The following is a 60623-nucleotide window of genomic DNA, read 5'->3' as shown; positions in this document are numbered from 1 at the left end:
GCTCACAGCCCATTTTTCCTCTTGTCCCTCTCCTGCATTTTTCACACTGTTGCCAGCTACACTTTCATAAATAACCTACTTTCATATTTAATTTCACACTTCAGTAAGTTCCTTTCACACTTAAGAACTTGGTTTTGGATAATTGCAAGATAATTCATTTCAAGGGGTTAGTAGACTAATTTTTACATAAACAAAACATTAGTCTACATATATGCCAACCATTTAAAGTAAAGGATTTATAGGTGTGCAAGGGGGAGTTTTCTGTATGAACAGTTATATTTAGTTGGAAGTAAAATGAGCCAATTGGTAAAGACTATGAGATTTTAAAGCAAGCAGAGGGTTGCTTGCTCTATCAATGGGTAAAGAAGATAAACATTTTTAGAATTGAAAGATGTTATGATGTACAGGGAATTCACTGATGAGTTACTTCACCTAACCAGACAATTAGCAGTGCGAATAGGCCAGTTAAAACAAGGACATTTAGTGTCCAGTAAGAGAGGAAAGAGAGTCAGGAATAGGAGGAGAATGTGGAATGTGGTTAATTGCTTCCTTAAACAGCTGCCTCTTACCACAGGACCAAAAGAACTGATAGTGTTTAGGTATCCATTACTAGTCATTTTGATCAGAGCTTCTACAGAAGATTCCTGATCAAAGGGGGAAAAGAAGCAGAACAGAATTTTGTATTCTTATGGAATTTATACTTTCTGGAGTAATGGACGTTGGATGAACTACCAAGAAACTATTGCCCTAAGAACATCTTTAAACTGTAAACGACAACTGTCTCCTAATGCCTTTAGGCTTGAGCATCATGCACTTTTAGGAACTATTTATAGGGTAAAATTGACAATATTAACTCCAGTAGGTTACATAAGAAACAATGGCTGTGAATTCATGTTAATGGGGGAGGAATAACTCAGAAAGTAAGGGTGAGAATGGTTTGTACAACTCAAGGAATAATAAATATTGCTAAATTGCACATGTCGAGACGAATTGGTGGGGATAAGTTGAATATGGGATTTTAAAAATAATAAATAGTAATTAAAACGAGCAAGCTAGAAGGCACAGATAGATTAATAGCCATGAAATAAAGAGCAACAGTTTAAATTGCTCTAGAAAAAATATGAATTGTTTTAGAAAAATACGGTGATGCTTACCATCTAGCTCTGAGACTTCTAGCAAAACAAAAACAGCAAATAGCTTATGACTAGGTATTAAAATTTTATTGGACGTTTTAGTTATTTGAGTAATAGGAATAAGTAGAGACTTAGCATATCTGTGTGTGGAAAGACTTTGTCAGGGTAAAGGTACCATTACTGCCCAAGTTGAATCTATAAGTTCACTGGTGTGCAAATAAACATCTCCAAATATTTTTCAGTTGACAAGTTGGTTCAGACATCCATCTACAGTATTGGGGCTATAGCTAGGTATTTAGTGCTGTATTGAGGATACAATTCTCATTCAACTCAGATGGGAATGTGGTTTTATACCAGGCTCTCTTTTAGGTACTGGGGTACAGAGGTGCACAAAACACAAGTTTCTGCTGTCAGAAAGGGAGTGTGCTGCATATAGCCGCTAGATGTTATTGAGTCTACTCCGACTCATAGCAGACCCATACACAACAAATAGAACACTGGGTGATCCTGGGCCCCCCTCACAATACTCACTATGTTTGAGCCTGTTATTGCAGCCACTGTTCCTTCACACCATTGAGCATCTTCCTTGTTTTGTTTGTTGACTCTCTACCATGCATGATGATAACATGGCCAAAGCGTCTGAGACTAAGTGTTGTCCTCCTTTCTAAGGGGCATTCTTGCCGTGCTTCTTTCAAGTCACATCTGTTCATTCTTCTGGCAGTCCAGGGTTTTGCAAGCACCAAAACTCAAATGCACCAGTTCTTTGGTCTTCTATATTCATTGTCCCAACTTGCAGATGAAGTGATTAAAAATGTCATGGTGTGGGTCAGGTGCACCTCAGTCCTCAAAGCGGTGTCCTTCCTTTATATAAAGCATTATAAAGAGAACTTTTTTTAAAATGGGGGGGAGCTCTTAAAGTTCTTATCATCATCCATCCATCCATCCATCCATCCATCCATCCATCGTGTCAAGCACTTTTGAGAAAGAGGCCTTTTGAAGCAGATTTGCTCCATGCAATTAGATCTAGATCATGTGATTCTTGAATACTGCTTCCATGGGAGTTGATTGTGAATCCAAGTAGAATTAAATCCTTGACAATTTCAGTGTTTATCATGACGTTGTCTATTGGTCCAGTTGTGAGGACTTTTGTTCTTGCCTTTAGCTGAAGTGTGATCATGTTGAAGTCTGGGGTTTTTCATCTGCCACCATGCTTCAGGTCCTCTCCCCTTTGAGCCTGTGCCATCTGCACAGGCTGTTAATGAGTCTTCCTCCAATTTAGTACTGAATTCATTTTTGGATTATTTTCTTGACATACAAATTGCATAAATTGTGAACAGATATAAGCCTGGTGCACACATTTCTAATTTTACACAGTATACCTTTGTTCCGTCCAAGCAATTACCTCGTGGGCTATATATAGATTCCATATTCCTATTCTTCTGAATGTTACCTATAATTTGTTTTGATCTACACAAATGTCTTTATGGACACTGAATGAAACACAAGTAACCATCTTCTGGTACTTAAAGAGATTATCTGAAAATGGAGCTAGGGAGCTCCTCACTGCTACTAGGACATATAGGCATATATCTCTCTGGTTAGCTTTATTTTTTTAAAGTGCATGATTTGAATTTCACCACCAGGTCATGGTAGGTTCAATCCCACCAGCCATTTCATTCAATGGGAGAAAGATGAGGTAGCCTGCTTCCAGTTTTGGCAAACATGCCACAGTACTAATCCATTATGGACTTCCTCAATTCTGGGCCATTGTTAAGGAACCCTGTGGCATAGTGATTATGCATTAGGCTCCTAACTTCAAGGTCAGCAGTTTGAAACCACCAGCCACTCCGAGGGAGAAGCATGGGGATTTCTACTCCTATAAAGAGTTACAGATTCAGAAACTCTTGGGGGAAGTTCTATCCAGTTCTGTGAGGTCACTATGAGTTGGCACCGTCTTGATGGCAGTGAGTTTGTTTTTCTTTTCTAGTGTTTTTGGTAGTTGATATAATCAGGTTTTTTTTTTTACCAACAGATAAATCAATTTATTAAAATAGTTGATTTAAGCATCTGCAATGGTGACTTCAACCTCTACTCCAGGCTCAGTACTGATGGAAGTGATCTGCTTCACTATCTCAGACGGACTGTGCAAGTCAATGAGACGCTTGTGGATCCTCATCTGGAATCGATCCCAGGTCTTAGAACCTTCCCCACAGGGAGTTTTCCTGGTCGTAATTCTCAGAGTCTTGGTAGGCATCCTAACTGGTCCCTTCACGTTCAGGTTGTTCTCCTTAGCCCCTCTGATCAAGTCAGCACACACTTTCTCCAAGGATTTCACGTTGCGGCTGGTCAGAGTAATTCTAATTCGGTGAATGGCCACCTCTGGTTCCACAGGTGTCTTTCCGGTGTCCTTAGATGCCATGGCGGCGGGGCGCTTCCTGACCGACTTGTTCATCGGCAAGAGCGAACAGCAGTGAGTCAGGAATGGGAGCAGGGGACAGAGCATGGCGGGAAGACGGCCGCGTCTTCCTCAAAGAGAGATATAATCAGTTTTATTTTGCCTTTCTTTAATATCTTCAGAGTCAGCTTGTACCTCAATATGCATTTTCCACGTTTCACAAGTTGGGACTTAGAGACCTTGACACCTGTGATTTTTTCCTTCTTGATGGCCTCTCTCTTCCTGTCAGAGCAAGACAACTCCCAACCAAGAGCAGCCTCCATGATGACTGGGAGGGAGGAGCATTTAATCAATGACTTTATTGAGATGTACTTCATATAAGTCACTCATTTAAAGTGAACCATTCAACGAGTTGGGTTTGTTTGTTTGTTTTGTTTTTAGCATATTACAGTTCTGTGCAAGCACTTTAGTCAATTTTAGAACATATTTATCTCCCCAAAGAAACCCCGTGCCTTTAACAATTAGCTCACACACACCCCTCCCTGGAAGGGAATTCTTAAAGGGCCCACTCAGAACTCGCTCCTTCCCTCTAACTCCGGCTTCTTATGCTTGGCTCATGTGAGGACCGTTCTTATCCAGGGCATGTGTTACTGAGATCAACAGTTGGAGCTCCCTTGGGGAGGTGGCTGATGGAGCTATAGAGGTGAGGTGCTCTTCTCTAGTACATGCGGCACTTTTGGAATGTCATGTGTTGAGGGAGAAGGATGTGGCATTCCACTTCCTTTGAGTTTTCAGCCAGCCTTGGGCCTTATGGGGCATTTCATGTCAGTCCTATGAATCAAAATTGACTAGGTGGCACAAAATAGTAACACCGGAGCACTAATAGATATGTCAGGCACGAATTGAAGGAATCTGTGGCCATTCAAAGAGGACCCCGGGTGGTGCAGTGGTTCAGACACTTGAGTGCTAACCAAAAGGTTGGCAGTTCAATCCCACCAGAAAGTCAGCGAGAGAAAGATCAGGCAGTGTGTTTCCACAAAGACTATAGCCTTGGAAACCCAACGGGGAAGTTCTACTCTGTGTTATAGGGTCGCTGTGAGGCAGATTGACTTAATGGCAGTGGGTTTGTTTTATTTTTTGAGTTTCTATGTGATGAAAGCATGGCTGGCTTGTCTTTGTTGTACTGTGGTGGCTTGCATGTTGTTAGGATGCCAGATGCTATATTAACAGTGTATCAAATACCAGCTATCCAATACCAGCAGGTCATCCAAGGTGAATAGGTTTCCGCAGAGTGTCCAGAGTAAGACCAACTAGGAAAAAGGAACGTGTAAAGAATGTATGGAAAAACAGTCACCGAAAACCTTATGAGTAGCACTGTGCGTGTGGTGCTTCAAGATGAACTATGCAGATCAGAAAATATACATTTTTCTGGGGAAGAGTTGCCCCCTCAAAGTAGCCTCAACCTTAATGATGTGGGTGGAGCAAAGCTTTCAGGACCTTCATCTGCTGCTGTGGAGCACTCAAAGGGAAAAGAAACCACTGCACACATCCATTACTAATCAGAAAGAAGGAATCTAGGAAAACTAGAAATCACCAAAAAATGAAATGGAATGCACAAAAGATCGAGATTCTTGGCATTAGGGAGCTGAAATGAACTGGTATTGGCCATTTTCAATGGGACAAGTAAATGGTTTGTTATGAACGGTCCTGGTGGCTTAGTGAGATACAGGGTTGGGCTGCTAGCCGCAAGGTTAACAGTTTGAAACCACTAGCCGCTCCACAGAAAAAGAAGTGGCTGTCAACTCCTATAAAGAGTTACAGTCTCAGAACCCCCAGGGGCGACCTGTCCTATAGGATTGCTATGAGTCTGACTCCACCTGATGGTAATGGATTTTTTGTACGTTTATTGTGCAAAAAAAAAAGGTCAATCGAAGGGGGATGGTATTGCATTCATTGTCAAAATGAATGATTCAAAAATCGAGTTTGAAGTACAATAGGGTGTTTGAGGAAGGACAGTACTCAGAGGCACACAAAGAAGGCCATTTCAGACGACTATTCTTTACTTTACTCACCAATCACTAAAGCCATTCTGAAGGAATCGAAGAGTTCTACCAACTTCTCCAGTCTGAAATTGATGAAACATGCACTGAAGCTGCACTGAGAATTGCTGGTGATTGAACGGCGGCACAGTTGGAAGCAAAGAGGATGGATCGGTAGGTACAGTGGTCGGCTTGGCGGGTAGAAATGGTGCTGGAGTTTGCATTCGTCTTCATGGCAAACACCTTTTTCCAACCACAAAAATAGTAAGCATGCACACACCACTAGCCAAAGGGACTCAAACCGATAACGTCTGTGGAAAGAGACAATGGAGATGTTCAATTTCATCAGTCAAATCAAGGGCATGGGCTGGTCATGCAGGAGCTCCTCACTACATATTGCAAGTTAGGCTGAAAATGCAGAAACGATTCAAAACTCCAGGAAAGCCCACGTGCGACCTTGAGTATATCCAACCCCAATTAACAGACCGCCTCAAGAACAGACTTGATGTATTGAACATGAATGACTTGAAGAGGAGTCGTGGGATGACATCAAAGACATCATAAATAAAACAAAGGTACTTTTACAAGACAGCAAAGAAAAAAACGTCCAAAATGGATGTTAGAATCCTTCTTAGAAGTCAGGCTGGAGGACTTCTCACCGACTGGGGGCATGTTATCAGGGGAGAACAGTCCTAGGAAAAGGACATCCTGATAGATGACATTGAGTGTCCTTGAAAGAGGAAGACCCTCCGCGGGAGATGGACTGATACAGGGTTGCAACCACGGACTCACACTAAAGAATGGCTACGGGATGCCGCAGGGCGGGGTGGCTCCATTTTCCTGTAAGACAGGACGCTGTGTGTCAGAACTGACTTGACAGCACCCACCAACCCTGGTGGCCTGGTGGGTGGGTTACATTTGGGCTGCTAACCTGTGGACTGTGAGAAATTTGAATGCACCTGGGCAGTTCTACTCATCCGTCCTATGAGTTGTAACAGACTTTTTGCCTCTTTCCCCTTCCATCCCTCCGACCTATTTCTCACACTACCAGGAGACCCCTTCTTTACCTTCCCTCCCCACCTCCCTTCCCTCTCCACTGCTGTTTCCCAAAGCCGGGGTTACAGAAGATGGGGGGCGGGCTGCAAAAAGCATCCCAGATTGTGCTACAGCACAACGGTTTTTCATTACCCGGGGGGGGGTCGACGAATTGGATAATAGTCCAAATAAACCTGGGAACCTATGTTCTCCATCCTTTGTCGCACCCCTACTACGCCCCACTCCCCTCTTCTATTTTCCCCCGCCCGCCCCCAATCCGCTCCACTACACCCACCCGGCCCCTCCGGCCCTCTGCCGCGGAGCCCGCTGGGAGTTGTAGGCTGGAGGCTCCCGGAGTCGGCTCCACTCCGCAGGAGGGCGCTAGGGGAGGAGGCGGCGCGCGGGCTTCTGGGGGCTGTAGTCCAGGCTGTCCGCGCAGGCGCGGTGGGCGCGGGCGGGCCCAGCCAGCGCCGGTCTTTGTCGCGGCTGAGCGACCGGGTGAGTCGGTGCGCGAGGCGGGGGCGGGGCGGGGCGGGGCGGGGGCGTGAGGGGAGGGCCGGCCCCTCACCACCCAGGACCTGTGCCGGACGGGCGGGGCCTCAGCTCGGGCGCGGGGCGGGCCGTCCTGAGAGGAGAAGGGGTGAGCGGGGTCCGTCTGAGGGGAGAGGGAGTCGCAGGGCGGGTGCGAGGAGGAGGGGTGAGCAGGGTGGGGCGGAGGGAGAGGGACGGGGGTCTCGATGGGCGGCGGGGGTGGTGAAGGGTGGTCCCCCCACAGAGAGGGGGTTGAGAACGGAGGGTTGTATCCCAAGGCCAGGAGTTCACTGCCCGGGGACCAGGGCGGGGAGGGGAAGGGACCCGCGGAGAAGTCCAACGTGCGTCAGTCTGTCCGTCCGTCCCCTTGGCGTGGCCTGTCTGTGTGTCAGACTTGGTGTTGAGGCTGCGTGTGTGTCACCTGCCCGTGGGAGTGTGTCCGGGAGCCTCCGGGCCGCCCTCAGGGGGCTGTGCGCAATTCCATGAAGTTTTCATCCCACATCTCCTCGAACTTTGGGAAGTGCCCTCGTCCGCGTGGGGTGGGTCCAGAGGTGTGTGAAAGCCTGGGGGACCTGGACAGCCAGGCCCTGGGGATTTCTTTCGCACCCCACCCCTCACGTCATTTTGGAGCCTCGCCCATTCCCTCCTGATCCTCAGAGCTGAGTGGACTGAGCATCCCTCCTGCCTCCCATAATGAGTTGCCAATAAATTGATCATTGACTCGTGATAACCCTACATGTGTCAGAGTCAAACTGCTCCACAGGGTTTTCAGTGACTTTTACCCCCCTGGAAGTAGATCTGTCATGAGACATGCTTCTGGGTGGACTTGAACCGCCAACAGTCCGTTTGCAGTTGGCTGTGTTAACTCTTTGCACTACCCCTAAAACCCAAACGAAACCCATAGCCTTTGAGTAATTTCTTACTTAAGAGCGACCTGTACGATACAGTAACACTGTCCCCAGAGAGCAGTGGTTCTCAACCTGTGGGTCGCGACCCCATTTGGGGGTCGAACAGCCTTTTCACAGGGGTCACCTAAGACCATCGGAAAACACATAACTATTTCACAATATATAATTACGTATTGTTTTGTGATGAATCCCTATGCTTTGTTTAATTATGTTCCATTTGTAACAATGAAAATACATCCTGCATATCAGTTATTTACATTATGAATCATAACAGTAGCAACATGACAGTCATGAAGTAGCAATGAAAATAATGTGATGGTTGGGGGTCTCCACCACATGAAGAACTGTATGAAAGGGTGGTGGCATGAGGAAGGTTGAGAACCACTGCCATAGAGCTTCCTGGGCAATAATCTTTAAGAGGCTAGATCCCCGGATTGTTCTTCCTTGGAACCACTGTGTTCGGCTTGAGCTACCAACCTTTACCAGTAGCACCCTTAACTGTAACTTTGAGTAATTTCCTACTTAAGAGCGACCTGTACGATGCAGATCTGTCGCCAGAGAGCAGCGGTTCTCACCCCGAGGACTCATCAGAGGATTAAATGAGGTACCTTTAAAAGAAGGGAACCAATCACCATCGTATTTGCTGTTAATGTGAGGGCTCAAGGCAAACGCATCGCTGCCGGATTTCCATTCATACAAGCACAGGTTTAGGCCAAACAGACAAGATATGTTTAAACGGGTCCCCGTGGTCCGATCGCTCAGAAATCCACGTGTCTTAGTCTCGTTCCTTCACTGCCCCGGAGAGTGGACTCCACACTCATCTGACTTGAAACCACAGCTGCTTCTCTGGAAAACGCTGAGGGCGTCCACTCCAGTCAACGAATGGCGGTCTTGGAACACCACCGAGGCAGTTCTGCTCCGTCCTGTAGAGCGGCTATGAGTTAGTCTTCGTTGTTGTTCTCCTCGGGTGCTACCAAATAGATTCTCACAGCGACTCTACGTACAACAGAACAAAACGCTGTCTGGTCGCTCCGGCACCATCCTGACAACTGTTTCTTATGTTTCAGCCCATGTGTCACTCTTCTCCCCATGTCAGCACAGGGAGATCCTGATGGCTTCACTCCCACAGATTTTACTCCGTGCACGTCATCATGGTCAACGCTACTGTGAGCAGGCAGTTCTTTCTCATTCGCATTTTGGGTGCCTTTCAACCGGAAGGGCTCATCTTCTGGCACTGTCTCTGACAATGTTCTGCTTCTGTTCATGAGGTTTCCAGTATCTGACTGTGTTTCAGTGCTATCCACAGGGTTTCAGTGGCTAGTTCCTCTCCCTAGTGGACACCTTATTGCTCCTTCGTAGGCTGTTAGTCTGTGAGCTCTGCTGAAAGCTGTTCACTTCGGGTGACCCTGCTGGTATTGACAATACCAGTGACGTGGTTTCCAGCAACACAAGCCACCATGGAACAACAAACTGGCAGGCAAATGATGGCTGCTGTGAGGTGGCCGTAGGGTTGGTTCTGACTCATAGTGGCCCCGTCCACAACAGAACGAAACACTGCCTGGTGTCCAAAAGTGCCTGGTCTCTCACTGGCCCTCCTTCTGTCCCTCCCTTCCACAGCCGTCCCAGCCCTGCAGGCCCATCCACTCCTCCTCCAATCATTGTGGGCAAGCCGAGGCATGGCCACCCAGCTGCTGGCGGGGGAGGCCCTGGTGAGTCACTTTGTCCTCAGGACTCCTCTCTGTGGGCAGCCTGGGCTGGAGTGTGGGGCTCTGCCCACCCAAGCACCCTTGTGGATGCCAGCCCACATCCTGATGGGTCTTAAGGGACGGTTGTGTAATTGAAGGGAATAAATAAAAAGACAGGCAAAAAGTTTGGGGTACTCACCTCCTCCGTGAAGCCGGGTCTGAGAGGGAGAGAGCGAGAGAGGGCCAATATATTCTTTTACAGACATAGAGTCTCAGGACAAACAGACTCTATTAATTACATACGTAACAAGGTAAGCAGTATCTTAACCCTAGAGATCCCTGAGCTCATTGGGGGAAGTAACCTAACACCAGTGTTGGGGGCAGACAGAGAGGAGTCGACTGTCCCTCGAACAAGCAGGGAGAACACACGAAACATGTCTGCTCCTATAGATGAAGCCCTCCAGCAGTATGGTAATCAGCCGAGTGCTTGTAAGAAGTAACAATAACGTAGCTTTAGTATGGGAGGGTACTGTGGGGATGATTTTTAATTAGGAGATTGTGAGGACTCTTCTCCAACTCACAAATGTGAAGGCCTCCCTCCACTCAGAATCCTGGCCTCCTCGCCTTCTTTAATCATGAGAATAGAGAATTTGTCCGCCTACACTCTCTTCCCAGTCCTCAGTGTCCCACACATCCTCCAGAAGATGAGGGCTTCCATCCTTCACCTTCTTCCCCTGTGAGCTCAGCCGTGAAGTAACACTCAGGAGTGGCCATTTCTGCTCTCATAGCTTTCGGGTGACACAGGTCAGCACCTAGATAATGCCAGTTTGGATCAGAGGTTCCCAAACTTATCTGGCCTACTGTGCCATTTCAGAAAAAATTATTCAGTGCCCCACTGTCAATGAGGCACTTTTGTTCGATATTCCACAGTCCAGGATAAAGTATGGGCACCTGCTTTTGCAGCCCCGCTGGATCATTCGGAGCCCATTAGGGCCCAGGCAGCAGTAGACCAACCTTCCGTCACTGAGTTGGGTTCCAATGCATTTTGACCCTCTGTAAAGTTTCCGAGGCTCTAAATCTTTATGGGGATAGTTAGTCTCACCTTTCTCACTCAGAGTGGCTGGTGGATTTGAACCTCCGGCCTTGCTTTTAGCTGCCCAACATTTAACTCACTAAGCTGACAGCAATATCTGTTAAAGGGTTCAGTGTTTAGATGTGAACCCGGTAACTCTACAGGAGGCAAGGCTGGTAATCTGCTCCAGTAAAGCTTATGCCTTAGAAAAACACTCTGGAAATTTCTACTCAGTCGCTCGAAGTCATTATGAATGGGAATCGACTCAGTGACTCACAATAACAAGACCTAAGCTGGCTGTTCATGATATTTTTTCTCTAAACTGGCATTTATGCCCAAAATATGTTATAATGAAATAACAACATATAAAGTACTCGTTATAGAAGGCTAGGGAAATCTAGCAAACTATAGTTAAGATAGTAACTTGTTGATGTTAGGTATCATTGACTTGGTTCTGACCCATAATGACCTTACGTACAACAGAATGAAACACTGCCCGGTCCTGCGCCATCCTCACAATTGTTCCTGTTTCTGAGCCCATTGTTGTACCCAGTGCGCCAGTCCGCATTGTTGGGGCCTTCCTCTTGTTTCTCTGCCCCTCCACGCTACCAAGAATGATGTCCTTCTCCAGGGCACTGGTCTCTCCTGACAACATGTCCAAAGTGTGTAGGATGAAGCCTTGCCATGCTTGCCTCTAAGGAGCAGTCTGGCCTGAACTTCTACCAACACAGATCGGTGTGCCCTTTTGGCAGTCCGCGGTGCTTTGAATGTTCTTCCCCAGCACCACAATGCAAATACATGGATTCTCCTTCCGTCTCCCTCATTCAGGGTCCAAAGTTCACATGCACAGGAGGCACCTGAAGACACCGTGGATTGGGCCGGCACACCTTAGTCCTCAAAGTAACATCCTTGCTGTTCAATGCCGGTAGGCACTCTGACGGCCATTGGTGCCATCCGGTGTTTTCTGACTCCTGGAGACGCCGTGTGTGTCAGAAGAGAACTGTGCCCGATGGGTTATCAATGGCTGATTTGGGGGAAGCGGGCTGCTAGGCCTTTCTGCTGAGGACTCTCCGGGTGGTCATGTACCTTCAGCCTTTCCGATTGTAGCTGAGCACATTGACTATGTGCCCCACCTGGGCAATGGACTAGTGGTAACTCATTTATTGTTGTTATTTGTTTGCCGTCTCTACCCGAAGTGAACCGGTGACCTCATAGAGCTTTTGTGTATCAATTTACACACGCGCACGCGCTTCCAAAAGTTCATGGGAAAATTCCATGATTTTTTCACTGCACTTCTCCGTGGACTTTTGAAGCCCCTCCTGCATGTTGTGTTAGGGACCATGGAGCCGGTTCCGACTGGCTGCCACCCTGCTTACAACAGAAGGAGAAACTCCGCTAGGTCCTGCGTCATCATCCTAACTGTCACTAATATGTTTGAGTCCACTGTTACAGCCACTGTGTTCATCCATCTCACTGACGGCCTGCCTCTAGTTCAATATCTATATTAAATTTATATTACATATAATGTACATTTAACGTATATTAAAAGTCAACCAAGGTTGATTCTGCCACTTTAATCTTGACTTTTATCGTCAACATTACACAATAAGAACCCTCTCCTGCCTTGAAAACTGGACAGGCATCATTTGTCTCGGGTGCCTAATCAGCCTACCTAAATGTTCATCCAGGAAGAGGGAGGGCAGTGTCTTCAGATCATTTTTTGATACAGTAAATAACATATCAAAAAAGTAAAAGGGGATTTTTGGCAGGCAAGGACACGTGATCATCACAGAAAACTTGGAAAACCTAGAAAATATTCCTAAGAAAATGAATGTCTAAGAGCTTTCCCACTCTTGAATATTTGAGTGTCTTTGCCTCCTTTAATGAATGTTTTTTTCTGCAAAAATAAGTATCACACCAGCTAAGCAATTTTGAGTATCCTGCTTCTTCTTCAAAGATCTTCATTCTGAGTATTATGGGCTGGACTGTGTCTCCAAAAAAGTTTGTGTTATCAATTCTGAGCCCTTTCACCTGAGTCAATACATCCATTTCATCTACCAAAATAAAAAAAACCAACGTCACTGCCAATGAGTCCATTCCGACACACAGTGACCTTATATGACAGAGTAGAACTCCCCCTGTGTGTTTCAGAGGCTGTAACTATTTACAGGAAAAGAAAGCCAATCTTTCTCCCCAGCAGCAGCTGGTGGCTTTGAACTGCTGACCTTGCAGTTAACAGCTCAATGTGTAACCACTACATTTCCAGGCTGGCTCACAGAAGTCTTATTTTGTGTTTTATGTTAATTTCTTTAGGAGTGACTGCCTAACGAGGAACACCGGGCTGGATATTGTTGAGAAACAAAGCAAAATCTTTTTATATTGTCATATGTCACCATAGGACTTTTCAGTTCCATACGTCATCACATTTCAAAGTCTCAAAGTCTACTTTCCAGATTGGTTTAGGCAGTATAGAGTCCTTCCAGTGTGTAAGCCCTGTGGTAGCTTACACTGGCCAGAGCTAAGTATTTATAATTTCTTTTCAAACCTTGTGAGTTAGGACAGGTGACAAAAGGAATCTCCGGTCTCTTTCTGGGTGGCATGTCTGTATGATTTTGAATGATTGTTGTGAGGTGCCCTCAAGTGGACCCCAGCACAACGAAATGAAGCTTTGCCCCGAGCTGCGCCATCCTCACCGCCACTACGATCGCTGTGCCACTGTGTCAGTCTTCTCGATTTTACTGACCTTCTGTTCGACCAGGCACGATGTCCTTTCCCAGGGACCGGCCTCTCCTGACACCGTGTCCAAAGTATGTGAGACGAAGTCTCATCAGACGCACATTTAAGGAACATCTGGCTGCGCCTCTTCCACCGCAGACTTGTCCGTTCTTCCGGCAGTCCGCGATACATTTGATATGCTTTGTTGACACCACAATGTCAAGACATCAATTACTAGTGAGGCCCAATGTCCATGAACTATTTCTGTGAGTGGATAAATTATCGTATGCTTTACCATGGTACAGGAACCTGAACACTCTTAAAAATGTTTAACCTAGCGTGTGTTCCTGCGTATGGAAAGATTTGTAGCAAATGTTTCTCCCCCATTTGATTTCTGTTTCGGACCTCATTTCTTTTTTAAAAAAAAGAAAGTAATCTTCAGTAAAAGAACTCGTAACAGCATCAAATCAAATCTGCTGGTCTCTCCCTTGGCTGTGTCTTCTTTTTAAAATTTTAATTTAATTATTTAGTTAATTTTTGCGCTGGGTCTTCTATGGCCTGAAGCTATGAAATGGTTCCCCTCTCCGAAGGTCAGATATCACCTGTATTTTCTCCCTTTTATCTGTTTCTCATTTGGGGGTTCTTTTGAGTGGCAAACTATAGATAGTAACACATACACCATCTCAATACCTTCTGCATGGGCAAGTGAGTAACACTGGTAACACTCTTCAAGTTGTACCCCAGCCCTCCTATCCTTTTCCAAATCATTCTGCCACTATGAACATAAGCTCAGCTCCCTGAAGCACACCCCCACTTTCTCCATCCCAGCCACTCTGGGGAACCACTGGGGACTTTGGGGGGGCATCCTTACTTATTTCCTATAAGTGAGATCATAACCCTATTTGTCCTTTTGTGACTGACTTATTCAAAGTAAGGCTTCCAGGATTCACGTGTCTCATGACATCCATCAGGACTTCATTCCTCTTTACCGTTGGGTAAAACTCCATTGTGTGTTTACACCACATCTTGGATATCCGGGCGTCCGTTGTGGGATACGTTGGTTGTGTCCACCTTGTGTCTATTCTGAACACTGCTGCCGTGAACATCGAGGCTCACGCTTCGGTCTGCATTTCTCCCATCACGGTGTGTCTTGGAGAAATTGCGGGTTTGCGATGAAGTGTATGCTGCTGTACAACGAGCGAAAAGCAAACCCACTGCCATCGAGTCAATGCCGACTCGTAGCAGTCCGTAAGACAGGGTGGAACTGCCCTTGTGGGTTTCGGAGACCAGAACTCTTTACAGCAGTAGAAAGCCCCATCTGGCGGTCTCCACCTCGTGGCTCCATGCCCAGTGTGTACCCACTGTGCCACCAGCGTTCCCTGTGGCTGTAAAGACCAGTGCAGCCAAGCGAGTGCTACAGTCCAGGGAGGGACCTGTGTCTGCCACGAGCAGGAATTGTTGGCACCCCAAAACTGCAACAGCGAAGTGCAAGTTGAGAGGACAGCATTCGCTTATCCTATAGACAGAGCTTAAGACGAGTACCGATACCTGTGTCAGCAAGGATCGCGGGGATGGAGTAGGACTAGCCAGTGTGCTGTTCTGTCATCCAGGGGTCACCCGAGACAACTCAGTGGCACCTAACAACAACCTGCATTGTGAGGTTTAGGTACAGGGATTCTTTCATTTTGTATTTTTTGGGGTCGTCAAGTGGAGTCTGCCAGCGGCCTTGGGTGGCAGAGGAGAACTGCTTCATCGGGTGTGTAAAGCTTTAATCTTTATGGAAGCAGGCAGCAGCATTTTTCTCTCATGGTGTGGTTGGTGAGTCGAACTGCAGCCTTTAGGTTAGCACTTACAAGGGGTACCCCCCCCAAAAAAAACACCCGGAATTTTATTTTTCAAAGTCATGTATTTAATTTTTTTTTTTACAAAACCACCTTCAAAGTACTCTCCATCACACATTTGTCAAATCAGCAATTCCATTCTTGGAAACACTTTTCAATCTCATGTTTGGATGGCTGACAGCACCTCCCTTGGTTTTTTTCTTCACCTACGTCATCATATCGCTGCCCTTTCATGTCCCTCTTCATTCGAGGAATCAAAAAAGAAGTCACAGAAACAAAAAGAAATGCTTTCAGATGAATAAGGTGCATGGGACAAGAGAGGCATGCGGTTTTCTACCCCAAACAGGCACACTGAGATGGCTGAGTGAGCAGATGCATTGTTGTGGTGGCAAAACCAGTCTCTAGCCTGTCACAAATCAGGCCTTTTTTGTCACACACTGTTATGCAATCTTTTCAGAACCGCTACATAGAAATTTGATTAATAGTCTGACCTGGTGGAATGAACTCCAAATGCACTATGAGTCACCATTTTTGTCTGTTCAGAAAGTTGATGGATGTCCAGAATGAGGTTTGTCATCAATAGACATTTCACCATTTTTGAAACAAAAAACCACTCAGACACTTTTTTTTTCTTCCCCCAATAAAACGATGAATTGAAAAAGAGAGAGAGAGAAAGAAAAAGAAGTCTGGAGGGGCAAGATCAGAGTGCACAGGGGATGGGGTAAGGTTTCCCAGTGAAACTTTCCTAGGACAGCCCTGGCTACCTGCGAATTATGACAGAAAACATTTCATCAGTATAACGCTCCTGGATATTTTTCCTCATTCCCTTTTCAATTTTTTCAAAACTTCCTCACAGTAGTTCTTAGTGATTGTGCTGTGTACTTCAAGAAAAATTTATCACTGATGACCCCTTGGGAATCCCCCCCAAAAAACAGTTGCCCAACCTTCTGGGTTCTGTCCATTGTTTTGAGGTGGTTAACTCTTGGCCCTGAATTGGGTTGGCCCAGTGTATCCCCTTAGAAGCCACTTTTGATTAGACTGGTGTTTTTTGAAGGTTAACACAAGCGCATTCCTGAGAGAACTTGCCTGCAGCCAACCACTGATCAAAGACATGTTTAAACACACCTTGTTTGGAGGCATAAACTTGTGTGTGTGTGGACTGGAATCATAGTAGCGATATATTTTTACGTGCCTGCATACACCACAGAAACCACTGCCATTAAGAGAGTGGGCACTTCCGTTTCCACGAAGAGTCTCCGGTGTCCCTCTGTAATTCTTCTCCCTTCCCTGTTACTGCACCTCACGTCCAGGCAACCGTGAAGTCGGCTTTCTGTTACTGTAGATGCGCTTGCAGATTCTCGAATTCTATAGAAGTCGCACCGTACCATGTGTCCTCTGGTTTGGGTCTGACTTCTTTCACTCACCTTCGGTACTTGGCGATCTGCCCCATGTTGCTGCGGGCATCCGTTACTCATTCCCACTGGAGGGATGTACCTGGGCCTAGCAGCACCACTCCGTGAAGAGCACACGCTTTGCATTTGGAGACATCCAAGCTACCCGTGTTTTCATCTCTGGGTTATACTTGCATGGTCACTGGAAGAAATCTTTGCCTAGGCAACGACCACGAAGATTTTCTCCTCTGGAAGTTTTTGTTTATGATCTCGGAGGAGCCCTGACGTGTGTCGTAGGTTACAGCTTGGCTGCTTACAGCAAGGTCAGCAGTTTGATCCCATCCGCTGCTCCTTGGGGAGAAAGACGAGGCTTTCTGCTCCTGTAAAGGTGTACAGTCTCAGAAACCCCCCGCGCAGTGCTACCCTGTCCATGGAGTGTTGCTAAGAGGTGGAATTGATGACAGTGGGTTTCTGTGATCACCGAGGGGCATTGGTGGCACAGTGGTTAAAGCACTCTGCTGTTAACCTAAAGGTCAGCTGTTCAAAGCCACATGTCTCTCCACGGGAGAAAGATGTGGCAGCCTGCTTCTCTGAAGATCACAGCCTGTGAAACCTGATATGAGCAGTTCTACTCTGCCCCATCGGCTTGTACACGAGTATATATGGTAATCGGAACCTCTCAGATCCGTTTTATGGCATGTACATAGTGTTGGTCTAAGTATGCCACACACCACTGAGGTGGGGTCTTCTCGAGTAGGAAGGGGCTTCAAACAGCTCATAGAGAAATTCCGTTATCTTATTATTCCACGCTCCTGGGGCTTTTGGAAGCCCCTCCATGTTTTACTGTATGTTGTGAGGTTTTCCCCCCTGGCCAATGGAAACAGGCTTCATTGCCAACCCTGCATGAGATCTGAGCACTCTTCTCAACTCTGTTTTGGATTGTTTTCCTCTAGCCCTGAGTGGTGAGGTTGGGTGTCCTTAAAGTCCATCCAGCCCACAGCAGCCCTTGTGACAGAGTGGAAAGGCCTCTTCAGGTTTGCTCGGCTGTAATCTCTCTGGAAGCACATTCCCGGGTCATCTATCATGCACAGCAGCTGGTGGGTCAAACTGCCGACCTCTTGGTTAGCAGCCCAGCTCTTAAACAATGCACCACCAGGGCCCCTGGGAACCCCTTTGCAATGGATGCTTTCTCCCTCCTTTTCATCTTGCCTGTGAGAGAAGAACCACACCTGAGTCCAGTAAGTGGGGTCCGGCAGACTAAGAGGGACCCGTGGGGACTCAATGCTGACTTAGCTCAGGAGGCCCATTGTTCTATAGGGTGGCATCCAGTGGATCCTAACCCAAGAGTCGAGCTGCCTCCTAGGTGTCCTGGGGTGGTGAATCCGCATGGAGTCAATGGCAGTGAGCTTGAGTTTTTGAGCAACTGCAGAGCAGCGCTTCACAAGAGCTTTCTCTCCCAAACTCTGCAGACTCTGGCTGCCCTGGTCTCTCAGCTCCATCTCCTCAACGCAGTCACGAGGCATCACCTGACTTTCCCTTCCCTGTGCTATAGCCCACGACTGTTCCAGGCAGTGGAACCCCGTCTCTCAGGGGCTACTGACCTTTACTGCCAGATGCCAGGTATCTTGAAAAGGGTTCTTTTATATATCTTATCCCCCACCCCATTCTCTTAGGCTGGAGGGAAATATTCTTCTTGTTATTCCATCTTGTCTGAAAGCCGTGTGTGTGTGTGTGTGTGTGTGATATTTTAAAGGTATCCGTATGGGAAGGAGCCCTGGTTGTACAGTGGTTAAGTGCTGGCCCACTAACTGAAGGGCCGGTGATTCGACACCCCCCTTTCCCCCCTCCCCCACCATCAGCTTCATGGGAGAAAGAGGTGCTGATGTGCTTCCATGAAGCCCTCACTCAACAAACACTGTTCTCTTCTGTCCCACAGGGTCTCGACGCGCCAGAATCGACAGGTTGGCACTCAACCACAGCACGTGGGAGAAGAAAAACCCTGATCAGTAGATCGTTACTTTTGATGAGTGTAATCATAGAAAAACTGGCATTGACCATAGAAAAGCTTTGACTTTGTGGTTGGTTGGTTTGTTTATACTTGAGGCTTTTGTAAAACAAACAAACAAACCAGTTGCCGTGGGGGCAGTTCCAACTCCCAGTGACCCTGTGCGCGCATCACAACTTTAATTGCTCTGTAATCAAAAACAATCACAGCAGTACAGAAAATGGAAAATGAAGCTCCGAAGGAACAAGACAGTCAATACAATAGGGGGAAACATGCATATGGTTGGGTGAAAATATGATCAGAAGGGATGCATAGCATTTTGCAGGTTCACAGTGCCTCCCAAATGGGTTCTCCATGGGAGCTGGCCATTCAGTGTTTCCTGGATGGTAAGCAAAAATGTTCTGTCCAGTACTGTCCTCAACCCAGCGTGCTATCTATCAAGTGCTTGCTCTTTGCTGAAAGGATGAGTGAAAGGGGGTGTGGTGGGGCAGTTTGGACTTGACTGAGGTTGAGCTATGTTCTCACAGATTTCCTCTTTTATTTTTAAACATTTTTCAGTTGGGGTGAAAGTTTATGGATAAATTTTCCTTTCAACAATTTATACTCATTTTTCCTCTTCATGGTATTGGTTGGAATCCCCTCTGTGTGGCAGCACTCTCCCCACTTCTTTCATGGGGTCCCCGGTTCCATAGGTCCTTTCCTAAAGCAGAGAGCTGGGTGTTTGCTATTTTGTAATCCACAGAGCAGAGGGTGTTATGGATTGAATTTCATGTCTTCAAAACATGCATCGGGATCTTAACCATGTGGGTGTATCCTTTCTGAGAACGGAATTTTTAGATTTTAATTGCCTTTTTTTCTAATCATTTTATTAGGGGCTCATACAGCTCATCACAATCCATACATACATCAATTATGTGAAGCACATTTGTACATTCATTGCCCTCATCATTCTCAAAACATTTGCTCTCCACGGAAGTCCTTGGCCTCAGCTCATTTTCCCCCCTCCCTCCCTGCTGCTCCCTTGATAATTTATAAGTTAAATCATTCTTGCCCTGTCTGACATCTCCCTTCACCTACTTTTCTGTTGTCCATCCCACAGGGAGGAGGTCATATGAAGATCCTTGTAATTGTTTCCCCCTTTCCAACCCGCCCTCCTTCTACCCTCTCAGTATATCACCACTCACACCACTGGTCCTGAAGGCATTATCTGCCCTGGATTCCCTGTGTTTCCAGTTCCTATCTGTACCAGTGTACATCCTCTGGTCTAGCCAGACTTGCAAGGTAGAATTTGGATCATGATGGGGGTGGTGGTGGTGAAGCATTTAGAAACTAGAGGAAAGTTGTATGTTTCATCATTGCTATGTCCCACCCTGACTGGCTTATCTCCTCCCCAAGACCCTTCTGTAAGGGGATGTCCAGTGGCCTACAAATGGGTTTTGGGTCTCCACTCTGCACTCCCCACCTCATTCACTATGATATGATTTTTTTTGTTATGATGATGCCTGATACCTGATCCCTTCGACACCTCGTGATCGCACAGGCTGGTGGGCTTCTTCCATGTGGGCTTTGTTGCTTCTGAGCTGGATGGCCGCTTGTTTACCTTCATGTCTTTACAACCCCAGATGCTATATCTTTTGATAGCCAGGCACCTTCAGCTTTCTTTGCCACAGTTGCTATGCATCCATTTGTCTTCAGCGATTGTATCAGGGAGGTGAGCACACGATGATTTGGTTTTTGTTCTTTGATGCCTGATAACTGATCCCTTCGGCACCTTGTGATCACACAGGCTGATGTGCTTCTTCCATGTGGGCTTTGTTGCTTTTAAGCAAATGGCCGCTTATTTACCTTCAAGCTTAAGACTCCAGACGCTATATTTTTTTATAGCCACGCACCATCAGCTTTCTTCACATTTACTTATTCACCCACTTTGTCTTCAGCAGTTGTGTCGGGAAGGTGAACATCATAGTCTGCCAATTTAGTAAAAGAAAGTATTCTTGCATTGAGGAAGTACTTGAGTGGAGGCCCAATGTCCTTCTGCTACCTTAATACTAAACCTATAAATATATGCACATATATCTATTTCCCCATCCTCATATATTTACATATGTACATGCCTTTATTTAGACCTCTGTAAATGCCCTTTGCCTCTTAGCTCTTTCCTCTATTTTCTTTTTTTTACTGTTATTTTTGTTTTTTAAATCATTTTTGGGGGGCTCATACAACTCTTATCACAATCCATACATACATCAATTGAGTAAAGCACCTTTATACATTCATTGCCCTAATCACTCAAAATTTGCCTTCTGCTTGGGTTCCTGGAATCAGCTCATTTTCCTTTTTCCCCTCCCCTCCCTCCCTGCCCCCTCTCCCTCATGAACCCTTAATAATTTATAAATTATTATTTTATCATATCTTACACTGCCTTGTGTCTCCCTTCACCCACTTTCCTGTTGCCCATCCCCCATAGAGGAGGTTATATATAGATCCCCGAGATCAGTTCCCTCTTTCTACCCTCCCTTTCCTCCCAGTATCACCACTCTCACTGTTGGTCCTGAGGGGTTCATCTGTCCTAGATTCCCCATTTCCAGATCCCCACTGCACCGCTGTGCATCCTCTTGTCTAACCAGGTCTGCAAGGTAGAATTGGGATCATGATAGTTGGGGTGGGGGGAGCTCTTTCCTCTATTTTCTTTGACTTTCCTCTTGTCCCACTATCATGCACAGTCTTCATTTGGGTTTCAGTAATTCCTCTGCCTCCTACACCCTCCTCACCACTGATTTGGATCACTTGTTGTTCCCTTGTTCCTGGGTCTGTTAACACCATGACCTTTCCCCCACCTCCCCTTATTCCATGTCCCCCTGGAACTGCCAGTCCCATCGTTTTCTCCTCCAGATTGTCCATCCAGCCTATCTTATTTAGACAAGTCTGCGGACATAATAACATGCACAAAAACAAGACAGAGCAAAACCAAGCAACAATATACAACAAAACAAGAAACCAATGACAAAACAACACAAGAAAGAAAAGCTTGTAGTTAGTTCAAGGACTGTTTGTTGGCCTTTAGGAGTGTTTTGCAATCCAGTTTGAGAACAGGATATTTTTAGGTTAATGAGTCTCCGTCATGTAAGGTGTGTTTTAAGCCCACGCGCTTTTGAAATATGGAAAAGAGCAGATCAGGCACAAGAAAAAGCAAACCTTGGAAACCCTATGGGGGTAGTTCTGCTGTGCTATATGAGGTCACTATGAGTTGAAATGAAATCAACACACAACAGCAACAAGACTGCCCTTAATCCATGTGTGGTTATGAGGATTGCATGAGAAGATCCATGTAATTGTGCTGGGTGCACTGAAAATGCTCAGTAAATGTTTCTCTGGTGCCTTTTGTTTACCAAGTACTCGTGTTTGTAGGGGCTGGGGACACACAGGTTCTTGTTCTTAAGGATTTCACCTCCTACTAGGGGATACAGAAAATAAGTAGATTCAGGTGCAGTAGCACTTCGAAATCAAACCAAGACAAAACAAAAACGAACTCACTGCCACCAAGTCAGTGCTGACTCATAGCAGGAAAGATAGGACACAGCAGGATGGCTAGAACGGGGTAGAACTGCCCCGTGAGCTCCCAAGGCTGTAACCCTTTAAAGGAGCGGAAAGCCCCGACATTCTCCCGAGGAGCGCTGGTGGTTTCCCCTTGCTGACTTGAAGGTTAGCAGCCCACCGCATAACCACTGCGCCACCAGGGCTCTTTTGGGGCTGGGGGAAGAGGCCTGGCAATTTACTTCCCCAAATCAGCCAGTGAGGCCCCTGTGGGTCACAGCAATCCAGCTGACAACTGAACCTAAGGAAGGAATTGAACGTGGTGGCATTTTGTTCCATTGTACTCTGCGTCAACACGAGACCAACTCAATGGCAGCTAATCAGAAGTCTGCGAGAATCTTCCAGTGTGCTTTCTTCAGCGCTGGCTTCTCTCCTCTTGCTTCTCTGTAGGCGCCTCTCTTTCATTCTCCCCTCTTCTGGCCCTGTGTTCATCCTGTTCCTGAAGGAACACTCCCTGTTCTCTCTGCCTTCCACAGACGTTACCTCTACCTCCATATCATGGCTTCCCTCCTCCCTTCCTCTCCCATTGATAGATTGCTATTTGCTACCTCTTTTCTGTGCCTGGCTCATCAAATCATCAGTTGAATTTCCCTGGTCCAGTTTTGCAGATCTCTACTCCAAAGTTTGTATCTACATGTATTTATATGTTTTGCTTTTGTTTATCTGTTTATTTTCAGATTGGAAAACTAGACCCGAAATGAAAAATTCAGATCCAAAGGAGGACAGTTTGGAAGATCAGCCATTCTGTGAGGTGGTCACAGAGGGACCAGCACAGAAGGGTGGCTGGTGTTCTACCTTCAAAGGAGCATGGAAACAGGGTAACTGGCTGGAGAAGCAGGAGGGATGTGTAGAGACCCATCTGGAGACATTGGAAATTCCCCATGAGAACAAGCTTACTGGGGATTTAGGCCCTGAATATAATGAATTTAAGGCGGTTTTTAAACAAAGCTCCACCCTGGTTCCACCAAGTTTGGAAGACCCCATGGAAAAGGGGGCCCATGCATTTGTAACGCACAGAAAGCATTTCTTAAGTAACTCAGACTTAAATAAAGCTTCCAAAGTCTACCTAGAGAAGAAGCCCTATGACTGTAGTTGGTGTGGCAAGGCTTTCAGCCGTAGCTCATCCCTGATGAAACACCAGCGGGTCCATACAGGAGAGAAACCCTTCCAGTGTGACATCTGTGGGAAGCACTTTATAGAACGCTCCTCCCTCACCATTCACCACAGAGTTCACACTGGAGAGAAACCCTACAAATGTAATGACTGTGGGAAAGCCTTTAGTCAGCGCATGAACCTCATCGTGCACCAGAGGACTCACACGGGAGAGAAGCCGTATGTGTGCAAGGTGTGTAAGAAAGCCTTCCGGAAGACCTCCTCCCTTACACAGCATGAGAGAATCCACACAGGAGAGAAACCATACACATGCGGTGACTGTGGAAAAACCTTCAGCCAGAACATGCACCTCATTGTACATCAGAGGACGCACACTGGGGAGAAACCCTATGTGTGTAGTGAGTGCGGGCGAGCCTTCAGTCAAAACATGCACTTGACTGAACATCAGCGGACTCACACTGGAGAGAAGCCCTATGAGTGTAAGGAGTGTGGGAAAGCTTTCAATAAGAGCTCATCCCTTACTCTCCATCAGAGAAACCACACTGGAGAGAAGCCCTATGTGTGCAATGAGTGTGGGAAAGCCTTCAGTCAGAGTTCATACCTCATTCAGCACCAAAGGTTTCATATTGGGGTGAAACCCTTTGAATGTAACGAGTGTGGGAAGGCATTCAGCAAGAACTCATCTCTCGCTCAACATCAGAGGATCCACACGGGGGAAAAGCCTTACGAGTGCTACATTTGCAAGAAGCACTTTACAGGACGCTCATCCCTCATCGTGCATCAGATTGTGCACACTGGCGAGAAGCCTTATAAGTGCAACGAGTGTGGAAAATCCTTTAGCCAAAGTGCGTACCTCATTGAGCACCAGCGGATCCACACAGGCGAAAAGCCCTACAAATGCAAAGAGTGCGGGAGGTCTTTCATCAAAAACTCGTCACTTACAGTCCACCAGAGAATTCACACTGGGGAGAAGCCTTACAGGTGCAGCGAATGTGGGAAAACTTTTAGCCGAAACGCAAACCTGACTCGACACCTGAGGATTCACACCTAGGCGAGGCATGGGGACGACTTCCATGTGGATGTTTGCTTTTTGGAACTTCAGAACTTACACGGATGATTTCCGTTGCCATCAAGCAAATTCCCACCCATGACAATCCCTTGTGTGTCCGAGGAGAACTGCCCCATTAGGGTATTCAACGGCGATTTGACCAGAAGTAGATCACCTGGCTTTTATTCTGCAACACCACTGGGTGGGCTTGAACTAGCACTGTTCAGGTTAGAAGCTGAGTGCAAGCCACTTGCATCACGCAGGGACCTAGGGATCTCTAGTTTGCATCATTAGTGTGAGGGTCCTTCTGTTGAAGCACAAGATTCAGTCAGTAGAACAGTCCAAGAAAACTCTAGCATATGCGGGGTGTCCGTGAGTCAGAACTGACTCAACAAGAATGGGTTCAATTTTGGAAGGTGGCAACGGGAGCTCCACAATAAAGACTTAAAAGCATCTGAGTTCCAGAACCAGCTCTGAATAAATCATTACATGGGCTTGAACCATTTGCTTCATACTTCTAAATCTCACTTTCCTCAGTAGTAAAGAGGGATGGGGGTGAACTCAGCAAACGAATACTGGGACACTGTCCCCTTTGCCATCTCCTCCAGATTGCCAATTTGTCACCACCTGTGCACTTCTTTGGGCTAGAAGGGCTTCAATCATCCCCACATCATACTCCCCGTACATGCTCCTACAACACTCCGAGGGCCACCAGGTAGCAGAAACTCGTCAAGTCTTCTGGAGTGGGGGTGAAGAGTTAGCTAATAACAATATACTGTTCTGTTGTGATTTATTTTTAAAGGATCCAACTTTTAATAAAGGGAGGTCTCATCATTGAAGAGAAGCCTGGTGGTACAGTGGTTAAGCAAACTAAAAGGTTGGTGGTTCAAACCCAATGAGTAGTCCCATAGGAGAAAGCACCTGGCAAATGGCTTCCATAAAAATTGTTGCCCACAGGTGTTACACAGTGGATCTTACTCAGTGACCCTGTGTACAACGGAATGAAACTGCCCTTTCCTGAACCATCCTCACAATTATTGCCCTGTCTGAGCCCCCTGTTGCAGTCACTTTATCAATGTCTTAGGGAAGGTCTTGCTCTTTTTCACTGAACTGCTAAGCATGTCCTTCTCGAGACTGGTCCTCCTTTATGACATGTTTGAAGCACACAGGTGAAGTCTCTTGGACTTATCTTCTAAGGAGACTCTGCCTCTACACCTTGCAAGATAGATCAAGCTGTGAAGTTGACAATCTAGGAAAGCCTACGGAGGCGGTTCTATTCTGTCACTGAATCAGGATCAGCTTGATGGCGCACACATTGCAAAATGGCAAGTCATTGAAGCAGGCTGACCAGCACTTAACTGTCCTGTCAGAAAAGGTTTCCAGGGATTGGAGGGAGAAGAGAAAACAAACAACAGGTTTGACATTCATGTTGAAGTAAGTATTGGATTTAATGAGGAGTCCTTAGGTGGCAAAGTCAGCACTTTACTCACTGCATGGTTGGCTATTTGAACTCACCCAGAGGTATCTCAGAAGAATGGCCTGGAAATCCATTTCCAAAGGGCCACAGCCTTGAAAACCCTAAGTAGCGCCTCTCTACTCTGCATCAACGGGGGTCACCAGGAGTGCGAATTGACTTGACCACAATTGGTTTGGTAATGGATTTAATGGGTATACACATGATGGACAGAACTCACAGCCTGTCGTTTTTAGTTAACTTATTTGAAGGCTACTTAAGGTTAGCTCCCAAGGCTGACTTGAAACAGGGGGGTGGGTGCCTGCAGCTCGGTTACATGTGGAATTCTCCCTGCCCCATCCTCCCACTAAAGTCAACTTTCCCCAGCGCCTTTTCACTTTGTGCAGTTTAACATCTGATGCAGTTTTCGATGCCATGGGGCGTGATCAGACTGCAGGCAGCCATGACACAGTAGCAGAACTGCCTCGTAAGGTTGCCCAAGGCTATATGGAAGCAGGTTTACTTTCAAGGAGTCACTTCGAACCCACCAGCCACAATGGGGCTGAGTGCTTCCCAATAGATTTATAGTCTTGGACATGCTATAATTGCTAGGAGTCAGAATCCACTCAAAGGTAGTGGGTGTTTGGGGTTGGTTGCTAATGAAATGCAATCTTGGGTGGCCCAGTCATTTAATTGCTTGGCAGCTAACCCAAAGGTCAATGGTTTGAAACCCCCCCAGTAGCTATGTGGGGAAAAGAAGTGAGTCTGTGAAGCTGTTTGGGAAACCTTGCAGAGTAGCGTGACTGTGTTCTGTAAAGCTGTTAGAAGTGGAATGGGCTGGCTGTTGCTGATCTATCCTGGTATTTAAGAATATCCTACACTTTCTGACACTGGCATACATAAGGAATACATCATTCATTTTTTTATCACCTATATCAATAAGCACCCTTTGGGTAGCAAACCAAGAAAAACAGCCAATCAGGCACACAGAAACCATCACCCTGGTCTCTGTGATTGTTTTAGTCCCCAGCCTGGCTCCCCTTGTGGGTTGATGACTGTTTCCACTAAGCCCAGGCTTTCTCCACATTCAGATAGAGAGTAATGTCTTCTCCCAGTCATTGGAAACCAGCTCTAAGCTTAATTTTATCAAACTCATGGTAGCCAGAGAAGTGTCATCTTGCTCACGGTCTTAGGTCTGGGCTTCGTTTTCACAGGGCATGGGTTTGATGGCCAAGGTCAGCCACAAACCACTACCCAGCCATTAATAGGGGTAGGATCAATCCCAGGCAAATCACAATATGGAGGGAGTGCTACACTATAGAAAAGACCCCAAGGTTCATGAAAGTGAGCTATTATCGCAGATTTTTTCCCCTAGTGTTTTTTTTTTTAAGCCAGTGAATTGAGTGAAAGTTTACAGAGCAAATCCATATTCTACTCCACGGACCATACACATTTTGTTCTATGTCATTGATGGCAACCCCCACAATGTGAGTCACTTGACTTCTTCAGTTTTCTATTGGCATCCCTCCTTTCCGAATTTTGCTCCTGGGTAAATGCTGCCCTTTTGAGTGCAAGAGGATCATTACTGCCATGCCGCGTACCTCCCAAGTGTTCTTGTTCCCTTTCCAGACCTGTCAGTTGTTTGGCTGAAGATTGAGCTGTGGAGAGAATTTCATTTCTAAAACCCTAAGGCTGATTGAGGGACAGCCTCTGGAGTCTGCCAGTGTCTATATGGCCCGTAAGAGTATCTCACAAACTCTCCAGGACCTTCTAATGCGATCCCCTTCCGAGCAGTTGGTAGCGGTATCCAGGCACCCACCGTCTACTTCTGACTTCAGTGTGGTGGAAGCGGATGTTCGTGTGGGCCACTGGAGTAATTGCTTCCATGTGTCCTCAGTTTCCTTCAGTCAACTATGCTCGCTGGCCGCTCACACGCTTTAAAGACCTGAGTCATTACTCAGCAAAGGAGGATGCAGAACAGTCTTTGTAAGCCAAGTTTTGCCAGCTCTGCATGACTATCGTCCTGAGATCAGTCTCAGGCCCCAGTAACTCATTGCCTCAAGATGTTTAGTGATGTCTACGAAGTTTTCATCATTTTGAGATGGCATTTTCTCCTAGAAGTCCTCTCACTATTCACCAGGAGAACCCTTGGTTGTGTTCATGTCCACAGCCTTACCAAAAGATGGGGGCAGGACAGCTTGGGCCCTATGGTATGGGCTAGGCTGGAAGGGGGCAGGATGTGGGTGGGTGGGTGGCCAGAATAATTGAGAGGTTCAAACTCACACGTTTGCACCTACCTGGCTAGTGTGCTTTGTTCACACACATGTGTTCCACTTGGAAAACAATCACCAATGACAGCAATCACCAATGGTACAATGAGAGGGTTAGAGACTTTTCAAATACCTGGGTGCCTCCGGTGAGCCAGGAAGACCTGGTGACAAGTGGGGAAAGCAATTAGGGCAAAGGGAGGGAGAGGATTCAGAATCTCAGTGGTGTAAGCCTGGATCATGTCTTATTTGACCCCTCTCTGCTGCAGTTTCCTCACCTTCAAATAAGGAGACAGATTTGGACATCATACCTTCCAAGGCCAAGTTGCTGCAATGAGTGGAGACCCTAACAGACACTTCAAGAGTAAAGCCACTCCCCTTCTCTCTGGGATTCTCTCTTCATTGTATTCCTCTGCTCTCTCTCAGCATTTCTCTTGGTTTCTGTTATCTTTTCTGTACTTTTCCACTACCTCTTCTCTCTTGGCTTCTCTTCCCCCTCCATCTCTGAGTTTTTCTTTTCTCTCTGTACTTTTCTTTTTCTGGGTTTCTATTTCTCTCCCCTTGAGTTTCTGTTCTGTCCTCTCTGTTATTCCACCTTCCCATGTGATTGATGCTGCCTTAACCTCCCTGGCGGCAATCCCGAGTGTGGCTCAGGGTAAATGTTAACTGTGTATTAAAGTTTGTCATACCTGGAATGTCTACTAGAGAGATTAAAATGAGTAATTCTTAAGAATTACAAGCCTACAATATAAAACAAATTTTATGCAAAACAATGTACCACTTTGGGTATAAAATTACCGACATAATTAGACCGCCAGGGAGGTTAAAGAAAAACAATCGCCTTAGGTTGCAGCTTGTGATCTGCACGCTGCCCACATCACCTTTCAAGTGCTATTGGCTCAAATATTGTAGCTCCATGGCCACACTCAGCTACACAAGAATCCGGGCAGCAACATCTTTACCTTGGGGGCCATGCTCTCTGTTAGGACTTGGGTGGAGAGTAGGGGAAAGAAGAGTAGACTAGTAGATGGAAGGGGTGATAAGTAGTGCCTGTCAGCAGCAAGGCACCAGGGGGACACGTGGTTAAGCACTCAGCTGCTAACCAAAAGGCTACTTTGAGCCAGCTCACTGAGAAGATTTGATGATCTGCCCGTGGAGATCCCTGCCTAGGAAACCGCCAGGAGGCAGTGCGACTCCATCACACGGGGTCGTGAAGAGCAGGAATTGACTCCATGGTGCCCCACAGCAGCAGCCATCGCTATGGGAGCAAATCCCAGGCCTGTCTCCGGCCGAGCTGCTGGGTAAGTCCAGGTCATTACCTTTAAGCTGGTGGCTGAGCATGAACTCATCCAGGGATCTCTATCTTCTGAGGTTGACCTCTACCACCAGAATGTGTGTGGAGCAGAACGGATCCCGAGGGATGTCTACGCTATAACCTTTATGGAAAGAGCGCCAGGACTTTCTTTAGCAGCACTACTCGTTTGGTCTGAACTACCAGCAGTAGTCAAGCCACGAATCATGTGCACCACCCAGCAACCCCTACCCCATGAGTAACACAAAACTCACTGCCGTCAAGTAAATTCTGATGCTTAGTGGCCAGGTAGGACAGGGGAGACATGCTCTAGAGGGTTTCTAAGGTGGGAAACTATACAGAAGCAGGCTGCTCACATCATTCTCCCAAGGAGAGGCTGGTGGGTTTGAACTATGGACCTTTCAATTATCAGCGGAATGCTTTAGCCTCTGTGCTACCAGAATTCCCTCTCGCCTGAGATGTTATTGTTCGGTGCTTCTGAGTCAGCTCCGATTCACAGCAACCCTGGGTAAGTATGACAGAAGAAAACACTACCTGTGGTACTCGGCCATCCTCCCAATTGTTGCTGTATTGCACCCTTGTTACAGCCAGTGTGTCAGTCCCTCTCACTGAAGGGCCTTTTTTGCATGCCACAGGGGGATCACTAGGGAGCCAAGGAATAGAAGCCGAATAGAGACAAAGACCTTTCCCTAGCATCATACTGAGAGTCCTCCCCTACAACTAGTACCTTGAATTCAGACTCTAGCCTGCGGGCCACCACTTGTCCCTCCCTCAGATTGTCGTATTGTGGAGGGTTGTGTGTTGCTGAGATGCTGGCAGTTGACACTGGTATTTCAAATACCAACAGGGTCACGCAAAGTGAACAGGTTCCAGCAGCGCTTCCAGACTCAGAACAGCCACGAATAAGAAACAAGGTGTCCACTTCAGAGAGAGTGGCCACAGAAACCTTATGGATAACACTGAAACATTTGTCAGATACTGCAAATCTCAGAGTAGAAGCAGAACACTGTCAGAGATAGTGCTAGATGAGGCCCTCAGGTTGAAAGGCACCCAAAACATGATTGAGGAAGGGGTGCTATCTCAAAATTACAACTGGGCAAGTGATAAATTGTGAAGAGATTTAAGTGCCCAAGGATTTCATCTTGCTTGGATCCACCATCAATGCTCATGGAAGCAGCAGTCAAGTGATCAAATGACACACTGCATTAGGTTAAGTCTGCTGCACAAGAGCGCTTTAAGGTGCGGAAAAACAAGGATGTTACTTTGACCAAGGTGTGCCTAAGTCAAGCCACTGCATTTTCTCTGACCTCTTTTTTTTTTTTTTTTAACACAATGGGCTCAGGGAGAGAACAGTGAGGACGGCACAGGACTGGGCAGTGGTAGGTTCTGTTGTGCATAGGGTGATGGCTCCTAACAACAACAACCCAATTGTAAATCCTCGGGTGCCATTTTGACCTTGTGCTAATAGCCTCCCTCATCCAGATGGCGGGTGTGTCTTTGTCCCTTTTAAGACTTAATAAATGTTCTCCTTAAATTATATTTTAGATTGGGGTCTCCTATATACCCTAAAACATAGTAAGCCCATTGGAGCCCCAGGACTTAACTGGCTTCACCACCATTCTCTATTGTTGTTGTTAGTAACCGATTCAATGTTGACTGTATTACAGCTTAAATTCTGAGCGCCCGGGTTTGCAAGTCGCTATGGATAGCAGTGGCAGCCCCAATTCCATTTGCAGGGATTCCACCTTGAATGCTTTATTAGCCACAGATGTGGATGACTTTGCCCTCAGAGAGAGTGCCTTGGGAAATGGATTGCCTCTATCCTTCTCCAGCCAGTCCACTTCTTTCTTAGGGGCTTGTCTAGGCAAGTCCTTGATGATGTTGTCATACCGGGGACAGCACAGACAGCACAGGGAGTTGCGCCCTATTGGTGTGGCCCTGACTGCTTTGCTCGGAAGGTCTCTTCTCTGACCTCTTATGCATGTGAAAGTTGGACACTGAATAAGGAAGGCCGAAGGAAAAATGATGCATTTGAATTATGGTGCTGGAGGAAGGATATTGAAAGTACCATGGACTGCCAAAGAGCAAATAGATCTGTGTTGGAGAATGGACAGGCAGAATGCTCCTCACTGGCAAGGATGGTGAGACTTTGTCCTATGCACTTTGGACATGTTCTCAGGAGAGACCAGCGCTGGAGAAGGACATCATTCTTGGGAAAGTAGAGGGACAGCCCCAGAGGAAGACCTTCACCAAGATGGATGGACACAGTGGCTGCTACAATGAGCTTACACATGAAAACCGTGAGGATGGCGCAGGACTAGGGCAGTGTTTCCTTCTGTTGTACCTGGGCTTGCTGAGTCAGAACTGACGTGACAGCAACTACCACCACCACCACCACCAGCACCACGTGATGCTATGGGTTAGGTTTGGGCTGCGAACCACAAGATCACTGGTTCAAATTCACCAGCTGCTCTGTGGGAAATTGAAAAAAAATATATATGTGGCTATCTGTTCCTACAAGGATTCACAGTCTTGGAAACCCTACAGAGTGCTGCTGTAGGTGGGATGATATGAGCGAGACAGAATCAGAGGCAGTTCTGTGAATGAGGCAGGATGTGACCTACAGGATGAGATGGCCTCTTGAGACCACCTCTTCTGAGGTATAAAAGGCAATAAGGGGAGCAGAGATTAAAGGGACCTACTATCCCCAAGAGAAGAGAGCCAGGAGCAGAGCTCTGGATGCAAGGGACGGCTGGTGCCCAAACACACGGGCATCCACAAGGAACGTTGGCTCACCGATACTGAGAGCACACGACCCTTCCTGCAGAGTACCCAACCGAGGAAGAGAGCCTTCCCCAGAGCTGCCACCCACAACGTGGACTTCTACCCCTCTAAGCTGTCAGGGAGTACATTTCGGACGTGAGGTGAAGCTGTGTGACAGCAGTACAAGACATTAAGACACCCTTTTTTGTCTTTGTGATGCTTCCCCGCTACCTGTTCTTGGTGCCTGTCTACCTGGCACATAAACATGGCTGCCTTGTTCGAACCTAACTCCGGGAGAGATCTCCTCCCAAGGGACAGTGTGGGGTGCGCATGGGTGGGGCCTAACTTTAGGCAACCCTGGTGCACGATGCGATGGGATGCTCGCCTCCTCCACCTGTTCATTCTGTAACAGACGACTGTCCGATATGACACCGGAAGTGTCTAGCCTGTGCCCCACAGTCCTTCCCTAAGGACTGGAGGCTAGACCACGTCCCAGGAACACTACGTCATCCTCTCGGTCGCCTCGAAGTTCACTACAAAGTGGCACGGGGTTGAAATTCTGCTCCTCCCCAGCACCTGGCCGGCCACTCAGGTAGCAGCCGTCTTTGGCCGGCCCACTTGGGGGAGCCTCGACCGGGTGCATCTTCTGGTGGCAGGTGAGGTTCCCCATGCGGCGGAAGGCCTTGCCGCACACCTTGCACTGGTAGGGCTTCTCCCCGGTGTGGATCCTGCGGTGGGCCGTGAGCGTGGGCTGGTGTCGGAAGGTCTTCCCGCAATGGCCGCAGAGGTAGGGCTTCTCGCCCGTGTGGATCCGCTCGTGCTGGACCAGGGACGACTTGCGGATGAAGGCTTTCCCGCACACGTCGCACTTGAAGGGCCGCTCGTCGCTGTGGATGGCCTGGTGCTGGAACAGGAAGGAGACCTTGCGGAAGCTCCGCCCGCACTCGCCGCAGCTGTAGGGCTTCTCGCCCGTGTGGATCCGCAGGTGGATGGACAGGTGGGCCTTCTGGCTGAAGGCCCGCTTGCACTCGCCGCACTCGTAGGGCTTCTCCCCGGTGTGTGTCCGCTGGTGGACGGCCAGGTAGCCCTTCTGGCTGTAGGACTTGCCGCAGGCCGCGCACTGGAAGGGCCGCTCGCCCGTGTGGCTGCGCTGGTGGACCACCAGCTGGACGTTCTGGTTGAAGGCCTTGCCGCACTCGGCGCAGCGGAAGGGCCGCTCGCCCGTGTGGATGCGCTCGTGCAGGATGAGCGCCGACGACTTGGTGAAGCGCTTGCCGCACTCCAGGCACCGGTAGGCCTTCTCGCCCGTGTGCGTCTTCTGGTGCTCCACCAGCGTCATGCTCTGCGTGAACGCCTTGCCGCACTCGTAGCAGCGGAAGGGCCGCTCGCCCGTGTGGATGCGGTGGTGGTTGACCAGGTCCGACTTCTTCCGGAAGGCCTTGCCGCACACCCCGCACTTGTGGGGCTTCTCGGCCGCGTAGACCTTCTGGTGGCCCAGCAGCGAGGAGCGCTTGGTGAAGTGCTTGCCGCACGCGTCGCAGGAGAAGGGCTTCTCGCCCATGTGGGCGCGCTGGTGGTCCAGGAGGTGGGTGATGAGCGTGAAGGCCTCGCCGCAGTCGCCGCACCGGTAGGGCCGCTGGCCCGCGTGCGTGCGCAGGTGGCCCACCAGCTGCATGTTCTGCACGAAGGCCTTGCCGCAGTCGCCGCACTTGTAGGGCCTCTCGCCCGAGTGCGAGCGGCTGGGGCGCGGGCCCAAGGCCTCGCCGCAGTCCTGGCAGGGGAAGGGCTTCTCGGCCGCGTGGATGCGCCAGTGCATGGCCAGGGTGGCGTTGGTCCGGAAGCCCTTGCCGCACTCGGCGCACACGAAGGGCCTGTCGGCGCTGTGCGCGCGCCGGTGCTGGGCCAGGTCGGCCCGCCGGCTGAAGGCCTCCCCACACTCGCTGCACACACAGGCCGCCCCCCCTCCTGCGGGGGCCCAAGGCCGCTTCCAGGAATCAGAACTTGCGTCGCCATCGCTGTGGGCCTGCGGGTTGAGTTTTGGGGGGCCCTTGCCTTCGGGAACGCTGAGGTGCCCCAGCAATGCTCCCGGCTCTCCCATCGGACGCTCTGTGGTGCTTCCCGGTTTTTCGGCTCCTCCGGGGGCGGAGCTCCACAGGCGGCCCCGCCTCAGTTCTTCCAACTCCAGTGCAGGGGACAGCCCCGAGGGGGCCGCTCGCTCTGCTCCCTCGCCCTCACTCCTGGACTCCAAATCTGAAAGACAGAGAAGACACAGGCCTGTGTCACCTGGCGCTGCAGCCGGGGAAGACGGAGCTGCTCCAGTGGGTGGGCTTGGGGCTGGGGAACCCAAGGAACGCCCCCCTGGTGGCTTCCTGAGCCAGACAAACCAAAGCCATATAGCACTGGTTCCCAGCATGGTGACCTGTGGTCACAGCACTGAACCGGCCCCTGGAGTGCTATACTGACCCACCAGCACCAAATACAAATACTGGCACTCTTTATACACCCTTAAAGAAGGTCTGCCCTGACAAGAGTTCTGACTCTCAGCAACCCTTCGACCGAACAGAACTGCCCCTGTGGGCTTCCAAGTCTTTAGGACTACCGAGAAAGAATAGGTGGTCCATTTCAGAGGCATTCTCCTTGCCGTCCGGCCCAGGATGACGCATAGTGACCCTATAGGACAGAACTGCCTCCTGTGACTTTCCAAGACTGGAACGCTTCACAGGAACAGAAAACACCATCTTTCACGCACAGAGTGGCTGGTGGTTTCCAACTGGCGACCTTGACGTTAGCAGCCCAGTGCATAACCACTAAGCCATCAAGTTACTGGCCACTGGAAACCCTTTGGATCACATCAAAACACTGTCAGTTCCTGAAAGCCTAGTGAACAGAAGCAGAACGTTGTCGGAGTTATTGCCGGAAGATGAGCCCCTCCGGTCGGAAGGCACGCAAAAGGGGAAGGCCCGCCACGAGACCGATCGGCACAGGGGCTGCATTCACTGATGGGCTCAAACATAATGCTCCTGAGGACGGCACAAGACCGGGTGGTGTTTCCTTCTGTCGTGCACAGGGTGGCCAAGAATCGGGACCAACTCGATGGCACCAAACAACAAGTATCTACAGGAGCAGAAATCCTCATCTTTCTTCCATGGAGCAGCTGGTGGTTTTGAACTGCTGATCTTGAGGTTAGCAGCCCAACACACATCCCATTCTGTGGAAGATCCCTAGGTGGCGCAAATGGTTCGCACTGGACTGCCAGCTTCGAGGTTGGCATCAAGGCCATTCCTCTAGGCACAGCTGGGGAACAGAGGGTTGGCAATGCGCTTCCATGCAGATGACGGCCTGGAGAGCTCTGTGGGCAGTTCTACTCAGTTAACACATGCAGACCCGGCGTGCGGTTCGACTCGAGGGCGGTGAGCAACAACCTTCACAGGTGTCATCACCAGGCATTTCTTCTGCGGCAGACTTGCAGGGGCTTTTCAGCATGCCAAGTGGACAAAGGGAGAAGCTGGGCAGAGGAGCTGTAGCTTGGAGTTTGCAGGTGGGAAAAGAATGTTCACTAAGAAATGCGACTGAATGGACACCTGGGAGAGAGGCTGAAAGAAGGTCAGATGTCCGGGAAAATTATGGGAGGCCAGTGATTACCCATTATAATTATTACCAGCATATCGATCAAGTTTTATGGGCTGAATTGTGTTCCCACAAAACTCTGTCAGCTTCACCGGGCCATGAGTCTCAAGGTGATGTGCTTATCCTCCATGTTGTGATTGGATGTAGTTATCCAGTGTTGTAAATCCTCGCCTCTGTGATGCTAATAAGGCAGGGTAGTGGCAGTCATGTTCAGAGGCAAGGTGCTGTGTTCGATACTTAATCTGTTGTCAATTTGAAAGTCTTAAGAGCGAAAAGTGGAGTTTGGCCTGTCAATCAGGTCACAGCTTGATGAGCTCATTTGGAGGCGCTCAGGAGATAAACAGCTCACTGGAGGCGGGACGCAGGCTTACTCCCTGAGAGACATTTCTGTTGACAAGACCTAGAGCTCTGGAGCCAGAGGAGCCACCTGGAGCCCCTGCCAGCACTGGGAGGTTTACATCGCCACTGGATCCACAAGACCTTACACCCACTGGCCTGTGATCTTCCTGCATTCAGCATCATTGCATGTGTTTCATGAGTCTAAAGAGGAATTTATAGATTGGTTATCGGGCATATGGGCTAATATTGGACTTAATGGACTTGATCTGGACTGGGCTGGGCAGGTTTCTCAATATTCCATTGCTCTTGTACATAAACCTCTTTCTTAGTCACATGAGTATCTCTATGAATTTGTTTCCCTAGTCTACCCAGATTAACACAGGTGTATAGGCTGTTATCTTGAGTCAATCTCTTTTGAGATATAAAAGAGATTAAACAAGCAGCGATCAGAGGGATCTACTCTCGCCAAGAAAGAAGAGCTGGGAGCAGAACATGTCCACTGGACCCATGGTACTTGTGCTGGGAACCTCCTAGACCCAGGGGAAGTTTGAGACCAAGACACATGAAGACCTCGAAGGGACACCAAGCCCACAGACGTTGAAAGGAAACAAGGATGTTCCTCCAAAGCTGACACAGAGAAACTATGCTCCTGGAGCTGAATTCTGGGCTTCCTCTAGAGCCCTGAACATAAGATTCCTCCCTTCCTAATCCACTAGAGAATACATTTTGATTTGTTACAGCCATTCGCTTGTGGCATTTGTTACGGCAGCACTAGAAAACAAAGGCATTAATACAAACCAATTTGTCACAATGAACAATAACAATTCACATAATACTTATGAGACATAGTGGCTAACCACCTGGCTGCTTATCCAGTAAATGTTCCAACCCACCACCCACTGCTTGGGGGAGAAACATGGCAACAGGCTCTTCTAAAGACTGCCTTGGAAGCCCTCTGGGGCAGTTTTGCTCTGTGCTACAAGGTCACTGAGTTGGACACATCTTGGCAGCAGTGGGATACAGGAAGCGCATGCTATGTGCTGAACCAGCAACTCTCAGCAGGGGCAATTGTGTCTCCTGGGGGACATTTGGCCAAGTCTGAAGGTCACAGGGTGGAGCAAACTGTTTGCACTCCACGAAGAAGTCAAACCCACCTCTGTGAGAAGCCTAGGGATCTGCTCCATAAGGTTAGAGCCGGGATTAAGTAGCAGATGGACAACAGTCTGTCCTCCCTCAACGCAAGAACACTCTGTTCTAATAGCCTGGCATCCCGTGATGCTCACATTCCCAACGTGATCGCTGAAGACAAAACGGGTGCATAAGCAAATGTGGTGAAGAAAACTGATGGTGCCCGGCTATTAAAAGCTATAGCATCTGGGGTCTTAAAGGCTTGAAGGTAAACAAGCGGCCATCTAGCTGGGAAGAAACAAAGCCCATGTGGAAGAAGCACATCAGCCTGTGTGATCATGAGGTGTCAAACAGGCTCAGCTATCAGGCATCAGAAGACCCCAAACAAACCATCATATTGATTTGAACGGGGTGGGTAGGAGGGGAGACCCAAAGACCATCTATAGACAACTGGACATCCCCTCACAGAAGGGTCACGAGGAAGGGACGAGTCAGCCAGGGTGCAGTATAGCACTAACAAAACACACAACATTCCTCTAGTTCTTTAATGCTTCCTCCTCACCTCTATCATGACCCCAGTTTTACCTCACAAATCTGGCTAGACCAGAGCATGTACACCGGTACAGGTAAGCACTACCAACACATGGAATCCAGGACAGATTAACCCCTCAGGAACAATGATGAGAGCAGCAATACCATGAGGGTACAGAGAAGGTGGGGGGGGGAGGGGGAACCGATCGTAATGATTGATGTATAACCACCCTCCCTGCACCCAGAGTGACGAACAGTGGAAACACAGGTAAAGGGAGACAGCAGATGGTGTAAGATATGAAAATAATAAATTTTAATTTATCAAGGGTTCATGAGGAAGGAAGGGTGGGGGATTGAGGGGGAAAAAGGTGGAGCTGATACCAAGGGCTCAAGTAGAAAGAAAATGTTTTGAAAATGGCTGGCAACATATGTACAAATGTGCTTGACACAATAGAATGTATGGATTGTTATCAGAGTTGTAAGAGCCCCCAATAAAAATTTAAAAAAAAAGAAAAGATTACAGGCAAACAACATAATCTACAAAGACAATGTCCTGCATCCTACCGTGGTGAGTAGCCACCGAAGGTACCGATCTCTCCCATCCAGAGCAGAGCAGAGTGAAGAAAATCAAAGATGCATGGAGACAATTCATGCAACAGGCTAATGTAAAAATCTGTCTCTGTGACCCTGAGATCAGAAGAACTAGATGGTGCCCCGGCTACCACTGCCAATTGCTCTGAGAGGATCACATTAGGAAGATTCTGGAGAGAGCTGGATAAAAAACTCAAAAACCGTTAAAAAAAAAAAGGCCAGGTTTACTGGTCTGAGGAGACTTGTGGAATCCTTTAGAAAATGCCACTGGAACTGAACTTGGCCAGGGCTCAAGGTTTAACCAAATGACAGACAAGGCTATAAAGTGAAACACCAGAGAGGACTCATCTCTTAGAACTACCAACTGCATGAGATCAAAACGTCAGCCTTTGTTCAGACACGAAGCTCAGAAGACCCGGAGGGTAGGGTGAGGAAAGGAGGAGAACGGGAAGCGGGAAACACAGGGTAGGAGTGGGATGAGTGACGTGTCACTGTGGGGACCACACTCAATGGCGTCAAACAACACGTGTCTGCACTGTGAGATGAGAATCGCTTTGCTCTGTCAATGTTCACGACAGTATGTATTTCAGCCAAGAAAACCCCGTGGGGCACGGTTGTGCTCTGAGACACACAGAATGGCCACGAGCTGGAATCAGTTTAGCAGCAGCCAACGAGAACAAGCAGAGGCAGAGAGCAGGGTGAGTCCTCCCTGTGGCAGCCATTGGTACGCCCATTCTCTCCCAACCTCTCCTCCTTCCATCCTCACAGAGTTGCAGCTGCCGCAAGGGCTCCTAGTAGAAAGACTGCGTTTCCCAGCCATTCCCCTGTGGCTGAGCGGTAATGTGACTCACTTCCCAAGGTGGTGTGCACCATCCTGGATCACACGTACAGAGAGGAGCCAGCTAAACCCTGCAGATGGAGCGGGGTAGACTAGCAGGCCCTAGAGGTCTCTCCATGGTGGGGCCGTTACATGGTCTTGAGTGCTTCCACGGGGACACTCAGTTGGCAAGGAAACAAGCTACTGGATTGGGAAATCATCCTTGGGGAATGACTGGGATATGGATGAAAAGAGGCTAGATTCCAGGCAACAGAAGAAAGGTGCTGCCTGGAGAAGCTGAACGTCCTCTCTGTATGGAACACAAGCCCTGCTCCCGGGAAGAGCAAAGAGAAAGCCCTGGAGTGGTAAGCAACAAAGACCCACTGGCCTCCAGAACTGCCCCATAGAGTTACCAACGCTGCGAATCCTTTCAGAAGCAGACTGCCTCAGGTTGCTCCCGCAGAGAGACTTGAAGCAATAACTTTTCAGGTTTCCAGCCCAATGCTTTACCCAGTCCACCACCAGGGATCCTCCCATTGGATGTGAGAGGGATGCAGGAAGCTCCTAAATTCACCATCCGAACACACCCACGACTTTCTGTGGTTGATACCAGGGGACGTGACAGTGGGGCATGCCGGTGACGCGTGAATTCTCCACCTTACCCAGGGAGCTGAGGTTCTGAAAATTCTCTAGCATCACGTCCTTGTACAGGTCCTTCTGAGCGGGATCCAGCTGCTGCCACTCCTCCTGGGTGAAGTCCACAGCCACATCCCTGAAGGTCACCAACCCCTGCAACGGTAAAGAGTGGATGCCCAGTCAGGCCTTGGGATGCATGGGGCCGGGGCAAGGCGGGGAGGTGCAGGGAAGGGAGAGGTAAGGCGCTGGCTTCAATGGGCTGCATCCCTGGGTGGAATAAATGGAGGACTCACCTGTCGCTCAATGCAAGGTTGATGACGTCATGTCCACCCAGAGGCTGCCTTGGAAGAAAAGCCACCGAGTTCCCCAAAAGCCAGCCACTTAAAACCCTGTGGAACATAGTATGGCTCTGATACCCACAGAGCAGTCTCGAGTTGGAGCCAATCCCTGGGAAACAGGTACATGGGGTTGATGCCCACGGGCCAAGACAGGGGCTGGGCACATCGCGGTGGCTCCCTGCTGCTGATCCAAGTCGGACTCCCTGTGCGCCCATGTGTGCGGAGCAGAACTTACTCTGCTCCACGGGCTTCTGGAAGCTGATCACCCAACCTTTCGGCCAGCTGATCACCCAACCTTTCCTTGCCAACAGTTGAGTGTACATCTGTTAGTGTGGGGCTCCGGGAATTCTGGGAACATACATAGCGCTTCCATGAGCTTTGGGTTCTGACTTCACAGCAACCCCATAGGACAAAGCAGGCCTGTCCCGAGGGGGCTTCCCAGGCTGTATTCTTTATAAGACGGGATCGCCAGGCCCACCCGTGAGTGGCTGATGGGCTCAAACAGCCAATCTTTCCATGAACAGCTGAGCCCTTAACCACTGAGCCAACGGGGCCCCTTGGGAGTTTTTACAGGACCCAGCGTAGGGTAGCATTCACACTGCAGTCTTCATGACACAGGGAGATCCCAAGGCCACTCAGCTGGAAAGTGGAGGCAGTGGGATCCGAGTGCTGGCATCTGGTTCCTGAGTCCAGACTCTGAGCTGCTCAGCTAGGTACGCAGACCTCAGACACACTGCGGGCTCAGTGCCAGACCCCCAACAACACAGGGGATGTCGCCATAAAGCAAGGCCCTTGCCTTCTGTGCTTTCCCAGTACACGAGAGGCAGGTCTAAGAAATGTGCAATACCCAAACCGAGCTCACTGCTGTCAAGTCCATGCCGGCTCATCGTGACTCTAGAGGGCAGGGTGTGGTAGTTAAATAATCCTGTGTCAACTTGAGGGCATTAAGCATGAAGAGGTGGAGTCTAGCCTGCCAATCAGGTCACTCACTGCCTGATGATGCGTCCTTGTGGGCGTGGCCTTCTCATGAGCATTCTGGGAACTTCCACTCTTACTCTGCCTTCGCCTTTCTGTTAACAAGCCACTTCCACCCAAGCTGATGGTAGCAGAGCCCTGGAGATGTGCTTACCACATTCCACCCACTGGCCTTTGATCACCCCGCATTTGGCATCATTGCGTGTGATTTGTGAGTCTTGAAAGAACTTATGGACTAGTATCGGACTTATGGGCTAATATGGACTTGATCTGGGCTGGGATGTTTTCTCAATATACAATGTTCTTTGATATAAAGCTCTTTCTTAGACAGACATGAGTGTCCATGAATTTGTTTCTCTAGTCAACCCGGACAAACACACAGAGTATTGCCTCGCATGCATGTGACAGCTGGACACGGAATAAAGAAGACAGAAGCAGAATGGAAGCACGTGCACGGTGGTGCAGGAGAAGAATGTTGAAAGCACCATGGACTGCTCAAAGGACCAACAAAATGCTCCTTAGAGTCAAGGACGGCGAGGTTTCGTCTTACAAACTTTGACGTGCTGTCAGGAGAGGCCAGTCCCTGGAGAAGGACTTCATGCTTGGTGAAGTAGAGGGGCAGCGAAGGAGCGGCAGGCCCTCAGGGAGGTGAACTGACACAGTGGCTGCAACAATGGGCTCAAGTGTGGGAACAACTGTGGGGATGGCGAAGGACCGGGCAGTGTTTCGTTCCACAGCGCAGCGTTGCTATGGGTCAGAACCGACTCCATGACTCCTGACCACAGCAGGACAGAGTAGAACTGTCGCCGTGAGTTCCCGCGACTGTAGCTCTTTATGGGAGAAGAAAGTTCCATCTTTCTCCAGCAGAGCGGCTGGGGGTTTGTAATCACTATGCCTTCAGGGCGCTTCAGGTGTGCCAGAGCATGATGAGGCGTCGGCAAGGCTGTGAGAGTACCACAGCGGGACACAGATAAGGAGTGAGCGTGTGCTGCTGGACAAACTGCTCCGAGCAGGGTCACCGCACACCTTTCAATGACACAAAGCACACGCTCTATGGAGCACCATATGAGGGCTGTCTGCAGTCGTCTCCACTCTACTCCCACCACAGCCCTTGTCATGGCGGCTGACCGCACACTCACTCACCCACTCGGCCCCCCTGCCCCTCCAGTGTCCCCTTCAGCACCCCAGACACACCTCTCTCCGAGTCTCTGTCGGACACAACTGACTCTGGCATAGAGCCCCCCAAGGACTCAGCCACCGCCCCCGAGAGGAGGGTGTGACCAGACTTGCCTGTGATGTCTGCTGTCTTCTGGGTGCAAAGCGATCCTCAAAAAGGCCCTTCCTATTTGTGTTTGAGTTTCACACTAAACTTCTCCAGGAGAAGGTGACAGGGACAGAGGTGTTGGGAGGGAGCTTGTGGGGACAGGGGTTCAGTGGAGGGCAGCCTGGGCCACCATGAGGAGGAGAGTGGGGGACAACATTGACTCACCAGGGACTCCTCGGGCAGCAACTGGGTGGCCATCTCTCCACTGCCCACAGGGCCAGGGGCTGGGCGGACAGGCTGTGGGATCCAGAGGGCTTTGACGCTACAGGAGGGGAGAGAGAGAATGAGTGTCTGGGAGAGAGCAGGCCTCGGTCCATAGACACATATACACAGGCATGTAGACACACCCTCAGACTCAGACACACAGCACAGGGACAGATATACACACATGCACACACGGACAACATATACACAGACACAGGCAGGCACACAGAACACACACACATCCTGAGACTCAGACACATAACACAGGCACAGATACACACACATGTACACACAGACCATATACACAGGCACACAGAACACACACATCCTGAGACTCAGACACAGCACAGGGACAGATACACACATACACACACTGACCATATACACAGGCACATAGACACATGGAACACACACACATAGCACCAACACAGCTACACACATGCACACACACATACGGACAATATACACACTGACACTCACATCGTCACAGACTCAGGCACAGACAGGTACCCGTGCACACATACAGAGACATACATACGGACAGAAATACACACAGCTACATAGACATGAACTTAGACACATGCATACACACTTACAAAGACACCAATGTGCATAGACAGACATGAACCCAGGTACATACATACACGCACACAGAGACATATGCACACATATGCCCACTTGCACACACACAGATACAAGCCCCAGGCTTGGGCTGAAGGCTTCCGCCCTCTTTCCACTGGTAGCGTGTTCAGGGTACGTGGGCACCGGGAGGGCACTGGGTCGTCGATGCTAGGCATCTGTGAGCAGAGCACTTCGCCCAGTGCCCGGCACTCCCGGCGCGGTGTGGCCATGATTTAGTATTACCCGGACAGTAACAAACAATTGCTTCCACCGGCTGGGCCCCGGCTGGCGCACAGGGTGAAGCGCCCTACTACTAACGGAGAGATTGGTGACTCAAAGCCTTTGAAAGGCACCTGGGGGTTGGGGAGCCCCGCGCGCCAGCTCCAGAAAGGCCTCGGAGCCATATGGAGCACGGCCCTTCTCGGGTCTCCAGGAGTCGGAGCCCTGGCACGGCTGGCTGGCTCGCATTTGGTGGTGGTGGTGAGGATGGGATGGGGTGACAGCAGGCCACAGTCCAGCGTCCCCATTGTACAGGTGGGGAAACTGAGGCACCGCGAGGCAGGGGTTCAGCGGATCTCCCCCATGCCGGCGTCCCGCCATCTAGCAGGGCAGGATTCCCTTCATCCCGCCCCCACCCCGGCCCCTGGAAAACGAGACCAGCACGTCGCGGGCGTGGGGGTGGGGTGGGACTCAATCCGAGCGGGGGGAGAAACCGAGGCACGGCGAGGAAACTGAGGCACAGAGAAGCGGGGGTGTGGCCTGCCGGCCCCGGGACCCCAGCCCCAGACGCGGCGGGCCCTCGCACCCGGCGCCCTGCCTCCCGGCGGGCTGGGCCCACTCACTCACCCGGCCGCCGAGGGGCACCTGGAAAGCGCTCGGGCCGGGGCAGCGGCGACGTGCGCCTGCGCGGACGCCGCCCCGCGGGCCCGCCTTCCCAGACTCCTCCGCGCGCGCGGCGGCCTGGAGAGGGGCGGGGCGGCGAGGGGCGGGGCGGTCTGCAGAGGGGCGGGGCGGCCTGGAGAGGGGCGGGGCGCGGAAGGGGTGAGGGGAGGGGCGAGGGGAGGCAGAAGGGACCAGGGGAGGGGACGGAGAAGGCAGCAGAAGAGAGGCGGGAGGAAGAGAAAGGGAAGAAGTCGAGCAGAGGGAAGGGGAAAAGAAAATGAGAACGATGGAGGAAAAAAGGAACGGCCCCACCGGCTCAAAATCAGAAAGTCCTGCTGCCAGGGTGGGTTTGTTTTTCCCAAACAAGACAGGGAACGGGTCTGTCTGGTCGGTGAGCATCTCCTCAGGGTCCCTAATAAGAACAAGCAATAGCAATAGTCCAATCAAAACTGGCTTCTGCTGGACCATTTCCATCCAAGGCAGAGGTCCGCACAGAAGGCTAGGGCAACTGCTGGTTTTGAATTCTGAAGAGGTCATCTGGATAGATTTTCTGGAAAGACCCAGAAGAGACATAGGGGCTTATCTGGAAGAAATCCTAAGCAAGGTAAGAATTGTTTCCGTGAGGAAAGACAGGGAAGTCGCATCTGGGATATATATATATTTGCATCACGACCACCACTCCTTTGCACCTCCTCGCAGGGTGGCAGGGGCTGGCCAATGAGAGAAGTGTAGGGAAACCTCACTCCACCCGCTCTACAGCCCTGCCCTTGCCCCTTCAGACTCCTTTTTACTCCCCAAACTCAAAGAACAGTGGAAAGGAAGATGATTTGACCTCCTGAAGGATGCCAGAGCTGCTGTTCCAACGTGGGGTTCGCCAAAGAACGCAGGATTCTTCAGGGAAGAGCTAGAGAGATGACCTAGAGTATGGAGACCTGGGGGGAGGACATGTTGAGAGAAATATAAATATACATATATACTTTTAAAAATTTACGCTGGTACTGTAAAACCCAAACCCAATATCAAGGAGTCGATTCTGACTCACAGTGATCCTATAGGACAAAGCAGAATTGCACCTTATGGTTTCTGAGAGTATAGATCTTTATGGGGACCAGACAGCCTCCCCCTTTCTACCACAGAGCAGCTGGTGGGTTTGAAGCCTTAGTCTCATGGTTAGCACCCAGTGCTTAACTCACAGTGCCACCAGGGCCATGCCTCATACCGTGGAGAACAATAACAGAGTGGGTTTAGCAGAACGGGTGGGAAGCATGGACCCGGGGGCACGGTTGTCTGAGTTCAAATCCCATCCTTTGACTTTAATTAGCTGTGTGTCCTTGGGCCACAGAGTTCCTTTTCGGAGTCTGTTTTCCATGTGAAAAGGGGATTGATAATAAGAAAACCCACCCTATGGTGTTTTTCTTTTAAAGAAAATGTACCCTATAAGATTGTTATGCGGATTAAATGAGTTAATTCACATAAAATTGTTTGAACGGGGACTGTTGTTAATTGCGCCTATTTTGTGTGCAGTAGAACTCTGCTCTACTGGGCCAGCGGTGTGGCCGTGGCTCATTTTTCAAAGGTAAATCACCAGGCATTTCTTCTGAGGTGCTGCTGGTGATCTTGCGCTGCCACCCTTTGGGTTAGTAGCCCAACACATTTGTGATTTTGTTGTGGAAATCAGATGAAGTAATACAATAACATTTTTTTTAAAAAACATTTTATTGGGGGCTCATACAGCTCTTAAAGCAATCCATCCAGCCATCCATTGTGTCGAGCACATTTGGACATTTGTTGCCATCATCATTTTCCAAACATTTTCTTTCTACTTGAGCACTTGGTATCAGCTCATTCCCCCCTTCCCCCACCCTCTTCATGATCCCTTGATAATTTATAAATTATTATTTTTTGTGTGTCTTAAACTGACTGCTGTCTCCCTTCACCCACTTTTCTGGGGTGGGGGAGATAATATGTCGATCATTGTGATTGGTTCCCCCATTCTCCCCCCAACTTTCCCCTTCCTCTTTTGGTATGACTCCTCCCATTATTGGTCCTGAGGGCCTTATCTGTCCTGGATTCCCTGTGTTTCCAACTCTTATCTGTACCCGTGTACAATTGGGGTCATGACTGTGGGGAACCAGACAGCCTCCCCGTTCTGCCACCGAGCAGCTGGTGGGTTTGAAGCCTTGGCCTCATGGTTAGCACCCAGTGCTTAGGCATTAAAGAGCTAGAGGAAAGCCGTGTGTTTCATCGGTGCTCTACTGCACCCTGACTGACCTGTCTCTTCCTTGTGGCCCTTCTGTAAGGGGATGTCCAATGAACAATAGTGTTCTTACCATAGTGCCGGCCACACGGCTGCATTTAGTTGTCTCTGAGTCTTTCACGACTCCTGGGGGCCCCAGGTGACAGGAGAACTGCCTGATTGGGTTTCTTAGGCTGTAATCTTTAAAGAAACTGACGCCAGGTGTCTTCCTCCCAGGAGTCACGGGGTGGGTTCAAGCCACCGACCTTTCAATGAGCATCCAAGCACTTACCAGTGGCACCACCTGGAAGGGACGATGCCCATGATAATGAGGCAGACTAGCAAAAGAAACTCCGTTTTTGTTAGCTGCGAAGCGACTTACCCATCCCTCCCTCCCATCTCGGAAAGCTGACTGCTATTTGACCTGCCCGTTCTCCCTCCCCTCACAGAAAAGTCTCTGCTGGTGATTAATTTTAGCATGTACTCCCATGTCCCCAGGCTCAGGACCCTGCAATTAGTTTTGACTAGTGTTCAACATATTGTTTGTTCTGATTATTTTTCTATACTGTTCCCTATGATGTTGTCATCTGAATGGTGGAGTTAATCTTGTCACGATCACCAGGATGTGACAATATAATCTTGTTATGGTAACCAGTATGTGATAATCAGTGTTGGCATAATTAATTTTATGATAAGGAAGGTACCTTGTCATGCATGCTTACTCTTCTAGAAGTGACAATTGATGCATTAATTTTGCTTTCTGCTTCTATTCACGCTTGCATGCACCCCAGACAGGTGACAAATGAGTTTTTTGGCCTTAAAGATGGACTGAGAAGTGCACTCAGGGCTGCTATGAAGGGAAACGTCTTTAGTTTCTTGGAAACCAAGGTAGTTGAATAAAGACTCTTCTAAATTCTCAGACATGATCGTGGCTGTCACTTATTTGAACCCGCAACAATAATTCATTCCATTGTAATTTCAATCCCAACAGCATCACGAGGCTCAGTAGATCACCAAACTTGTGGTAGTAAAGTCAGTTCTGACTCCTAGCCCAACCACCCCACAGGGTTTTTATGGGCTACCATTCTACCCCGAAGCCATCTGTCACATCATTCTCCCAAGGAGCCCTGGGGGATTCGAACTTCTGACCTTTGGCTGAGCAGCCTGGCACTTAACCACTGCCACCAGAGCACCCTTGATCCGGCAGGGTGGATACAGACTCGGCCAAGGAACTCGAAGAAGGCTTCCTAAAGTTTCTGGGAAGATGTCATCACCTTTCAATGCCATTGCCCTTCCCCCGCACCCCTCCCTCCCCCAAGAACTTCTTGAAGTCTCTTCCCTCCCCAGGGCATGACAATTCTCAGGGAAATGGTTCCTTCTGCCCAAACTTTTCTTTTTTTAGATGAGCTGCCCCAGGTTGCAGACTCTGTTTAAAGGCCATCACCTGCCCTGTGCAGGGGCGGAGAGGTGGAAGGAAGGGAGAGGGAGGGAAGGTGAAGGTGTGAAGGCGATGATGTGTCTCACTGCTGACTCCAGTGGAGGAGGAGCGGCCAGGCGGGGCTGGGAGGGTGCAGAGAGATTTGGGTCAGGAAGGAGCCAGAGGCAGTTTTTCTTCTCTGACTCCCTTGGTGGGTGGGGGAGAGTGTTCTGAGAGTGAAGAAAAGTCCTTACCTGATGCCTGCTGTTTTGGGGTCCTTGGGGATGACTTTGGACTCGTGACAACCTTCTCACCGTCACCCCAAGACAGAGTCGAGTTTTTCTAGGCTGTGATCTTTATGGGAGCCGACCTCCAGGTCTTTCTCCCAAGGAGCCAGGAGGTGGATTCGAACTGCTGACCTTCCATTAGCAGCACCTAACAGTTCTGCCACCAGGTCTCCTTAAGCAACTCTGTACCCACTGAACACAACCAGTGGTTACCAGGAAAGGGGTTTTGGGGTTTCAGACCACCGACTCAGCAATGTCATGGAACGATGGACTGCAAACACTACCCAGTCCTACCCATCCTCACAGTCTCTCCTGGGTTTGAGCCCATTGTTGCAGCCCCCTGCACCGCCAATGTCTTTTGTTGGGGTCTCCCTCTTTTTCTGTGACCTTCTCCGTCACTAAGCACGATGCCCTTTTCCAGGGACTGGTCCCTGCTGATAACCTGTCCAAAGCACAGAAGACGACCTCTAGCCGTCCTCACAAGGTGCCTTCGTGATGTACTTCTTGCAAGACACCTTTGTGCATGCCTCAGTGATCTCCAGCATAGTGCATGTTCTTGGCGAAGACCACGAGGCGAAGGCGCTACTGCTTCCTTGATCATCCTGATTTGTGGCCTGGTTTTCTCCCGTGTATCAGGTGATGACAAAGGCCGTAGTGGGGATGGGGGGTGTCAGGTGGACGTTAGTCCTTCAAGTGGTGTCTTTGCTCTTCAAGGTCTAAAGAGAAGTCCTTTGTGGCAGATTTTCTCAGTGCAAGACGTCACTTGGTTTCTTGACCACTGCTACCATGCACATTGACTGTGGGTCCAGGTCAAATGAAATCCCCGACGGCTTCAATATTGTCCTTGTTCATCAGGCTGTGTCTTCCTGACGCCGTTGCAGGGGGTTGTGTTCTTGATGCTGAAGAGCAATCAGCACTGAGAGTTAGAGTCTTTGGTCTCATCAGCAGGCGCTTCAAGTCCTGCTCTCTTTCTCAGGAAAAGGAGGCAGCAGAGGGGAAGTCTTTGCTCAGGGCTTTGGAAGTGCTTATTCAGCCTCGTGGAAAGGTTTGGAAGAGGAGATGGAGAGGGCAGTCTCTTCAAGAGTATAATCCACGTGATTGCATGATACAGGCGGAGGTGGCTGAGCTGGCGTGTGTTTGCCTGTGGTTGTTTTCACGACAATCAAGGGAAAGAAGACAAAAGAGCTCAGCCTACAGCAAGGTGCAGAGATGAACACACCGCTCCCCTGCACCTATCACCATGACGGCGTGATTTCTAACAAACACAGGGACGTACGACCTGGATCTTGTCAGGTGAGCTTCAGGCGGACGTCTAGCTCACATCAACATCATAGCCAATTCTTTTTCCAAAATAATCCTCATTTCACCTCCATTCTTTAAAAGAAAGTCACACGCATTGAATGGATATAGAATATATAAAACGACACACAAAATATTCATTAAGAAACATTGATCTAAAAGATGAACTAAATGGACATCAAACATTATTTGATGCAAACTCAGAAAGCATGAGAGAAAATATCTGAGGACAAGTCATTCTTGCGTCCTCAAGTGCCCCTGTTCTAAGTACTCAGTTCGCTTTCAAAGAATGTTGCATGCATTGTCTCTCTGTCTCTGTCTCTCTCTTTCACACACACACACACACACACACACACACACACACACACACACACGCCTCCTCTGAGACCGAGAGCCAGTGAGCCAAGAAATCAAATAACAAGGGTCTGTGTTTCCTGTCGCAGGTGGTCCAGATCAGAGATGTGGGTTTCCATAGCAACCAGCCCTCTCTCCAGGATGGTGAGAAAAGAGGGGCGGGGTCCTTGAAAAGGATGGATTAGGGAGGTTCTTTCGGAGATGAAGGTTCCTGCAGGGATTCCGGGGGTTGGGGGGGCACATTGACAGGATGTCCCCCACCCCATCCCACCCCGCTCACTTCCCTGGGGAATGTACAAGTCTTGGGTGGGGGGTGAGGTGAGGGATGGGAGGGGTGCTTCTTGGTGCTGGGCAAGCCTTTGGAAGCCCCACTCTGTGGCTGCTGCGAGCTGGGAGGACTGGTTTCATCACTTGCAGAGGATGCATGCTTTGTGCCAGACACTGGGAACCGAGGGTGAGCAGGGCCACCTCGTCCCCAGTCCTCGGAGCGGGACTTCCCTTCACCGGGTCCTTTTTTGTTACCGTCATCATCACCGTTTTCATTATTTTGCTTGACTCCCTGTCAATTAGTCAGCAGGCACATTTTCTTTATCAAAGGTCAACCCATCTTGGTAAAGCAGGAGTTCCCGATGGCTGCGCTACCCACACCCCAGACCCTGGTCCAGAGGTGAGTGTGGTCGCTGCGGGGGGCAGGAGGGGCTCATCGCTGCATTTGCATCCCTGTACATCACTATAGGAAGTGGTGTAATGTATGCAGATATCTAGGGAGCGTGTGGGGTCCCCACCTCCTCCCCCTTATCTCCAGAGTGCGGCTGGCGGGTCCTTTGTTATCCTGTGTAGTCTAGTGGACTCTGATTCAGGGAAACCCCACTGAGAAGAGCACAATGGGGCCATTGGGTTTCTAAGACTGTAACCTTCACAGGAGCCCGGGCACTATCTTTGTGGATGGGAGCAGCTGGTGGGTGGGTGCGAGGCAGCCCTGGGCTCCTTTTGCTGACACCACCAACCCATACATGTAACCATCGCAGCTTATTCAATGGTCCTGGTGGCACACTCATAGTGAGCAACTGATACCCATCTGCACTGCTATCACGCCACCCAGCCCATCGCAGCAACACCCAAGTCTAGCAATTGCTCACCCTGACAAACCCACTCTGGCCACGGATGAAGCTGTCATGAGCACACTGCTGAGTCAAGTTTCAGGGGCGCTCAGGTGCACTTGTGATTTCACCAGCATGTGAGTACTTCCAGCGTGGATGGGTCACATAAGGGCCAATGTCTTTGATCGGATAGAATGCAGCACCATTCAACACTTTGGATTTTTCAAAACTTTTTATTGTAAATTAGGTGGTAGTGGTGGGGGTGGTGGTGGTGGTGTTGTATTTCAGACCCTCGCTGTTTTTTGTATCCAACAACTTAAAACACCCTCTTAAACCTCCCAATAGCTTGCTCTATACTACTCCCCCACCACCTTTTGCTCTTCTTCCTACACTTCAGTTAGCACCTGCCTACCCCTGAGCCGATTGCTTCCCCAGCTCCCCCCTTTCACTTCTGGTAGCCTCCAAAATTGGCTTCTTTGGGTATAAACCCTATATCTTGATCTGCCCCCTTTTGTAACAGTGGTCTCATACAGTACTGTCATTTAGTGATGGGCTACCTACCTCCACTCAGTGCCATGCCCGCCACATCCATCCAGGATCCGTCCCCGCGAAGCTTTACGCTCTCCTCGCTGTTCTTTAACAATGCCTTTGTTAAAGCCACTGGCTTTCTTTCTCATTTCTTTCCTCCACCCACCAAAAAAACAACCCCATTTATTGGAAGCAAATAGAGAAATCCTACCATTTTGCTGTTCAACCCCATCAAGCAGTACTGTCCAATGGCTGCCCCAGTCAGTTTCTAAACATTGTCTTCCTCCTTGAATGCCTTCATATCAGCTCCCCTTGACTCCGCCCCTCCCGTCAAATGTAATGTTCATGTCTGGGTTTGGAATCATACTGCTCCAGGGGCTGTGTAGCTTCCGTTTACAGAAGCTCCTTGTAATCAACCCTTCTGGTCAAATCTGACTCCGGGAGACCCTATCAGACAGAGCAGAACTCCCACATTGCTTTCCTTTCAACTGTGTGGCTCTTCTCCGCACGAGCGAATCTGAATCTGTCAAGTGCCTAGCTCCACCTCGCCAGGAAGAAATGCGATAGACCCAACATGCACATGTAAATTTACTGAATGGGGTCAACTTCTGGGCGTTTTCCCCCATGAACGACATGTCATGTTTTAATTGGACAAGCTATCATGGACACGATTATAGAAAAGACCTGGCATCGTTTTGGGTTTTCATTGGGGTGGGTAGACAAAAATAAATATTGCACATAGAAATGTTTCTTAAAATATAAAATCACAAAGCTATTGTTGCATGCTGCAGATCTATGTACTGGCACGTTGTTGGGGTTTCCGGTGAGAGTAGGTAAAAAGTTCCTGCCCGCAGACATCTTTGTTACACAGAAACATATCCACGGGAAGCTGTGGTTTCAGGCTCTGTCCTCCATCTCAGTCTGCTCATGTCTGCAGGTCGCGTGTCTGTCCTGCTAACCTGTCCGTCGCTGAAGGCCTCTGCACTTTTCTGTGTACACCACATCTAAACAATGGCAGGGGCATAACCATAAGCATTCGTGCTCCTTTGCAATGTGCTTTGAGTTTGGGGAAACAGAAAGACATCCGAAGGGGACAGGGTCAGAGATGTAAGATGTGGGGGGAGGTTTCCTAATTACATTCCTGTGGACTGCCCTCCCACTCTTGAAGCAGGAGCAGGTGCATTCTCACGATGTTAAAAACAGAAATTTCTCTGCATACATTTTCTGCTTTCTTCCTCACCAATTCAGTTCTCCATTTTTGGAGAATTCTTTCTTAAGAAGCACCTTGTGAGTGTCTTGTGTCTTTCAAGAAAATGTGTTAAGGAATTCCTTTTGGAGTTTCCCCCCAAAGCTGTCGACACATTCTGAGCCGACCTCTCTACCTTGAATTCAACTGACCCAGCAGATCCCCACAGAAGCCATGGTTTGGAGGGAGCCCCCTTTTAAAGGCACCCTAAGAAAGATGACACTGTCTCCTTCTGTGATGTTACCACCTTGGAATCCCACAGGGGCAGTTCTACCCTGTCTTGTAGGGTCACTGTGAGTCGGAATCCACTAGAGGGCATTGAGCTTGGTTTTGGTTGTAAGGAGATGAGAAGGAGCCCTGGTGTCGTGGTTACACGTTGGGCTGCTAACCACCAGGTCAACAGTTTGAAACCAGCGCCTGCTCCATGGGAGAAAGATGAGGCTTTCTACTCCTAGGAAGATCTGCAGGCTTCTAGTTCTTTAATGCTTCCTCCCCCCACCACAATCATGACCCCAGTTCTACCTTACAAATCCAGCTGGACTGGAGCATGTACACTGGTACAGATAAGAGCTCTAGACACACAGAAGCTTGGAAGCCCAGAGGAGCAGTACCACTGTGTCCTACAGGGTCACTGAGTGAAAGTTGCCTCCATGGTAGTGGGTGGTGGTTAGTGGAAGAAAGGTGTATGACAAGTGTACAGCTGAGAGAAGTTGTCCTCAACCATCCCCAGATTTCAGAGACATCTTCAAAGGTATATCTTGGGAAGGGGCAGGGATAAACCCATGTATGTATGAACTAGATCCCCGGTAGCAATACCTTTTGACTTCCCTTCATATCACTGTGTCAGACTACACTCTGGTTTTCCACCTTTCTCCTTTCCTAAGCAGCAGCGTGACCATCCCCAAATCTTTCTGACTGCACCCACCAAACTCTATTTTTATTTATTTATTTATTTTAATGAGTTAGTCATGATTATGTTGTATACACAAAGCAAGGTCAAAATAGATTCTTCTAACACAGTTGACCCATCACTTCCAGTCTGCAGGGTAACATTTGGATTGAAAATCCAAAGTCCAAAGCAGCCTTCCCAACCAAATCCATTCCCTGCAGCGCCGGGAAGCAGTAAGTCTGATGTCAATGAAGAGTTTTGAACCCACGGAGATGAATTCCAAAGACAGCATTCCGCTGTCCTCCCAGGGCCCGAACAGCAGCTCTTTTCAGTAAACTGCACCGGGTGCTGCCATCCCTTGGCATCAGCCCTCCAGTCATGAGCAAACTAAGGTCCACAAACTAGCACATTCTGTCCCCCAAGTGGCAACAGCTCTCCATCTGCTGTGGCAGGGTGTCCCAGACAGACTCAATCCACTCCACAACACCCCAGGGGGAAAAAGAGTCGCTTACGGTGGTTACGAAGTCATGTGTGGTCTACTTTATACACGGTTCATTCTCTTGGAGAAAGGTCCTAGAGCTGGCCCACTCAACTCTATCCAGGGCCTGGCACAGGGCTTGCATGTGCTCCACCTCCCAGTAGGCCTGACCCCAAACTCCAGGCAGCCGTCGCTGAGTTACTGGGATGCCGTTCTATTTCTGACATGATCCACTGCGTCTTCTGTGCATTCTTCAGGTCTAGGCTTGCACAGCCGAGCTGAGCTCTCCGAGAGCAGGCCTGGCCACTCTGTCCCCTGCCTGACCGCCACACAGCCCTATTTCATTCTTTAAAATGAGGACGATCATAGGACGGACTGACTTGCCAGTGGGGTTGTGAGAATGCAAGAAGCCATCAGTCAACTGTACTCCGTCCTGATTCTGTCTTTTGGATGTCGGCTCTGTTCTAGTCCTGGGGGCTGGGACAGGCAACAGAGTCATTATTTTAATTTTAAGCAGTTATTTTATTTTTAAGCAGATTGGACCACTCACAGTCTCCAGGAATTACCCCCCCCCCGCCCCCAGTCACATTAAGATTCCGAGCATTTGGTAAGTGTTCCTACTTCAATCATCTTTAAAAACAACAACAGACTCCTTCATTGTAAATGGAAGTCTTTTCAATAGCAGGGAAACAAGAAGGAGCCCTCATGGCACAGTGTTTTAAGCACCAGGCTGCTAACCACAAAGACAAGTCAGCAGTCTGAAGTCATCAGCTGCTCCATGTGAGAAAGATGTAGCAGTGGACTTATGTAAAGCTTGCTGCCTTGGGGCACCCCATGGGCATGTCTACCATGACCTGTAGGATCACTACGAGTCGGAATCTACTTGATAGCGATGGGTATTAGTAAAACAAAGGTCTTTGGGGACAGATGATGCTGGGTCAGATTCTGGCTGTGCCACATGTAATTTGTGACTGAGTCTGAAGGCGCCGCATGCTCCCCCAAACAGTCACTAACTGGGAAGCACATTTAGTTTCCCCTTTGGGCAATGACTACAGAGATGGTATGCATCCTTACAATGTGATGGATTCTTGGCAGCTGCTGAAAGGAAGGGCGTACATATGCCTGTTTGTGGGATGGTCCTTACCTACCTGGGACAGGTCCTGGCTTGGTGCACAGGACCTTGTGCTGGAGACCTCCAGTCGTTTAAAGAATGCCACACTCTGGACTTTTTACATCCAACTGAGCATAACACACAGGCGTTCTCTATCTGTACAACTCTTCAGTACTATTTTCCATGGAGCCCTGGTGGGGTCCTGTGTTACATGTTGAACTGGCTAACCACAAGGTCAGCAGTTTGAAACCCCCAGCTGCTCTGGGGGATAAAGATGAATCTTTCTATTCCCATAAAGAGTTAAAGTCTCAGTAACTCTTGGGAAGTCCTATTCTGTCTTATAGGGTCGCTATGAGTCAGAACTGACTCTATACCAGTGAGTTTGTGTTTTTGTTCTCTCTTTATGACCTCCACCTCTCAGTATAAAAGTAAGGTCCTTATCAATAACTCTCAAGTACCTATATAATTCTTACCACTGGGGAGTCCCGGGTGGGGCAAAGAGTGACTAAGTTTGGCAGCTGATTGGAAAGTTAGAGGTTCAAATCCACCCTGATGCACCTTGGAAGAAAGGCCTGGCGATCTACTTTCTAAAAACTTGCCCTTGAAAACTCTTTGGCATCAGTATCATGGAAGAAAAATGTGTGTGAGTTGTCAAATGGGAACCCAGGAAACCAATCTGACCTGCAAACTTTCTAATCAAATCGCAGTAAAAAGTTAAAACAAAGAAAACGCTAGAGTGTAACAACAATAAAAAATAAATGAAAATGAAACGACACACCAGGAGAATTATGAGCAACAGCAGGAGGCGGAGAAAGGGGAAGAGGAAGAGGAGGAAGAGGAGGAGGAAAAGGAGGAGGAGGCAGAGGGTCACCACCACTAGTGAAGATAGAGCTCCACCGACGAATCTTGAGTCAGAATGTACTTTTCCTAATCCAAGACTCCAGGCCACTTGTCTATTGCCTTAGACATTTGACACCCCACCCCCGCCCCTCCAACAGTTGGGATACTCCGTGTTCAGTATTCGAGCTGGGGCAGTCAAACCCTGCTGGCCAAAAAGTCGAATGACACAGCGGTTTTTCTCTTGATCTGCTTTCATCTCACGCAACCCACAGCTCAGAGAGCTTCGTATCCAGGCAACAGACAGCCGGGCTTTCCCCAGGCGGATAGGTTCTTGGGGTATGGGGTACCGAGGGCACAAAAAAGCCCTCTCCAGCTGTTCTGTCCTGCTATCCAATATTCAGCACCACGCTAAAGGAATTCAGCACCGCGGACAGCACCAGGCAGATGCGTTCAGCACCGCGGACAGCGCCACAGCCTGAGGCCGCTCCGTTCGTGGGCTCCTTCAAGTTGGCCCAGGGTCCCCAGAAGGGAGCCCTCGTGGTGTTTGGGGGTTATCCTTTGGGCTGTCGGCTGTTCGAAACCACCAGCCGCTCCGCGAGAGAAAGAGGAGGCATTCCACTCCCGTAAAGACGTACAGTCTCAGAAACCTGGGGGGACAGTCTTACTCTGCCCTGGAGAGTCAATTATGCGTCAGAAGTGAGTTACATTTTGGGCTGCTAACCGCGAAATCCGCAGATCCACACCGCCGGCTGCCCCGCTGGATAAAGAGGTGGCTCTCTACTCTCGTCAAGACTTGCAGTCTAGGAAACCCACAGGGGCAGTTCACGTCGGTCCTGTGGGTTCGCTTTGAATCAGAATAGACTTGATAGCTGTATGATTTTGATCTTTGAGGTGACGCACACGGTTTGTAATTGGCTACTAATCCCACGGTTAAGGGCTGGATTGCTAACACATTCTGGCGCTTTGAACTCCTCTAGACCTGGCGACCTGCACTGATAAGAAAGCTTGTTGTTCCTTGTAAGCCCGCTAGTCCACTGCGACCCACAGCGACCCTGTAGGACAGAGTATAGCTATCCCCTGTAGGATTTCCACATGATTATCTGGGTGGATTCGAACCGCCAACCTTTTAGATCAGTACAAAAACAAACAAAACCCATTGCCATCCAGTTGACTCATTCTCGTAGCAACTCTGTAGGACAGAATAGAATGTTCCCTTTGGGGCTTCCTGAGCTTTAATCTCCAGAGGGGCAGACATGGGCCTTACCTCTGGTGGAGTGGCTGGTGGAGTCGAACCACCGACTTCTTGGCCTTAGTCATAGTGCCTCCCAGTCTTCTTCCTGTAAAGATATGTTTAGAAACCCCTATGTGGGGGCTGTTCTATGACCCTATGCGGTCACTAGGCGTCAGCATTGACACCGGCACACCTAACAACAGCAGCAAGTAACTTAAAATTTCACGAGTTGAATCCCTGAGCAGCATCTCATGGGAGAAAAACAAGACAAAAACCAAACGTTGTGGTCTGCTCCCATAGAGATAACAGCCAAGGTGACCCTATGTATTTAGTACAATTGCATATAGACATAGATGCAGATTTAGATGTGTGTGTGTGTGTGTGTGTACTTTGTGGGTGGGGGGTGGGAGAGCCTAGCTGTAACTGTAAATGTACACATGAAGGATTCTTGCGGTGGTGGAAATATTCTCTTTAGCGACTATGTCAATGTCCGTATCCTGAGACGTGGGGACACTGTGGACATATCCCTTTGGTATTTCTCACCACCACAGGGCAATTTCTTATGACCTCATCCTAACGTTGAGTTAAAATAAACTCTACTGAGCAGTTCCACTCTGTAAACCCTCTACCCCCCACCCTGGGGTGGGCTGCCATACATCAGAACCAACTCAATGACCATGATGTTTGGCTGTGCTTGTTTGTTTGTTGTTTATTTTGTAAGCAGATCGCCCCCCCCCCCCCCACACACACACCCAATTTCTAAAGGATCCAGACACTGCCGGCATATTAGTCTTAGGCAAGCTTACAGAATGGGAAGGTGGCGCAGTGCACTAATAGTGCGCTAATAACCACGAGGTTCAGTTCCAACCCACCAGCTGCTTCTTGGGGGCAAGATGAGGCTGCCTGCTTCTCTGAAGGCTCTGTCTCTCAAGACCTATGGAGGAAACCCCACCGTGTCCTGCAGGGTTGCTTCGAGTCTGAATCGACTGAACTGCAGCGGGTGGATCCCTCATGAGTGACCATCAGGCCACGGCCCACAGCCTATGCACGGCTAGTCGTGGACACTCACCCCACTTGAGTCAACGTGTTGGCTGCGGGGTTGTGGGATCTGAATTCTCCTGTGGATGCTAACAATACAGCAGCAGCTAGTTAGTGCTCGCTTGGTTCTTAGTTGGCTCTCCAGACTCATGACGACCCCATGAGCTTTCCCAAGCAGACCACCATGTCTGCGGAGGCAGAGGTGCCTGCGGAGGCAGGCGTGGTGGTCTGCTGCCACACAGCTGCCAAACTTGGGCTTCTTCGCGAGCTTAACTGAGCGCCAGCCCCACACTCCGCCGCCCATCATGGGAGCTGGTCACCGTGAGTCCCGTGTTGGGAAACTGAGGCACAGAGCTCATAAGCGATCCTGGGAAGATACATTGACGGCAAATGGCAAAGCCGGATTCTGACCTCAGGCGGGCTAGCATTAGGGGTCCCACCCCTCACACCGCGACCCCTCTCGGATGGGGAGGCCGACACGCCCAGTCCAGCTACTTCCTCTCCCTCCTGCCCTCTTCCCCAGGATTTTAGAGCAGAGACTCGCCCGCGGTGGCGTCTGCTGCAGAGAATGGGGACATAAGCTACATGCCCGTCAACAAGGGGTGGACAGCACACCCCACGTAGGCGACCCTCAGAGCAGGGTCGCACTGGTTCGTTGGTTTGTTCATTGCTCCAGGTCCCCACAAGCAACGCGGAGGGCGTGGCTCCTCAGTCACCCCTGCCAGCCCTACAGGCGCTGGCTGGATCCTCAGGGTCTGCGGAGAGAGGAGCAGAGGAGCGGGCGGCCCACCCTCTGCGGCCCCCACCTCCTCCCCACCCCGCCCTCAGCCTCTGCGTCTGCGCAGTTGCTCTCGCTGCGGCGCGGCTCTGCAGTGCCTAGCGGGTCCAACTAGGGAGGGTGAGTTTTTGGAGGGACCCCCGAGGGGGAAGGGGCGGAGAGGGGGAGTGGGTGGGGACTCGGAGGGAAAGGGGGCGCACACGGGAGTGTGTAAGTGCCTGTGAGGGTGCGGGCGGGCGTGTCTGGGGTTGACGGGGGGCGGGGGGTTGGGGGGGATAGAGTCGCTCCTAAGATGGGGGTTGAGGGCTGGGGAGGGGGTCTCAAATCCCATCCTTTGGGAGACGACCCGGCTGCGGTCTCCGAGGGAGGGTCTGTGGGTCGCAGGTGGATTTCCGCGGGGATGGGGCGCGCTGCCTGCGTGGAGAATCCGTGTGCGCGCTGTCGCACCTTCGTGGGTCTGTGTGCACGTGCGCGCGCGCGTGTGTCCGCACGCTGCAGCCCCTGCGTGTCCAACTGCCCAGGCGCGTCGCCCCCATAGGGCTGTGCGTGTGTCTGGCCGGCCCGTGTGCCTACCCTACAGGTAGCGGTTAGGAGTCCCAGGTGGGGCGCCCCGCCTCGCCTCGCCTCCTCTGGGCGCGGAGAGACAAGCATTATTTCTGGGGGATAGTGGTGCCCAGGATGGAAACGAGAGCGCTCAGCAGTCAGCAGTGCCTGACCGGAGGAAGCGCTCCAGGCAACTGCCCGGTACATCAGGCTTGGTAGAGTGTGTGTGGGGGGTGGGGTGGGGTGGGGTGGGGGGGTGTTGAGGAAGACTCTCAGAGAGAGGGACTGACCCCAGGACGGCGGCAATTGGCTCAGAAGTGACAATGATGGTGCTCAGAGTTGCTATGGGCTGAGACCGGCCCCACTGGCACCTAACAGCCTTATTGTTGGTAGAGGCTGCCCTGGTTGTCAGGAGGGCTCTTGGTGACAGGAGCCCTTGGCGCTTCGCTTGTAACTGCAAGTTGGCAGTTGGGACCCACCCAGCAATAGGAGGACACGGAGGAGACTTGGTGACTGGCTTTTGTAAATAGGACCGGATCGTGTGTCCCAGAGTGAATTCCAAACCATAGCCACCTGATATGCGTCAGTGGAATAGCCCTGTAGGATGTGGTAGACTGTGATCTTTGGGGGTGTGGGGAGAAAACCCTGGGGGTGCAGTGGTGAAGAGCTCAGCTGCTAAGCACAGGCCAGTGGTTCAAATCCACCAGCTGCTGCTCGCGAGGAAGCTGTGGCAGGCTGCTCCTGGCCAAGACCACCTCCTTAGCTAAGCGGCACCCGGAGACAGTTCTGCTCTGTCCTCTGGGGGCTTATAATGAACTTGAGCCAACTTGATGGCAGGGTGTTTGTTTTGGATCAAAGAACCTGACAAAGGAGGCCCAGTGGCCTCCTCTTTCTCTCGGAGTGACTGGTGGTTTCAAACCGCTCACCTGTGGAGC

At 49.5% G+C, this 60623-nt stretch overlaps 2 protein-coding genes across 3 annotated transcripts; one reads left to right on the top strand and one right to left on the bottom strand.

Annotated features, from left to right (window-relative positions):
- Positions 1-7054: 7054 nt before the first annotated feature.
- Positions 7055-25255, top strand: ZNF71 (zinc finger protein 71). 2 transcript variants are annotated; one of them, XM_075537684.1, is made up of 4 exons: positions 7055-7100; positions 18215-18365; positions 18682-18706; positions 23022-25254. In XM_075537684.1, exon 4 carries the CDS (start codon positions 23042-23044, stop codon positions 24506-24508), a length of 1467 nt encoding a protein of 488 aa, XP_075393799.1. In that variant the 5' UTR covers positions 7055-7100; positions 18215-18365; positions 18682-18706; positions 23022-23041; the 3' UTR covers positions 24509-25254. The 2 variants fall into 2 exon arrangements, with proteins under 2 accessions (XP_075393799.1, XP_075393800.1); XM_075537685.1 differs by lacking the exons at positions 18215-18365; positions 18682-18706 and having other exon boundaries at positions 7060-7100; positions 23022-25255.
- LOC142432574 (uncharacterized) lies at positions 21154-51583 on the bottom strand. Its single transcript, XM_075537800.1, has 5 exons — positions 51568-51583; positions 44278-44446; positions 42772-42868; positions 39996-40122; positions 21154-34550 (listed from the first exon to the last, which is right to left on the bottom strand). The coding sequence occupies exons 1-5, from the start codon at positions 51581-51583 to the stop codon at positions 32767-32769; spliced, it is 2193 nt and encodes a 730-aa protein (XP_075393915.1). The 3' UTR covers positions 21154-32766.
- Between the last annotated feature and the right edge of the window lie 9040 nt (positions 51584-60623).

The sequence above is a fragment of the Tenrec ecaudatus genome, chromosome 18, assembly GCF_050624435.1.
Source record: "Tenrec ecaudatus isolate mTenEca1 chromosome 18, mTenEca1.hap1, whole genome shotgun sequence".
Lineage (NCBI taxonomy): Eukaryota > Metazoa > Chordata > Mammalia > Afrosoricida > Tenrecidae > Tenrec > Tenrec ecaudatus.
The sequence above is the reverse complement of the archived record's forward strand: the minus strand, read 5'-3'. Positions and strand labels throughout refer to the sequence as shown.

Coding starts and splice junctions, on each gene's coding strand:
- ZNF71 (XM_075537685.1), top strand. CDS start 23,042: ATGAAAAATTCAGATCCAAAGGAGGACAGTTTGGAAGATCAGCCATTC.
- LOC142432574 (XM_075537800.1), bottom strand. Junction 42,869..44,277: donor AGGTGCCCCTCGGCGGCCGG/GTGAGTGAGTGG, acceptor CCCCTCCTGTAG/CGTCAAAGCCCTCTGGATCC. Junction 34,551..39,995: donor TCAGAACCTCAGCTCCCTGG/GTAAGGTGGAGA, acceptor TCTGTCTTTCAG/ATTTGGAGTCCAGGAGTGAG.